The sequence below is a fragment of the Sus scrofa genome, chromosome 14 (genome assembly GCF_000003025.6).
Source record: "Sus scrofa isolate TJ Tabasco breed Duroc chromosome 14, Sscrofa11.1, whole genome shotgun sequence".
NCBI lineage: Eukaryota > Metazoa > Chordata > Mammalia > Artiodactyla > Suidae > Sus > Sus scrofa.
This window is the reverse complement of record NC_010456.5, coordinates 91,303,409-91,375,497: the sequence shown is the minus strand read 5'-3', so window position 1 is coordinate 91,375,497 and position 72,089 is coordinate 91,303,409. Positions and strand designations below refer to the sequence as shown.

The 72,089-nt window shown below is 40.5% G+C and overlaps 1 long non-coding RNA gene across 1 annotated transcript; it reads left to right on the top strand.

Moving 5' to 3' along the window:
* Positions 26,208 to 52,236, top strand: LOC110256705. The gene is made up of 7 exons (XR_002338595.1): positions 26,208 to 26,795; positions 29,761 to 29,977; positions 39,216 to 39,335; positions 47,829 to 47,941; positions 48,414 to 48,550; positions 49,606 to 49,731; positions 50,596 to 52,236. It is a non-coding gene; the product is annotated as an uncharacterized LOC110256705 (long non-coding RNA).

The window sequence follows — 72,089 nt, the reverse complement described above, 5'->3', positions numbered from 1 at the left end:
AAGACGGCCCAAATAAATGGAAAAATATACTCTGATCATAGATATAAAACAAATCATTATGATGTCAATTGTCTTTTAAGCCTATCTGTTGATTTCATGTAATTCAAACCCAAGTTCCAACAGGGTTTTTCTTAAAACCTGGTAAGTTTAACCTGAAGTGTATTTGGAAGAATGAAATTCCAAGAATAACCAGGATAGTTCAAAAGGAGAGCTGAGAGAGGAAACATCTAACCCACTATTAATCCTGTAATCATTAAGACAGTGTGGTACTGGCCCCAAAGTATATTATCAAAGAGAAAAAAGAAAGTGCTCAGAGAGCGATCAGCGTAAAGAACTTAGGTGTGTGGGTGATATAGTGTACCAGCTCAGTGGTGAAAAGAAAGGAATATTCAAAATGGTTATCCAACAAGTCCTAGCTATTGTCAGCTGGGCCTTTTATTTAATGGGGGTGGATTTTTTTCAAAGGTAATATTCATGATTAATTAGTTGAAACATATATGTTGTTTCTGAACAAATTCAAGTGTCAGCTTTGCAATTTGGTCACAGATAGACACAGAAAATATCTCTAAGGGATGACAAGGGAGCTGCAGCTGTTCAGGAGTTTTTGTTGCCAAACCCTTCCTTTTTTCCATTGTTAGGATTAATTTATGATTTTTTACTTTTTTATTGAAGTATAGTTGATTTGCAATGTTGTGTTAGTTTCTGGTGTGTACGTAGCAAAGCAATTCACTATATGTATACATGCACATGTATATACACACATATATTCTTTTCCAGATTCTTTTCCCTTATAGGTTATTTCAAAGCATTTTATGGCAGGGTCCCGGGGGTGGGGCCACCCATTTCCATCTGTAGGAAAACATGCTCCTCCATGTAGCCCTTTCCAGGAAGCTATTTCTCTGGACAGAAAGTCCCCATCAAGTTTCCCAGGTGGGTCCTGCCTGCAGCATATCCTGTCCCTCCCCTACCAGCCCTATCCTGCTGTGGCATCAATTGGAAGGAGAAGCACCATGACTGCTGGCATGGAAGTTCACTTCTAACTTCTAGCTGAGCTCACCTTGCAAAAGATTCTGAAGTGATTGCCCTCCTCCTTGGGGACCAGAGAGGTTTACAACCACAACTGATGTCACAGAGCAGGAAGCATAATGGCACCCAGGTGCCCCTGCATTTAGTTCACTCTGTCAGTCATTCGATAAGTGTTCATTGAGTGTCACCACATTCTGTGCTCCAAATCTGGCAAATGGAGGGGTTAGGACATAAAACAGAACTTCACCAGCTCTCATTCATCAAACCGAGAAATGAAAAACCTATAGAATTTTTCATGGAAGCCACTGAAGGCACTGGGATTCTCCTTTTGCTAAACTCTCCTAACTCATGTAATCAGAGTGACCAGGGAGGGATGGGTGATGTGGGGCAGGAATACCACCGCCAAGAACACAAGTTCCATAGCCCTGAGTTACTACCTTCCACCAACCAGGGAAAGTCTAATCACTTTCCTCCTCCTTTTCCCTCAACTAGGATACACGAAGGGGCAGGAAGTACCAAGCCAAACTATCTTTTGATGCTCAGAAAAATTCTTTTCAGAGCTATTTATATGCATGTGTGCCTGTAGGTCTGGCTTTAATAAAAGCCTGTACAATAGCCAAACTATCAAAATGTTTTAAAACCCACAAGTATGTGGCTTACCTCCTAGAGTTTTTCATGTCACCAATGATTGAGATGTTAGAATCACCCAGCTAATGTGAGAGACAGCCGTGGTATGGCAGGGCAGGCCCTTGTCTTGGCATCAGAACACTGGGTGTTACTGAGCTTCCCAAATTCAGTGGTCCCATTATGGGCCCCCCAAACCCTGTGGTCACAAAAGCTCCCCCAAAAGGGCATTCCAGGGTGCTGAGCAGTCCACTCTATCCAGTACCATGTTCTTCAAAATGTAAATGCGCTTACCGATAGGGTAACACTCCCATCCACTGATTGGAATAAATTTAAGATACGGAAGTAGGTGGGAGAGGAACCCTCCTTTCTCACTCCCTCCCATGCATCTCCCTAGATGACTTTATGTCTTCTCGGCCACATCCACAGTCATCCTTTCTGTCTTCCCCATCTCAGCTCATTGGTCTCAGTTCAGAACTAAAAGTCCCCTCCTCCCTCTCTCCCCCACCCTCTCCCTCCCTCCCTCCCTCCCTCCCTTCCTTCCTTCCTTCACAGTTCCATCTAGGATAACTAGTGTTTTTGCATTCTTAATAGCCAAGTAGCTGGGAGTAGTAATTGGAAGTGCTATAAGTGAGATTCCTTCTAACACATGTCCCAAGCTCTTGGAAGACCAGGCACTATAAAACCATTATTTCAAGTGGTAGCTCTGCCACTTGATTTCTCTGTACTTTTGGACAAATCATTCAGCTTTTCTAGGCCTCAGTTCCTTAATTTGTTAAGTGAGGTACTGTAATAATGGTCCATTGTCTTGTCATTGAAAGGGTTGAATAATAAAATAGATGTGTGTTTTTTTAAATCACAAAGTGATTGCATCTTAATTGAGTCTTATATTTCATTTCAATGCCTTTTCTTGAATCCTCTAGTTTAAATTTGCAGAACACATATTTGCAAAAGGCCAGTGACTGCAATCTTTCATTCCAGCTTTAATGAATCTATGTCTACACATCAGCCCTGGGCCTCCCAGCTCAGCCTTGGCCTCCGCAGTGCTGGTGTGTCACTGGTGTGTCACAGTGATCAATGGATGGAGGAGACTGCACTGATCCTGGTGTGGAGGCAGGGAGCTCCGCCAAAGCCATCTGCTAGGAGAAGTCAGAGGCCACAGACAAGAAATGTGGTTTTAATTTTTTAAGCTAAGAAGTTTTATAAAGTAATTTTCCCCATTTTTTGATGTGATGCCTGAAGGAAAATAATAATAAAACAAAACTGGAGGAGGGAAGGTTATTCGCCAAATGACATTTCTCCTATTCTTTCTGCTTCTATTCCTCGAAAAAAGAAATTGAAACCTGCAGGGAAAGTGTTGGCAGGATACCAGACTTTCTTGTTTTACTCCTAATCACTGTGACAAGCAAATTTGTTTTTTGGAATATGAGAGGCTATGCCCACAATTGCACTGCTGTCTTAAGATAATGATGGTGACATTTATTAGGTGCTTACAGCATGCAGGCACCATGCAAAACACCTTGCCAGGATGATCGTGATTAATCTTTGTAACAATATTACGGGACCGGCACAAAATAAGGACACCCAGGCCCAGTGTGTAAGTGCTAGAGCCAAGGATGTGAACTTAGTCTCTCTCATTCCTGGATACATGTTCTAAAGCATGATGCTATCTTTCTGATTTGGAAATTTGGAAAAACAAGTTTAAATCCTCAGATTAGAAGTTTGAAGTGCTCATCCCAGAACCACAGATACATGGAATTGGAAGCCTGCTTCCATTGCCCCAGTTCTTTTAAGATCATGATATTTGAAAATGGAAACCAAGGCAATGAAAACCCCCGTGAATATTTTGTTTCAAAGAAGAAAAATAAGGTTTTTCTGAAGATCCAGTTGTAGCCCTTTCTTTGATGTTATCTTATTACTCGTCCTAATTTCCGAAGGAATGAACTAAGAATGAAAGTGTTTTGCTGAGGAGAGCATGTGTTAATGGTCTGAAAGTCCAGGGAGGACCAGAAGTCCTTTTGCAAAAGAGTGACCTGGTGCTAAGCTGCCAGGTGCTAAGCTGCCATTCCACCTGGCCTGCCAATTCCTCGAGTCAACTTACAAAAAGGGGTGGCCCACAGCTGCCTGGCAAGGGATGTCCCAGTAAAGCATTTTCCTGGAAGCTCTCTCCACTGGTCTCCATTTAACCAACTTACAGATGGACAGTTTCCCTTCTCTGCATAGTAAATCCTGGCTGATGCCCACAGCAGATAAGTACTGTCCGACAGCAGCCTCTTTGCTCCCTCTTTATTCCTTGTCTCTGTTCCAGCCACAAATTCTGTGTGTGTTTTCCAAGAATCACTGTCTTTTCTGCCACACTTCTTCCTCTTCTTCTTCTTTTTTTTTTTTTTGCCATTTTAGGGCCACACCTGTGGCATATGGAGGTTGGGGTGCAATTGGAGCTGTAGCCACTGGCCTACACCACAGCTCATGGCAACACAAGATCCTTAAACCACTGAGCGAGGCCAGGGATTGAACCTGCATGTTCATGGATACTAGTTGGGTTCATTAACTGCTGAGCCACAAAGGGAACTCCTGCCACACTTATTTACGCCAGTTGTACTTGTTATTTTAATTATTGACTTTAACATTTTATATATTGATGAAATATGTGAGTGATAAAGCACCTGTATGAAAATAATTATTTTTGTGAAAATTATCATATTTATCAAATCTAATACATTATTGACTTTAAGGCAAATTACATTGTATGTATGCATGTATGTGTGTATGTATTTGTTTTTGGTTGTGACCACTGCATGTGAAAGTTTCTAGGCCAAAGATCAAACCCTCACCACAGCAAGGACCCAAGCAGCTGCAGTGACACTGTGCCACAAGGGAACACCCTATGTATAATTTAGAAAGAAAAAAATTAATAACAGTTAAACCATGCTCTACCATTGATTTTACACCCTTCCTATTTCAGAGAATTTCAAATGTGGGGGGAAATAACATGTTAGAATTATAAAATATGGTAACTCAAGGAAATTTGGAATAACTCTAGGAATAACAGACAATTGTGACCAAATGTACAGATGGCTATTCACAAACACTGTGACCCAGCAAAACTGGTAGGCATAAATCCAAGAGAAATTTTTATATTTATATATCAATGGTATAAGAATTTATTATAGAATTGGAACCAATATAATGTTCATAAGTATAAAAGAGGATGAACACAATTTGGAATAGTCACATAATGGAATATTACATAGGAGTCGAAATTGATAAACAACAATTAACACAAACCTTTGGAAGAAGCTAAAGATATAATATTAATGATCTACAAAATTAATCAGAGCATGATATTCTTCTTATGAAGTTAAAATTCATTCAAACAAAATAAACACATGTTTTGGCATATGTATTGATGTAACAAAACCAAATAAACAGGAAGTTAGACAAGAAGGACAGGATTTCAGAATGATGGTTGACTTGGTTAAAAAATAGAATCAGGAGTTCCTGTCATGGCTCAATGGTTAACGAATCTGACTGGGAACCATGAGGTTGCAGGTTCAATCCCTTGCCTCACTCAGTGGGTTAAGGATCCGGCATTGCCATGAGCTATGGTGTAGGTCACAGACGTGAATCGGATCCCACCTTGCTGTGGGTGTGGCATAGGCCAGTGGCTACAGCTCCAATTAGACCCCTAGCCTGGGAACCTCCATGTGCCACAGGTGCAGCCCTAGAAAGTAAAAAAGACAAAAAAAAAAAAATAGAATCAATATACAAGCCAAGTGGATTTCTAAGCACCAGTATTTGATAATTATAATAAAAATATATGTTGTTTGTTATTAAGTTGTAGAATTTTTAAAAAAATATATTTTGTATGCAGTTCCTTGTTGGATATATGTGTTGCAAATATCTCCTCCTACTGTGAAAATTAATTTTAATAAACAAAATTTCATAAAGTTTAATAAAGACTGATTTATTTATTTATTTTTTTTGTCCATAGCATGCAGCAACTTCATGCAGGATTTCAGTTCCCAGACCAGAGGTTGATTCTGGGCCATAGAGGTGAAAAGGCCCACTCCTAACCACTAGGCCACCAGGGAAATTCTGATTTATTGTTTCTTTTCTTTTGTGGTCAGTGGTGTTTGTGTCATTTTTTAGGAAAAAACAAACAACAACAACAACAAAATGCCAAGTTCTCAAACACATATTATTATGTTCTACTCAAATAGCTTTATTGTTTTATACTTCATATTTAGATCCAAAATCTATCAAAATTTATATGTGTGTTTGGTGAAAGAGTGGTCTAGTTTCATTATTTGTTTGCATATAGAGAGCCTATTGATCCAGCACCTTTTAATAAAAAGGCCATTGTTTTCTCCAACTAATTGCACTATCACTTTTTTCATAAATATATGCATTTGATTTTGCACTCTATTACACTTAACTAGGTTTGTCTTTCTTTGCACCAATAATGGATTTGCAATATCTCATGATATCTGATAGTGTAAGTTCTCCAATTTTACTTCTCTTCTTCAGGATCATTGTGTGTACTCCAGATTCTTGGCATTTTTGTATGAATTTTAGAATATAATGTTTGTGTGTATATATATGTACATTATATATTTTAGAGTTGTACATGTATACAGTTATAGAAAATATACATAATTTTTCAATTGTATATCCACACATAATTTTTGAGGGAACTAACATCTTGAAATATTGACTCAACAATATATGATATATCCTTTTTTTTTCATTTAGGTAACTTCTGTTTCTTTAGTAAAATTTTAGTTTCAGTGTAGAAGTCCTCTTCAGTTTTTATTAGATTCATTCCTATTTATGTGATATTTTTGATGCTAATGTAATTTTTACATTTAATTTTTTACTTTTTTGTTGTTGGAATATGAAAAGGCAGTTGCTTTCTGTACATTAACCTTATCTCTAAAGAGCTTACTAAATTCACTTACTAATGCTGACAGTTTTTCTCTAAATTCTCTTGAAATTTCTAAGTAAACAAGATCATATTGCCTGATAATAATACAAGTTTTTTTTCTCCCTTTCCTATTCTTACAATTTTTATTTCTTTTCCTTGTTTCATTAACTGGTTAAGTATGATATTGAATAAGAGCAGGGTAGCAGACACTCCTGTCTTCTTCCTAATTGCAAGAATAAATGTCTCAGTATTTTATTATGAGTAAATCAACTGAAGGTCTTTATCCGATTAAGCAAATTCAGAGTTCCCATTGTGGCTCAGTAGTAACGAATCTGTCTAGTATCCATGCGGACAAGGCTTTGATCCTTGGACTTGTTCAGTGGGTTAAAGATCCAGCATTGCTGTGAGCTGGAGTATAGGTCACAGACTTGGCTCAGATCTGGCGTTGCTGTAGCTGTGGTGTAGGCCAGCAGACACAGCTCCCCTAACCTGGAAACTTCCATATACTGTGGGTGTGGCCCTAAAAATACAGGACAATAAAAAAAGATCAAGCAAATTCTCATCTGTCTTTAACTTGGTAGGAGTTTTTATCATTAATTGATACTGAATTTTGACAAATGCCTTTTCTGCAACCATCAAGATGATCACATAATTTTTCTATTCTTCTGTTAAAGTCATAGATTATGTGGATAGATTTTATAATGAGAAACCAAGCTTGCATACTCAGAATACTTCACTTAGTTATAATGTACTATTATTTTTAGGTATTGTAGGATTTGATTTGCTAATATTTAATTAAGGACTTTTAAATCTATGCTTATGAAGTGATTGGTCTCTAGTTTTCCTATCTTATAATGTCCTTGTGAGCTTTCAGAATCAATATTATATTGACCTCATAAAAAGAATTAGGAAGAGTTCCTATCTGTTCCCTTCCTCCTCTATCCTATGGAAAAGTTTTGGGCAAGATGGTGATATATCTTCCTTCAGTACCTGAAGAATTTGTAGTTGAAGTTATCTGTTGCCAGTTTTCTTTGTGAAAATAAGGATTCAATTTTACATATATTGAAATATTCAGATTATATCTACAGGATCTGTAATAATGTACCATTTGTATTTTTTACATTGGTAACTCGGGTTTCTCTATATATGTATCAGATGTGCAAACTTTAACCTGTTTTATTAATCTTATATACCTTTAATTTTGTTCACGGTTTTCGACAGTATGTTTGCTTTCAATTTTATTGACGTCTGCTCTTATATGTCTTACAGGCGTATCTTGTTTATCATGCTTTGCTTTATCGTGCTTCACCAATACTGTGTTTTTTACAAATTGAAGGTTTGTGGCAACTATGCCCTGAGCAAATCTAACGGCACCGTTTTTTCAACAGCATTTGCTCACTTTGTCTTTCTGTCACCTTTTGGTAATTCTTGCAATATTTCAAACTGTTCAGATTTGTCATGGTGATCTGTTCAGTGATCTTTGATGTTACTATTGTAATTGATGGGGATGCCACGAACTGGGCACAAGTAATAAATGTGCGAGTTCTGACTGCTCCACTGACCAGCTATCCCCCATTTCTCTCCTCCTTGGGCCTCCATATAACCCTGAGGCACAATAATATTGAAATTAAGTCAATCAATAACCTCACGATGGCTAAAAAGGCAAAAAAAAAAAAAAAAAAAAAAAAGAGTTCCCATTGTGGCTCGCTTAGTATCCATGAGGATTCAGGTTCGATCCCTGGCCTTGTCCAGTGGGTTAAGGATCCAGCATTGCCATGAGCTGTGGTGTGGGTCACAGACTGGCTTGAATTCTGCATTTCTGTGTCTGTGGTATAGGCACAAAGCTGCAGCTCCAACTTGACCCCTAGCCTGGGAACTTCCATATGCCACAGGTGTGCCCCTTAAAAAAAAAGCAAACAAATGAACAAAAAAACCTTAAGTATTCATGTGAAAGGAAGAGTCAGTTGATATAGCAAATTTCTTTTTCTTTTTCTTTTTGTCCTTTTTTTCTTTTCTGGGCTGCACCCGTGGCATATGGAGGTTTCCCAGGCTAGGGGTCTAACTGTCTAATTGGAGCTGTAGCCACTAACCTATGCCACAGTAACAGCAACGCCAGATCCGAGCCACATCTTCGACCTACACCACAGTTCATGGCAACACCGGATCCTTAACCCACTGAGCAAGGCCAGGATTGAATCCCCAACCTCATGGTTCCTAGTAGTATTCATTAACCACTGAGCCACGACAGAAAATCTGCATGTAGCAAATTTCACTGTTGTCTTATTTTAATAAACTGCCTCAGGATTTCCCTTTGTGGCTCAGCAGAAACGAATCTGACTGCTATCCTTGAGGACGCAGGTTTGATCCCTGGCCTCACTCGGTGGGTTAAGGATCTGACATTGCCATGAGCTGTGGTGTAGGTCACAGATGTGGCTCAGATCCCATGTTGCTGTGGCTGTGGCATAGGCCAGTGGCTACAGCTCCAATTGGACCCCTAGCTTGGGAACTTCCATATGCCATAGGTGCAGCCCTAAAAAAAGACAAAAAAGAAAGAAAGAAAGAAAAAAAAAAAAAGAAAAAGAAAAGAAACTGCCTCAGTCATCTTAACCTTCATCAACCATTACCCTATCAGTCAGCAGCCATCAACACCAAGCACCAAGGCAATATCCTCCACCAACAAAAGCATTATGACTATCTGAATGCTCTGATGATGGTTAGCATTTTTTAGCAAAAAAATTTTTAAATTAAGGTATATACATTGTTTTTTTTAAAAAAAAAAAAACATAATGCTGTTGCACACTTAGTAGACTACCCCACTGTGTAAACATAACTTTTATAGGCACTGGGAAACCAAAAAATCTGTGTGATTCACTTTATTGCAATACCTACTTTTTTCGGTGCCTGGAACCAAACCTAAAATATCTCTACGGTATGCCTATATTTCTTTCCTCTTTATTTCCTGGGGCTTTCCTTGATGTGCTTACTTGCTTTGGGAAATAAAATCTTAAACACAGAAAAGAAAAATCTTTTCCTCAACTGTTGCATAAACTCACAAAGAACACCAGGCTGTTTTTCTCTCCATGGTCTCCCAGTTAGACTTTACTTCTGTTTCTCTCTGTCTCTGTCTCTCTCTCCCTCCCTTTCTCCACTCACATCAGGGCTACAGATCATGGTTACACTGAAAATCCATGAGGGGCATAGCTATCCTTGTGTCCCCAATAATTAGCATGAATCTGGACATGTTATAAACTCTCAACAAGTATTTATTGAAAGATAAATACAGTTTCACAACTGTTTGCCAAAACCACCATGATTGCTGAGAAAAACAAGAGAAGAAATATATCAAAAGCAAACCAAAAAAAAGTATGATACAGATTCGTAAACTGCTGAGCCACAATGGGAACTCCCCTCAAATTTTCAGTTTTAAATTCAGTCTCTTATCAACCACTCATTCTCAAGCAATCTTATTTATTCATCATTTTATTGATGAATTCAACATACCAAGTGTCAGAAACCCTGTTTGGCACTGGTAGCCCAGTGGTGAGCCAAAGAAGACATGGTGACAGCTCTCATGGAACTTATAGTTTAATGGAGGATACAAACTTTAATAAGTAATTAAGTGGAAATTACAGTTTGGATAAGTTCTCTGAAGGAGAAGGACTTAAGTGCTATAATACCCATAATAAAGAAAATTGACCTAGATAAGAGCATTTGAGAAAGCTTCCTGCAGAATACCCAGCTCCAGTGGGTATGTTGGAATTAAGTAGAGGGAGGCAGGTGAGTTGTGGACAGAATTCTGCCTGTGTGTGGTACCACTTCCAAATCCCTAGTGGCTTTCTTCCATGTCTTGTACCTACACAGATTAAAATATTCAGTTGGAGGATGCCAGTGCTTTGTTGCTCCAGCATCTCAATTCCTCATTTTCCTGGTCTCTCCATTAGTCTCTCATGACCTTGTTGAAAAGAGTCTGTACTAAGAAAGAGGCTTCTTCTCTAAGCCACCCTGCTGGTCTCCCTGACTTCACCACCCCTTTGCCTCAAGACATCTATTATATTAACTAAACACATTTGACTTTATACCTCTTTGGGTCTTAGTTTTCCTACTTATCACATGTGAGGTTTGTGTTCAGGGCACTGTATGGCTATTTTCTGTCCCAGCATCTCCTGAAAGGAGTTCCCTCAGTGGCTAGAAGGCAGTGCCATGTACACAGCAGCTTGCAGAGAAGGGAAGCATCACTGGCTCGATGCAGACCTACCATCCAAGCCCCTTGCCCTGTGTTGTTGGGGCTCCTCTGTGTCTACATTCCCACAGCCCCTGGTGGCAGCTCCTTCTTTTCTAGAGGTACAGGATGAATCAGGTGTCGACAGAAGTCTGCCAAGTATTTGCCCTTTTGGACAGTGGGAAATGAAAGGAGGCCCCTAGATGAAACCTATTAAACCAGGGGACAGACTGGAGCCAGGCTGAAGGAGTCAAACAAGGGAAGGGGTCAAAAGACCCTCCCCCTGGGGGCCTAGGAAAGCACATCCAGGGCTGGTCTTGTCTCTCAGTTTCCAGGGTTTTCACCATCAATCCCTTGGTTAAAACACCACAGTACATGTGAAAACAAACAACACTGTTACTAGGTATCATTAGCCTACAACAAAAGCAAAGCAGCTACTGCTCTGTGTTAATTGATTCCAGAAGTCAAGCATGGCATGCCCTTATCCTAAGTATTTAGGCCTGAGGTCATAGGCAACTGGGAACACATTTTCTTCTTTTTGGAACAGTGGGGTTTAGCCTAGGGGAAATGTTCCTAATTCCAGAAGGCACGAGGTCCTTCTCTCCCAGGTCCCTTTATATATCATCACCTCCCCCGCCCCATGGACATAGGGGCATGGTGCCCATTCCACTTCCCTTCCCCATGCTGATCTGCACTCCTTACCTTGCTCCTTTCCCTCTTTCTCTGTCCCTTTCCCTCTTCCTCTCTCTCAGCCACCCTCTTTATAGCTCTCTCCCTAATCCCGCCCATGCTTCCCACCACTTCTCAGACCTCATCTCTACAAGTCACCTCTACCTCACTTTCATTCCCATCCCATTTTGCTCATTATGCACGGATAAGTCTCAGTATATTATTGAGTGGTTTACGGTTTATGCATCTGTCTGCCTCACCAGACTTTGAGCTTCCCAAGGGCAGGAATCACACTGTATCTTTTTCAACAGCATATAGTGCAAGACCCAAAATGTAGTGGTCATCGATGAATATTTGTTGAGTTAAATCATTCTTACTCAACCCTTCAGTCTGGGAAATAGTTCAGGAGCAGCTGCTCTCTTATTATATAGATGATGTTTTGGAAAAGATTAGCCAACAGCCCTGTTCCTCTGTGCCTGGCTATAGGCTTTTTTTGATGCCCTGTCCCAACTATGGATGCAGAGCCTGAAGCTCGGGCCCAGCTCTGGCTTGGGTTAGAGCTTAGCTCCTTGAATGAGGCCCCTCTGAGGCTACCAGGCTCCCTCCCATGGCCTCTCCTCTTAAAGAGCATCTCGACAATGCTTCCAATGGGGTGACCCAAAACGTGACTCTGCAGGTGGAATAGCCAGATCAGGAATTGAAGAGGGTCTGGGCTCCAGAGGAAATAGAGGAAATTGTTCTCCCAGGCTCTACAGGGAACCTTAGCTAAGGAGGAAAGAGCCCAAGTTCCATCTGTGCTCAAGCACCACAAGGCTGGAGTTTGGGGCTTGACAAGGGTGGGTGCAAAGATGGGATTATGGGAGGGCCCTCAGGCAAGTTGTTGGTCCCCACTGGACTCCAGGGTCACCATATGCAAAAGAACAACCTTGCAACCTGAAATTCTAAGATTTTTAACCCAAGCAGTTTTATATCCAAATTTGGAGCTGAGATCATTTTTATCCTGACCTACTTATTCCAAGATGCTTTTTTTTTTTTTTTTAATGGACAGGAAGGCAAATCCAAAACAAATTCCCTCTGGGGCCAGTAGTCCGTGTTAGCAGAAGTGGGTGGGGGAGGTCTCTTTCTCTCTCCAAGGTGTGGAAACCACAGAGTCTCTTGGTTTTTAGTCATGTTAAAATTCTTAGGGCTTGGAGTTCCCATTGTGGCACAGTGGAAACGAATCCGACTAGGAACAATGAGGTTGCGGGTTCTCTCCCTGGCTTTGCTTAGTGTGTTAAGGATCCGGCATTGCTGTGAGCTGTGGTGTAGGTCGCAGACGTGGCTCAGATCCAGCGTTGATGTAGCTGTGGCGTAGGCCAGCAGCTGTAGCTCTGATTAGACCCCTAGCCTAGGAACCGCCACATGCCTCAAGTGTGGCCCTAAAAAAAAACAAAAACAAAACAACAACAACAACAACAAAAATAAACCAAAAAACTTTAGGGCTTAAGCCCATTTAGTTGTATTTGTGTTTTTTAAAAGTGGACACTTCCTGTTCTTTTGAAGGTTTATTTCCAAACATCCTGGATTTCTGATAGGCTCCCATAAAATATTGTGGAAAAGATTTATTAAAGCTCACAGAATTGATTTTCCAATGGTCATGCACATCTTGGCTTAAACTTCAAGGTGAGCAGGGTAGAAAGGAAAGTGTAATTAGAACCCACCTAAGCAAAAAAAAATTTTTTTGGCCACCCTGAACTAAATGGAGTTCCCAAGCCAGAGATCATATCTGAGCCACAGTGGTGACCTAAACCACAGCTGCAGTAACATTGGATCTTTAACCTCCTGGCCTGGATTGAACCTGCAGTCCAGCACTCCCAAGACACCACTGATCCCATTGTGCCAGAGCGGGAACTCCTAAGCAAAACTTTTAAGACCCGTATTTAAAAGATTTATTGTCTCCATAGCCATAAACATATTGACCCTGATGCATTCTTTACTTGTCTTTTTTCTGAAAACAAAAAGTTTAGAGAGCTTGTTCCCCATTCCAACCTCAACTGTTATGTAAGTTTTCAACCAATATTTACCAAGCACTTTCCCTGGGTGAGGTCCTCTGCCAGGTTCTAGGGATATAGAAATACTTAAGACATTTACAGAAAGGAGAGGAACAAAGCAGGAAGTTTTAAGAGGAAGGTTGAGACTGCAAGTTTTTCTGGGGGCGGGAGCCAGCATACAAGTCATAAGTCTTCCAAAGAGAACTCACGATGGCTCTTAAAACACAAAGGCAAAGGAGTAGGAGGTTGTCAGGTAGAAAAAGGAGTCAGCATCTGAAAAAAGGTACAGACCAGTGTCTTTGAGAATCCGAAATTGCCAGTATCTTGAGATAAGATCGAGCAGGTGGAGACAAGTGAGTGACAGGATGGGTAAGAAGAGAGTCAAAACATGACACCAAAAGAGTCAAACTAGGAAGTAATAAAAATTCCAGACTAAGTCATTAGTAACTGATCCTCTGGGCAATAGGGAGAAAAAACAGGTTTTTAAACAAATGACATGTTCCGACTTCACGGTAGAAAGATCTCTCCACAGCCGTGCAGGTGACAAGTGGGTAGGTCAAACATTAGTCACAGAAGATCAGGTAGGAAGCAGTTGCAATCATGTGGGTTGGAGACAGTGAAGGTGGTGGCAATGGATAGGGAGAAAGAAACGTTTATGAATAAAGGTGCCCTGTTCCGGAAGGATGGAGAGTGAGGAGTGGAGACGACTCAACAATCACTCAAAGGCTTCCTCCAGATGATGACGTTTATGACTGTGATGATATCATGATGATAATGGCCAATGCTTATAGCATTTATTATGCACAAATAACAATTTTAAGCACGTTATATCTGTGAATTCATTTGAGCCTCCCTAACCTGGTAGGTAGGTACTGTGCTCATCGTTCTTGTACAAATGAGGAAACTGAGACAGAGAGAGATTAAGTTGCCTAAGCTCACACAGGAATTGGTGGACCCAGAATTCAAACCCATGTAGTCTGGTTTCAGAAGCTACATCTTAGCCATTCACCAGACATTTGAATAAAGATGTACGTTACAACCTGAGGAGAAGAATATGAGTTCATCTTTGGACAGGTGAGGTCAAGGTAATTGTTCACACGGGAGGACATATGTAAGAGCTACTGGGAATTTTTTGGAGCCTCTGTGTTTGCAGAGTTGCCTTTGCACAGAAGCCCGGGATCCCCCAGAGAGGGAGCACAGTGTAGCTAAACCAGCCAGATTGCCACTCAGGCTTTGCCAGTGATGGTCAAACCACTTCATCTTTGAAGTTACCATAATAGTACTAGTTTATGATACCATACAGAATAAATAAGACAACTTGTACATAGGCCCAAGGGTAGATGTGGCTTAATGAATATCTAAATCCTCTCCAAGGGATGTGGCACTTCACAAGAAGTTATCTACTATTTATGACTGCTCTGTAGTAAAGAGATGGATGGCCAGAATTCTCCTTAAGTCAGGAGAATGCAGGAAGATGGTTTAGGGATTAAAAAAAAAGAAGAAATCTCAATTAAATAGAGTCAAGAGACAAGAAGAGGGAGCTCTCGTGCCCTATAGAATAGCAGAGCCCATCGGAAGAAGACTCTTTTCCTGGCAAGGACTCAGCCAATGAAAAGCCATGGACTCTGTTTACTACAATCTTCCCAGTTTCCTTTCCCCTCTGTAAAAGTGTTCTCCTTCCTTTGCCACTGGGGACTGGCATGTGGCTCACTATGTTGCAGACCCCACACTGCAGTTCTCTGGGGATCCCAAATAAACCCATTGCTGCTGGAGAAATAGCTGGTAGTCTATTTTGGGTCAACAGGAGCAACTTAAACCTTGCACTTCCTGTTCCATGGCAGCAGTACAGTGTGGGGGGTGGCCTGCTCTGTGACCAACCCATTTCCTGGCACCTACAGGTCACCTGCTTCTGCTTGCTTTCACCACTGGGCTCCAGGAACATAAAGACCACTCTGGAAAGGGAAAGGCCATTTCCATCAAGGAAGGAGAAAGGACAGAAAATATCCCAGGAAGAGCTGTTCATCAAATTTGGGTCAAGCAACATGATGTCCTTCCTTGTTGATGTGGACCATGAAGAAAGAAAAACCAAGTCAACTTCTATTAGCATAATGGGTGATTTTTAAATGAAACATAGCCTGACAGTGCAAATAAAGTGCTATCTCTTAAAATGCTGCAGATTTTGTTTTCAGAAATAGCCTTAGTTCTTATATCCAGGAGTCACACACTCAAGGATTTAGAGAATTGCAACTGAATGGAGGAAACAGCATTCCAAAATTGAGATGGAATGTCTGGTTCAAAGGGCTGGCCACTTAATTTAAAAGTAGCATTATTCAAGGTTGTTAAAGTGGAAGTTAAGGGGAGTTGAGCAGAGGATCCCCCCATCTGGGTAAGAGTCAGTCTGGGTAATGGCAGAGTTTCTGGGACTTGACCCCAGTGCATCAATTCCTGTTCTAAATGCTCTGGCAGTCTCTGTCTTGACTGTGGTCCCTGGGACACAGTGTGACAGAGGTCTTTGTGAGTATTTCAGGGAATGGTCAGGCGAGGCTGCCCCCACTGATGCCTCCTCTTGGCTGGAGGCCAGCTGTAGAGGAAGGTGTGACTGTCTTCCTTGGAATTGCCTTCCAGGTGCTCTTGGGAGGAAACAAGAAACACTTACTCCTTTCCCTTTCTTCTCTAATCTTCTGGGATACACTTGGTGAGGCTCTAATTTTCATTCCTAGGAAGCAACATTGTTATGCCCTTTTGGAATACATACAGGAGAGTTAAATGACTCCTTTAAAGTGTGTATTATTAATAATTACATGGTTAGAGCAATTCTAGTGTATTACTTTGCTAACATAATTTTAACAACACAGCAAGTATGTTTTCTTACAATGATGCTATCTTTTCATTAAGTTTTAGTATTCATTCCTGGCAATATTCAATTTATCTGTCAAAACTCATAACGCCCTCACCATCTCTAGGAAATCCCCCTGAGGTTGTTATCTAGGACACGTGGCCTTCTCCTCTTTGTTCTGACCACTTCATAGGCCTGATATCTGTGATGACTCTTGGTTTAGATGACGTTTTTCCTAGGCCACGAGCCCACTGAGAATGAGCAGAGCTTTAATCATCATAGCCTCGGGGCTGCCACAGTCATTAGCCCTCATTCTCTTTTCATTCTACCAGAACCGAGGGTTTAATCAAGTTCTGCAACTGGGTGCACTGTTGATGTTATCACAATAACCTTGGAGGCTGGTTCCTCAAACCCCCAATTCAATATCTGATTTTTTTTTTAATTTAAGGTCTTTCATTTACGGGAAAATGAAGATTTTCCAACTTAAACAAATGTGTGGAGACCAGTGTCCAAGAAAATAGTTTATATTAAAAGCCTGGAAACACTGGGCTGGCAAGACATACCAAGTGCAGCATTTGGAATGTGCTCCTGCTTCTAAAAGAGAAACCCTCCACATGCATGGGTGGTCCCTTCCACATGTAACAACTTAGGCTTTAAGATCTCCTGCAACATTTGGAGCCCTCTTTTAAAGGCACCGTAAAATGAATGCTTGGCCGGTACATTTCACGGGCCACTTGGGCAAGAGCCAATTGTCTGCCGTAAATGGGTCCTGTTATTCCAGTGCATGTTGAGGGTCAACTGTCCCCCTAAGAACCCGCTCCAATCCCTGGCTAATGACTTCCCATCAAGCGGGTGGTAGGAAGAGATTTCTTTGGGAAGGTCCATCTTCCTAATTCTCAAGAAAGTCTGTATTCAGGAAGTCGTTACTTATCCCCAAAACATTTGTACTGGAATGCAATTACACTTAGCTCACTTGGCAGTAAATTTGATTTTGGCCAGAAAAGATGAGTTTCTATGGAGTTTCACTACTAGTATTAGTACTATTACTGCAACTCTAAGAAGAGTAATAATATGAATTACCCTGATAGGATGGCATACTGTGTGCCAGGCTCTGTGTATCTTAATAAGTAGGAGGAAGGTGTTTTTAATCACTTGGAGTTTATAGAGTGGGAAACTCAAGTTTAAAGACGTTAAGCATCTTAACAAGAGTCATGCAACTCGCAAGGGTGAGGTCTAGTGTTTGAGTCAGAACTATTTACTATGAATATCATACTTCTGTCTGTTATGCCACACTCCTTCCAAATACAGGGGACTTAGACATAGTCTGAGGGGTCCAGTGCTGCAAAGGTGTGAGTTCTAAACATCAGGGACTAAAACATCACATTCTGCCCCAGAGTTCTCACCTATGCCATCTGCCACTCATTAAACACATGATACTGTTCGTCATAAGAGAAATCGGACACAGAAGCACTCAACAAACATACTACTGGAAAAACAGCTTTTCTGACAGTGTGGAGGAATGTTATCTTTGTAGACAAAGGCTAAAATCATTTGAAAGGTAAAATGGTAATTTATCCCTTTTCCCACTGCTTTACAATTTATTACACACATTCATATCTGTAGGTAATATGGTAATATGAACCCCGATATCTAAATCCACCATATTCAGATTTCCGTAGAAAAGATTAGCAGGATATAAACATAGAAGTCTCCACCATTGGCAATAAAATGGTGTACTATCCACGTGTGGAAAACTTTCCTAGAAATAGAACGGATGTGTCTGGGTTGAAAAAGGCAGAGGACTGACTCCCATTTTCCACCTCTAAAAGAAGGTATCAGGGAATTACTAAAAAGAAAAAGGAATTGAGAGCAGCAAGAGGAGAAGGAGTAGACAAAAAAAAAATGAAGAGCATTCTATTGGAACAAAAATTTATGCTGGTCAAAATTCTTGCAAATATAATGAGACATTGAAAAGAGTCTAGTTTTAACGGGAAAAAGTTCCCCAAGAGTTAGGAGAATCTATGCCTAGATAAATTGTCTACTTAAGTTGTGCAAGATAAATTGTCTACTATAAATTGTGCAAGAAATTTACATTTGTGAAAAAAACCTAAATTGCGAAAATAATGGAAGCAGGACACACTAGCTAACTGGAACGTGAATCCACATATACTGGAATTTGCACAGGAATTTCACAATAAACATTGGTAAAAAAGCATGAAGCTCATTTTTTTATTAACCGGAGCTCAATTTAAATAATTATATTTTGAAAGTTTATTAAATAGTTTTTAATTATTAAAAACAATATTCAGGCGTTCCCATTGTGGCTCAGCGGTAACAAACCCATCTAGTATCCATGAGGATGTGGGTTTGATTCCGGGCCCAGTTCAGTGGGTTAAGGATCCAGCATTGCTGCAAGCTGTGATGTAGGTCACAGATGCATTTCTGATCCTGCATTGCTGTGGCTGTGGTGTGGGCCATCAGCTACAGCTCCCATTTGACCCCTAGCCTGGGAACATCTATATGCCATGGGTGTGGCACTAAAAAAAAGAAAATAATAATAATAATAATAATAAATTATTATGTTAGCTATGTATAATGATAAATTTGAATTGTAATCTCTAGCTGGATATAAAGCTCTAACAGAAAAATACTAAAAGGGAAAAAAGAGCTCCAAAACAAATAATTTAGATATTTTATACAGTGTTTCAGAGCATAGAAAAGTAAATTGGGAGAAGGGTATACACTGCAAATCATATATACCAACAAAATCTTACAAAGATATCACAGACATCTAGAAAAAAACTAGGCAATCCTGTTTTTGAATCAATATGCAATATTCTTACTAGAACACTAGACCCAGAATCCGGCAGATAATTCAAAGAGGAATGAGTACTATGAAAGTCGTGCACGAGACCACATCATGCATTTGCCAAACCCCATTTCATTTTCACCTGTGACCCCAGTTACACTCCATTTCCCAGCCTCCCTTTCATCTTAGATGGAATCATGTGACCATTTCTTACCAATGGAATATGAGTGTGGTAGGGGGGTGTCACCAACCATAGGAGTGAGTGTCTTGTCCTTCAGGCTCTTTCCTCCCTGCCATTAGTCAGAATCAGGGGATCCAGAAAAGACTTGAGGTCTCCACAGAAGATGGTGGCACCATTAACCAGGGAGCTTGGGCTCTTGGGTGACTGAGGGAAGCAGAGCCCTTCATCAACCAGCATTGGACTCATGCAAGAGAAGGAAATAAGACTTTATTGCATTAAACCACTCAGAATATGGAATTTTTATTACAGAAAGTAATTTACACTGACTAATAAGCATTTACCCCCACATTTTAAGGATGGCTTAATATAAAATTAATATTTTACAAACAGGAAGTTAAAAAGACAAATTCTATAATAGGTTTGAAGAATGTCAATAAGTTTGAAGAATTTTTTAAGATTTAATACCCATAACATTTAAAATTATTTTTAAAAATTTTAGAGAAACTATGAATAAATGGACACATTCCTTAATTTGGTAGCAAAAACTCACTTGAAAGCCATATTCAAACCAATTGTGCAACACAGTGGTATGATTTTAGAGATATTTCAATTAAAAACAATTTAACAGTGACTTAAATAATGTTCTAGCATTTCATATGGCAGGAAGCTTAAAGATTGTAATCATTGGAAAGGAGATGAATACGTCAATCACACATGCTGTAAACCTATAATAATTAACTTATGTATTTGAATTAATAATAAAATTCAGCCTGGCGGCTAAATACAAAACAAACATACAAAATTCCCCAGGGTTTTAATGCATCATAAATAATAAGAAAAACCCTACAAAGAAAATATACTGTAAAATACAAAAGAGAAGGAATGAAGAAGAGAGAAAGGACTTGGAATGAATATAAAGACATCTATATTTGAAATTTTAAAAACATTATTGAGTGACACAAAAGAAAAATAGACTCTGTTGAAAACTGTGACATGAATTACAGTTAAGAAAATGAAATATTAACATAATTTCTAAATCTTCTCAAAGAATATCCATAATACTGCATCCTAAAAGCTTTTTCCTGAATATTAGAATTATTGCTGATTATAATTTCTTCTAAAGCTTTTTATATATCTTTTCCAAATGTTTCTTTACTGATGATGTCTTTTTATCAGAAAAATTATACTGAAAAAATAAAGCATTTAGAAGGAAAACTCATTCCAAGTAGATACAAAACTTTGGCAGGGGGGAAATACTATTCCTGACCCGGTCAAGTTAAGGGCTTCTGTTCTGATCTTACCACAGCCAAGCGACATTGTCCCAATGTTTCAGAAACCTCTCCTAGGCATGAGGGTGTTCCCCTCTTGGCTCCGGCCCAGGGATTTTGCTATTGATTTGTAGCCTTCAGGGGAGGCTCTGATGGGAGGAGGTTCACTGCTCTGCTCTCTAAGAACACTGTGGATTCCAATATGTCCTTTTTTCTATGTGCATGGCTCCATCACACCCAGTCCTATTGCATCAGGCCAGGCTGTCTGCTGTTCTAGGAGATTCTCTTCACTTCATTAGAAGCAGAAGGGTTAAAAGGAGAGAAAAAGAAGCAGTTGGAACAGGGATTCTCTGCTTCTGCCTGAATCTCAGAACAATTTCACATTTGGCGGCAGAAGGATTCTGACTGCACTCTTTGGCCTAAATCAGCGTTTACTCTGAACACCCTAAATTTCTTTCAGAGGAGTGTTCCAAGATGAAGTATTCTGATTTCCGGGAAGAATCCTCCATGACCCTTAAACACACTTACCTTGCCATCAAGATTGGTATGTATTGGCCCTGAGAAGCATCCCAACAATAAGCAATGATTTCATTACGGGTTAAACACAGCCATGGTTTCAATTCTCAGCTACATTTCACCAAGTGAATTGCCTGGAATACTTTTAGTGCTCTGCTGAGATGAGATGACCCAAAACCAACTGGATTAGACATCAGAATAAATTCCATTGTGACTTACTATTATATTGTAATTAAGTTTTACTTGAATGTATGTCTTTGGCATGCTTATATACTTGTGTGGTGCTTTCATAGAATTAGAGGTCATTTTAGGAAGGCAGAGGGAATACAACTTCTGGTCCATCCTCCTCATTTTCCAAATGAGTTGACTGTGGCTTAGAGAGGTTAAGTAATTCTCCTAGAGTCACAGAGTGAATGACAAGCCCAACTCTATGACATCAAATTTCTGTCCCATTAGTGAGGAGGGGTGTTTGTAAGCCATGGGCAGCAGAAACATCATGGCCTACAGAGTCCTGAGGTTGTCGTAGACCCAGCCCCAAAGCAGGTTGTATATTCTCATCTTTGCTTGGCCTGAATGTAACCCTAGATGTGTTGTTCCCATTTTCCCGTGGATGTGACCAATCCAGGATCGTGTAGTTTCCCAGGCATGTTACCAGTGTCTTGAATCCCTGGTCTCAGCTCTTCTTGACCCTTTCAGCATGGTGCTTGCTTTAGTCTCTAATCTCTGTAAGCTACCCATTCAGCTTGGCTTGGACCCTCCTCTCTTTAGCTCCAGACTTGGGGGCTGGGCTCTAACTTGCTGCTAAATTTCAGGGGTAAGATTAAACCCCAGGCCTCCTAATTTTCCGAGCACAGTTACCTGCTTACACCGCACTCTTATCTTCAAAGACACTGGTTATAGAATTGAACCTCAGGCATGCGGATTTCCAGAGGCCAGTGCTTCATCAGTTAGAAAGAATTTTAAAACAGTCTCTTCCGATTGTTAATCTAGGGATTTATCTCTTCTTGCAGCTGAAAGTACAATTAAAGTAAAACATAGACTACTAGGTTAAGTTTCTTTGGATTCACAAAGAGGAAGACTGACAGAGCCTCACCAAGCAGCTTCTCAGGAAGGATCGGAACCCTGCAATACCAGGGACTCCAAGCTCCAGGACTGGGAGATGGACTTGGGGTCAATTTCAATCCCTGTACAGTCAGTCACAAAGCAGGATGAGGGTGGGCCCATCATAACAGCATCATCATTCCAGAGAACAGAGCCCACATAGTCCAGGTCTTGGGCTGGTAGAATTGGGGGTGCTCTAAGATGCCCTGCACACCCTGCCCATGCACACACAGAGGAATTGGGAGCTGTCCATGAAGACCTGGGAGGACCACCTCAGTGGGGAGCATCCAGCAGAGCAGGACTGGAAGGAGAGCTGGAGACCATTTAGGCCCTCATGACTCATCCCGTGAACCTGAAATGTTCACCCACTGCTCAAAGACACATTTCAGCGCCCTGCAGGGACTTGGAACTTTCTGCTTGAGTGCTCCTGACTCTGCTCTTCACTGGCTGTGCGATCCACCCCAGCCAGTCTTCTCGCTGGCCTCGGCACCTTTCAGTTCTTGCGCTGCTGCCTGAAATAACAACCTTAGGGCCTCCAGAGCCCTTTATTCAAATGCAAACAGCATAAGGAGGGTTATAATGTACCAAGACTTTGGCTGGAATCTTAAGTTGGAGTTACTTAAGACCATAAGGGTTTTGTGAAATGTATGGTGTGAGGAGAGGGTGCTGATGGAAAGCCCGGAAGATACACCTGGCAATTTTTCGGTGTGCTGGAGGGGAGGGAACATTGACACCAGGCTGATCACATTTGCAGATGCGTCAAAGTAGGGAGAGGAGGAGAAAGCAGTGGATAACAGAGCAGGATACATTGTAGGGTCCAAGGCTTGAATAGAGACTTTAAATATAAGATGATGAAACCCCAGCTGTTAGAAGGACCCCCCCAACACAGAGATGTATGTCAAATATTATGGATGAGGCCTATACTGAGGACAAGGCCGATAAAACAACAAATTTCCACCTGTACTGGTCAGTCCTAGGTTTAGACTGATGTTAACCTCTACCCCTACCCCACCAAAAAAAAATCCAAACCCCCCAAACTGAGAGGTGCACAGAAAGGGGTCATGAAAAAAATGTATATGTTTAATGTTGAAAAAAAAAATTCAGAAAACATTAAACCAGATCACTGAACTATTGCTTCATGAAAGAATGGTTAGACCATAATTAGCCAGTGAACAACTAGTTTGTGTGCCACCCCTCCCCTACCCTGGTAGCCAGAAGTGGCTGAGGGACCCTGTTTCTCTCTCCCTTGGAGCCTTGGGATAGCTGTCTTGCCTCCAGACCATTGCTACCAAATCCGAAACCGAGATAGACCTCATCTGTCCTTATCTTTGAAGTAAGAAGAAAGAGCTAGGATCCAAGGAGAGATTCTTGGAGGGACAGATTTTGCTCAATACAAAGAGTAACATTAAAAATAAAAGAACAATCAGAATTGCCCAACTATGGAATGAGTTTACTTTGTGAAATGGGAACCTTCTATCACTTTAATTTTCCAAGGAGAGGCTATTTAATCATTTGTTGGAGTGAATATGGTATAGGTGGGACATTGAAATATGACCATTAAGGCTCCTTCCAGACTATAACACCTGCGATGAAAAAAAAAAAAGAAAAGAAAATACAATCTGCTGTAGTCCCTCCCACTCAGAGGGTCAGGTCTCTGGACCTCAGACAGGGAAGGACTCCAGATGTGTGGAGCTTATAGAAACAAGACTGTGGTCTCATCCAAAAAGACAATATAGTTGAACGAGTATCCCTGATGGACCCCATGCCCCTTACCCCATGCACCTTAAAGAAGATAAAGTCAAAATAAGGAAAGGAAGGTGACTCAGTATGTTCAGGATTCTTCTGAACAGTGAGGGTAATAATGCCATTAAATGAGAAGAAACTTGATTAAGATTAGCTGATGTTTGCATGTTTTTTCATTTGCCAGAAGTTGGCTGAGCATTTAATCCTTGCAAGAAGCCTCAATGCAGATACCAATGGTGTCATAATTTGTAAATATCCAGAGTCAGTTGCTGGACACAGATCTGACTGATACTAGGGCACCTTCTAGTGGTGGACCAGAGAGAGAAACACTGCAAAATCCTGATTCTAGAAGGAGCTGAAAATAATAGATAACTCAGCAGATGCCACATTTAGAAGAGTGGATTTGAAAGGTTGCCATGCCTGCCTCTTTCTGTCCTATAACCTACATTATTTGTTCAATCCCAACAACCTGAGGCAGCCTTGTGGGATTCACATCCCTGTCCTCAGTAAGCACTGAGGATCCATAGCAAGTGTGAGAAGTCAAAAGGATAGGTGGGGAGGGGGGAAGAGTTCCCGTTGTGGCACAGCAGAAACTAATCCAACTAGGAACCATGAGGTTGAAGGTTCGACCCCTGGCTTTGCTCAGTGGGTTAAGGATCCAGCGTTGCCTTGAGCAGTGGTGTAAGTCGCAGATGTGGCTCAGATCTGGCTTTGCTGTGGCTGTGGCATAGGCCAGCAGCTACAACTCCAATTTAACCCTTAGCCTGGGAACCTCTACATGCCGTAGGTGTGACCCTAAGAAGACAAAAAAAAAAAAAAAAGGACAGGTCAGGGAGTTCTTGTTATATCTCAGCAGGTTGAGAACCTGACATTGTATCCATGAGGATGTGGGTTTGATCCCTGGCCTCATTCAGTGGGTTAAGGATCCGGCATTGCTGCAAGTTACAGTGCAGGTCGAAGATGCTGCTTGGATCTGACATTGCTGTTGCATAGGCCTGTAGCTGCTGCTCTGAATTGACCCCTAGCCCAAGAACTTCCATATTCTGTGGGTTGAGCCCTAAAAAGAAAAGTAGAAAAAAAAGAGCAGGGGGGCATCTGGCCTGGTGATTATCCACACTGGCTACATGTGAACTTGACAGGGGTGAACTTTTGCAGCTATCCAGGTCAGGGCCTGGCCTACAGGGTGGTGTATTTTTTTTTTTTGTCACTTTCCAGATATTTCTAAAGCACAGAACCACCACACACAAGCCCAGCCAGACCATGGAGGGCTTACTCCTTAGCTCCAGAGCCCTTTTCCTCACCTAAATCTCTAGAAGCTTCTAAATTTACATACAAAAGAGGAAGGAAGACGGCACCAACTGAGCAAATGAAATAAGGAAAGCCATATGATTTTAACATGTATTTTTAGCACTGTCTATTGCATCTTAAAAACCCAGGAAGACCCTTGTGCTTTACTGTTGGGGCCATTGTTCACTCACAGTCCTCTGATTAACAGAGTCTGTCTGGCTTGGGACCCTGAACTGGTCAGCAGAATTTAATTTCCTGTTGGTAAGATTAAAAAAAGTATTAAAAAGAAATAAAATGTCATGTTCTTTTTAATAATCTCACTGGATCTTCAAGGCCTCTGCATGTCCAATGCCTATTGCAAACTGATACTCTTATCACTTTGGAGAAACAAAGTTCCCCTAAAGGAATAAATTTTGGCAGGTTTGACCTTATTCTATTTTTCTACAAAATACAAGCTAAGAGGAAAATAAGTAGAAATGCCTGCAACAAGTTCAGAAGCCTAGACTCTGGTTTCCTAGGACTACATTCTGGTCATTTCTCTAGGAACTTACCCAAACCACAGGATCCCTTTGGACTCTCATCCTCTATAAAAGGAGGGGCAGCTGGAAAGAGATGCTGTCTGGACCTTCCAGCTTTGCCATCATCAGATCATGAATCATGGTGAGGAATTAGAGGAGTGAACAGGCACAATTCATAAGGCATGTTGCAAATGGGGGAAAACGCCACTGGACTTGGAGTCAAAATCATTTGTTCCTTACTGCTATGGCTCAGAAGTAAGGAACCCAACTGGTATCCATGAGGATGAGGGTTAATCCCTGGCCTTGCTCAGTGGGTTAAGGATCTGACATTGCCATGAGCTGTGGTATAGGTTGCAGATGCAGCTTGGATTCCGTGTTGCTGTTGCTGTGGCGTTTGCTGGTGACTACAGCTCTGATTTGACCCCTAGCCTGGGAACTTCCATATGCCAAGGGTGCAGCCCTAAAAAGAAGAAAAAAAAAAATCGCTTGTTTCTGGCCCAGGCTAGATGACCTTGAGCAAATTTGGTTCTATTTTTGCATTAATTCAATCAGGTCCATAGCATTATGTGAAGATGTGACATGAACTACAAGATCTTTTGAAACGTGAATGAGGAGAGACTTGAAATTCCTTTAAGAAGTCCAAATTGCTTCCTGTGCCCCTGTGAGACTTTTTCTAGACTCATTGAATGTGAAGTTTGAGACAATGTCCTAGGCAGGTTTCTGTTCTAAGAGTAGACCTGGTGCTGCATTTCTGAAGACCTTCTATTTTGGGGGGGGGACTTTTTTTCTACTATTCTCGATAATGCAAAATTTCACTTATCTGCTTCTTGAGAGTAGGCATGTGTGTGTGTCTGTGCATGCACACTTGAATGATCATGTGCTTATGTTCACACAGTCATCCCCAGAAAATCTGGGAAAGCGGACCACACCATAGGATGTGCAGGCCTGGGAATTTCATTTGCTCCAGCTCAAGGTCAGACCCAAGTCAAATTCACCCAATGTGCTGTACCATCCTCAAACTGGACTAGCATCAGTTTCCAGGTAAAGGTACTTAAAACTGAGTAATTCCCAATATGCTGCTTTTGGACCATCATGTTCTTAGTATAATGTAGGCAAGACCACATTCCTGTCACCAAGGGAGCAAGTTTCTCTTCCAAAGCATAGATATTCCCAGTGCCAATCCCTTTTGCTAATCTGGGCTCCTTTGATAAGTGCAAGGGAGTCACTTGTTTAATGAAGGTCACTTTAGACCAAGAGGCCAGGAGGAAGGTGCTTGAAAAGGGGCAGCAGAGCAACAAAAGTCAGCTGTTACCAAAGCAACCAAGAACTGAGCTCAGCCTGTAACTACACCTTGTAGCAACATCAGAGGACTTTACTGGCAATTAAGATGTTGCTAGAGAAACTTGTTTTCTCCCAACTTCTGTATATCCATGTGGCACTAATAGCCCCAAATGGTGGCTTGTCCAATGGAGGCCCTTCATCGCTGGTCCTAGAAAACTCAGGTCTTTATAGATTTATGAATCATGAAAATAGGGGCTAGAGTTTGTTCACAGGTTTCATTTTAATGTGTCTTTCCCTGAAACTGCCCACCATCAAGTTTCCTAGTTTTCCCTGTGTGAAAGAAGGTGCTACAGCTCAGGAGACTCTGGCACGAAGTGTGGGACCCATCTCTGCTTCCTCTATATCAGGAGATGGACTGTGCTATGCTCAGGTCCCCTGAGGCTACTGGATTGGGCGCTGTAGGGATTCTGCTGGGAAGCTCACCTTCTGAAGCCAATTTTCTTTCCAGAGTACACTGCTTGGGAAACAGCATAATTTGAAAAATGTGATCACTTTTAAACCTACTTGGGTTATCTTAGCCTTAACATAAAGATGATTTGTAAAACATCTGTGCTTCATATGGACAAAGCCAGGAAAAATAATCAGCTAGGAGCTATGTTCGTTTCACATCTGCAGCTAAAATGCTCTACTCTTATGGTCTCTCTTGGGAAGAATCCATCCACATGGCCACATGGGAGAGCTGAGTAAAATATGTTGCACCTTCTTTTCTATTATGCACTTTATTTTCACTAAGGTCCCATATACCTCATGGTTTATTGAATGTCCTCCGTATTTCCCCAAAGCAGGCAGCACTGTGGTATATTTTTTCTCTCCACAAAATAGATAAGGAAGCCGAGACACACAGACAGACAATTACTTTCTCAACATGATTCAAGTGATCTGAGTTAAAAATCCCTATAGGCTCTCACTCTCAGAACAGTTGCTCCACTCACTTCAATGTTGAATATAATTATATCTCCATAATATCAAATGGTAGGAAACACGGATTCATATTATGTAATAAATCTATAGGTTTCCTAGCGAGGTAATGGCTCAGTAGTTATGAGTTAATGAGACTTTCAGAATCAACTTGATTACATGTATTAACCCTTGCAGTAAATATATAGGAAATGATTCTTTTTTCTTTTTTTTCTCTCTCATAGGGATGCATCCACACCAGATGGAAGTTCCCAGGCTAGGGCTCGAATCGGAGCTGTAGCGCCCAGGCTATGCCACAGCCATAGGGATCTGAGCTGCATCTGCAACCTATACCACAGCTTGCAAAAATAAGGAATCCTTAGCCCACTGAGCGAGGTCAGGGATCAAACCCGCATCTTCATGGATACTAGTCAGTTTGTTACTGCTGAGCCATGTCAGGAACTCCAAATATTTTTTCAAAATAATTACAAAGTGCAGAATCAAGTTGTTTACCTGTTAGTTGTCTAGATGACAAAGTTCTAAGATACAGCCCTCGGGCCTTCACACACAATCAATTACCTATAATCTAAAGAACTTATTCTCATGTGGTAATACCCTTCCAAAAATTTTATTTACTTTTTTTCCTTCACGGAAAACTTTGAAGAATAAACGTTATCAATATCCAAATTGGCATTGAGCAACCATGAATATTTATTGAGCACTTCCTGTGCGCAGGATACTCTGCCCAATACTTTGTATTCATAACTTCCCTTCTTTCTCACGATAATCATATAGGTGAGGTGGAGAGAGTAGGGTTGCATTCAGGGAATAATTTTCATGAGATCTTAGAGCTACAAGAACCAGGGTTTGCCTCTAGATGCATACAATTTACCTTAATCTTTAGACCTGCACTTCCAATGTGATAGCTATGCCCCATGTCGCTATTTACATTCACTTTAAAAATTCAGTTCCTCAGTCACACTACCACATTTCAAGTGCTCAAAAACTACCCAAAGCCAATGGTGACTGTGTTAACAGTGCGGGTATAGACCTTCTCCAGCATTGCTGGCAGCTCTACCAGAAAGCCCTGAACTACAGTATACTCCCTTCCTTAGAGGCTACTGCAGTTTAAATAGAGACATCATCTGTCACCAAATTTCCTCACTTATACTTGGGGCGGGGGAGGGATTAGGAAGGGAGCTTTATTGTGTAAACTTTATAGAAATAAATACATTGGCCAAGTCCAATCTTCCCTAGTCTCTAAGACTAAAAACCACTCAACTGTTATATCCTCTATGATATTTTTCGAAATTCCCTTCACTCCCCAGAGGAGAGAAGAGGTGGGGGATGTGAACTCAAATGTACTGAGCTCCAGTATGGGCACACATGATCTCCTTTAATCTCTTCAATGGTATATATGAGAGTGTGTTATTATCCCCAATTTCCCCTTAGGAAAAGAATTCGAATTACTCACACACATTTCCAAATACAGCCTGAGCTTATAGCATATAAAGCATTAGCACTGCAAAGCCAAGGATTCTGAATCCTTTCCCTCTCTTCAGTGCACTCGCAGGTAATGTACAGTATATGAGACCTGCTCCCAGCTTAGCTAGTTAGAATTATGGGGAATAACTTCACTTTTTTCCCCCCTACCACGCAGGAAAGTATATTGAAACACTTATGAGCAGAAATAGCATTACTATAGGGCTAAATGTTCTAATAAATTGAAAAGGTGAATAATTTGTGAACTTTTGCATTTTCTGTGTAGTCTGGACTAGAAGCTTCAAACTTGAGTGCCAAGAGAGATTGTGAAGAAAAAGTAGATGAATAGAACAGACGGTTGTGGACCATTGGTTATAAGGACCAGCAGGGATAGCATCACCTGGGAACTTATCAGAAATGCAAATTATCAGGCTCTTTCCCTGGACTGTTGAATCAAAACTCTGGGGTGGATCCAGCAATCTATGTTTTAAAAAGCCCTGCAGGTAATTCTGATTCAAGCTATATTTTGAGTACCCTTGTTTTAAGCAGTAGGAGCTGGTAGTGTGATGAACAGAAAATGCACACCCCCTCTACTCCGCTCCAAGTGCTTCTATTGCTTTCATTGGAATGAAGGTCCAGTGTGGCCAGACCTTCCTGTGACTTGAATGTCACTGATGGGAGTGGAAGGGAGAGAAAGGCTACATGAATTAAAATGCTTATTGCAACCTGGAGGCTAATGTTACTGTGCTTTCTACTTTGGTACAATATTTTTAGTCAACTAAATGACATACAGATTAAATACTAAATTTTTACTTTCTCATTACCGCTAATATTTTGATGCATGCTGTCTTAATAGTATCACAGTAATTCTTGGTCTCCTTTAAAATTACTATACCTTAGCTTCTGTTTCAAAGTTACTTATTCTTAGTATGTTGTTTTCAGAACTCCAGTAGCACCCATCAGTTAATGAAATTGCAAATGGTATTGTTATAAGGTATAAAAATAGATCATATACTAACAACACTAAATATTTAATAAAATTATCAGTATTACTAGAATTTCTCACAGAAGTTCTGTGAGGTGCTGTCCTGAAAGAAAATGGTGGGACTTTCTGTTTATCAGCTAAAGTAGTACTGCATGAAAGGATAAAGTAAAACAGTTTGCTGTGTGTTTGGCGCCCCCTAGATTAGAAATTACTTAATTTTCTACTTTCATTAAAACTGGGTTTCTCAATGCCTTCAATTTTATACATAAATGATACTTTATTAATATTTTAAGTATTCAATGCCTTCAATTTTATACATAAATGATACTTTATTAATATTTTAAGTAGCTCTGTTTCAAATTGGCCTAATGTAATTGGACTACATAAGAGTTTTTCCTTTATAGAAATTGTATAAAGCTTTTCCAGTCTACAAAAAATAAAAAATAATAAAATAAATATTTACGTATTAACCACTCAGATTAATAAAACAAATGAACATATCATTGAAGCTTTTTGTGTACCCATCCTTGTTCTCATTTCTTCCCTTCTCCCAGAGGTAACCACTCTTCCAAATATGTAACTTATTTCTATTCTTCTTTCATGTTTTACCACATATATGTGTATATCTCCATAATGTATTGTCCTGTTTGGCATGTTCTAAAATATTTTGCTAGTGGAACTATTCTGTAGGTACATTTCTGAAACCTGCAATTTGACTCACTATTATGTTGGTGAGCACTATGGTTGTTGATAATTACATATCTAATTAATTTGTTTTCATTGTTGGAAAATGTTATATGAGAAAGAGTCCATACCAATTTAATTATAATTTTTTTGGCTGATGGGAATTATATCTGGCTCCATATTTGGGCTCTCAGAAATGTTGTGTTTTTATTGAGCATGTGTAAAGGTGTTTTTCCAAGTTACATAACCAGGAAAGGAATTGCTAAATTATAGGGAGCTGTAGATGATTCCTCTTGCTAATTAGATATTGTCGTATTATTTTTCAAGTGGTTATAACAATTTACATTCCTGCAGTAGGGCATGAGTTCCCCCTTTCCAATATTCATTTTCCAATATTCGCATTGGCAAACTTTAAAATATTTTTGTTGATCTTGTAAATGTATAATGGTGGGCTTTTCTGAAACATGTTTATTATTTACATTTAATTGAGATATCTGGGAGCTAAACACAAATTTAGCCTCAGAAAAACTTTGTAATAAAATTACTTTGTTGCTTCTTTACTTAACATGATGGGAAAAACCTTATTCTCTATTTTTTAAAAACATGAATTCCTAGTTATAATACTGTTTGCACATTAATTCAAAATCTCCTACACAAAATAAACATTATCCATTTTATACTGAGTAAAGTAAATTGAATATATTTTATTTTTTAAATTATTTATTTATTTATTTTGCTTTTTAGAGCCACACGCTAGGGCATGGATGTTCCCAGGCTAGGGTTCCAATCAGAGCTACAGCTGCCAGCCTACACCACAGCCACAGTGACGCAGGATCTGAGCCACATCTATAACCTACTCCACTAGCTCATGGCAACGCTGGATCCTTAACGCACTGACCGAGGCCAGGGATCAAACTCACATCCTCATGGATCCTAGTCAGGTTCGTTAACCACTGAGCCATGAAGGGAACTCCTGAATATATTGTAAAATAGTTTAATTCTATAAATAGTTTCTTCTCTCCAGGTGATTTAAAAACTTACAAAGTCAAACACTGTAGTAAAGCAGAAAAGCTACATTCCTTTTAGGAAAGAAAGAGAAAAAACAGTTTATGCTCCCCTTATATAGCCCTTCCCAACCACTGTGATTTCAAAAGTTAGATAACCTTTTGGTAAATAGCCCCTTTTGCCTACTCCCTTTTCTTGAGGCACCAGAAAGGAAACTAGACATACTCTTAGCATATTCATCAGCAATTGCATGCCTCAGTATTTACACAAAGTATCCATACAAAAACTTGTGCATGAATGTTTACTTATAGCAGCTTTGTTCATAATTGCTGGAACCACAAAAATCACTTCATTAGGTTAATGGATAAGGTGTGGTACATCCAGAAAATGTACTATTATTCAGGACAAAAAAGAAATGATCTACCGAGCCATGAAAAAAGCATGGAATAAACTTAAATGCGTATTGCTAAGTGAATGAAGTCTACATACTGTATGATTATGACTATATGACACTCTGGAAAAGGTAAAACTATGCAGACAGTGAAAAAAAATTACTCATTGACGGGGTTAGGGAAAGAAAAATTGGTGATGCACAGAGTTTTAAGGACAGTGAAAATACAATTTTTCATACTATAATGATGGATACATTTAATTATACGTTTGTCCAAATCCATTGAATGTACAACATCAAGAGTAAACTGAAATGTAAACTATAGACTTTGGGTGATTATGATGTGTCAGTGTACATCAGTTGTAACAAATATACCACTCTGTGGGGGATGTTTGTCATGTGAGAGGCTGTGCATGTGTGAGAGCAGAAAATCTATGTGAAATCTGTATACTGGCAAAAAACCTCTCATTTTTGCTGTGAAACTAAAATTTCTCTGAAATTAAAATTTTTTGATAAAAGAGACAAAATGAGGCACAAGCAATGTAAATGTGTTCAGATGAGAACAGAATGTATCAAGTGACATATGTTGAGAATTTTTATACAATAATTATTTAAATAGAAGAATAAATAAATAATGCACCACTGAAACAGTTTGTTAATTTTTAAAATTTTCTTAAAAAAATAACCACAGAAAGGTGAAGGAATTGCAGTAGAACTCATCTGGGAATCACTGGCCATGCCCAATAAGTGGCCTCTGACATAGGCAGAGAGCCACATTTTTCTGGGTGTTGAGAAGGGTCTTACAGATTCCCAGGAGTGGATCATGTTTTCCCACAGGTCTCTGAGGGTCTTTCCATTTTTTATCAATATTTTTATTTATTTTTCGTATCAGGTGAGTTCATCAAATCAGTCAATAATTCACTAATTATTCTATTTCAAATATTATTTTAAATAAATTTAATTTTTTCATGTCAGCTATTAAAATTTCCTTTAGCTTATTTTCTATAATTAATATTTCTTTATACATATCTTATTTATGGAGTTACTGTCATTATCTTTTCCTTTAATTCTTTAAACATCATTTTCCTTTATCTTTTAACATATGAGAACTGGAAGGCTTTGCCTGCCCAAAGCAACATCTGAGACCACACAGAATCAGTTTCTACTAATTGCTTTTCTTCCCCTTGAGTATGAGTCACACTTTCCTGTTTCTTTGTGTGTCACAGTTTTTTGCAGTTTTAGAAAAATAGAGAGTTGAGAAAATATATTGTCGCAAGTCTGGATTCTGAAATTCTTTGTCTTGAGAGGGTTTTGTTTGTTTGCTTTTTGTTAATTTGCCTAGACTTACCTCTGCGTCCCTGACTGTATGTGGCCACTGCTGGCTTCCTATGAGCTACACTAGCGTCTGACTAGCTCAGGGAATCTGCCAACAATGGAGAGGACTGTGTGTTCAAATGTAAGTCTATGCTCAAAATGTAAGGCTTCTACTCTCTGTCATGGATCTTCTCAGAGTGGTGGCGGGTGGCACATTCAAATTTCAGGCCATTCTCATGTCTGCTCTGGCTTTGGTTTTTCCCTGGGAACTTTCAGAGTTTCCAGGATGTGCATGGATGGTTCTCCTATCTTCCAATGATGAAAATGTATTTAATCCTTCTATGCCTCTCTAAGTTTCAAAGTATTACCCTTAAATTTCTAGCTGATCCACTCAGTATAAACAGACTAGAAACCTTTGGCTAGCAGAGCTATAGGGTTTCCCCAATTTTTTTTTTCCTACTTAGTTTTTTACTTTTACTGATACCATATAAGCCATGAGTTTTCACCCTCCACTCCAAATCATTAGCCACTCTTGCGGCAAATTTACTAGTTTTCACGGCCAGTCCTGCCCAAGTGAAACTACTATAACTGCACTGGTGGTAGGAAGAATAGAAGAAGAGTCAGGCAAGTAGCCTCAGACTCCCCTAGTTTTTACCCAGTTTCAGCAGCTCTTCATGATTAAATACTCAATTTTTCTATTTGCTATTTGCTTTTGGTCAACCTGAAATACTTGTTTTTGATAATTTTGTTTAGTTTTAAATTTGGTTTTGTGGGGGAGAATGCTTGACATCCTCTTTACCATGAAGCTCCATCTGTTTACAGTTATCATATTGATAAATTTACTAAATTTTCTTAATGGTTTGTAATTTTGTGGATTTTTCAAAAAGAAATCCAGTCCTCTGTCACTTAGGTATTAAATATGACCTCTTGTATTTCTTCTAGTTTTTACATATTTTACTTTAATAATTTAAGTTTTAATTCATTTGGAATTGACTATTGTGCACTACATGGTATAGGTTTTAATTTATTTTTTCTTTATGGAGGAGTTGTTGTATGTTGGTGTTATCTCTGGGCCAAATCAACATGGTATCTATTTCACTAAAGTCTTTAGAAGCCTCTATAGCTGGTAGAATTCATTCTCTACCCTCTTTTCTTCTCTTTGGCCATTTTTGGCTATACACTCTTGCACATACACTTCAGAAGGAGTTTGTAAAATCTGTAATAAATCTTGTTGAGCTTGAGCTTTCTGATGAAATTGCATTATCTGTAGATTAATCTTAGGAGAATTTATGTTTTCATAATAAATATGTAGCTTTTTTTTTTTTTTTTTTTTTTTTTTTTTTAGGGCCACTCCTTTAGCACATAGAAGTTCCTGGGCTAGAGGTCAAATCAGAGCTGCAGCTGCTGGCCTATGTTACAGCCATAACTACTGGATCTGAGCCACATCTGCAATCTACCCCACAGCTTGTGGCCATGCCGGATCCTTAACCACTGAGCAAGGCCAAGGATCAAACCCACATCCTCATGGATATTATGCCAGGTTCTTAACATGTTAAACAAGGGAAACTCATTTAAATTTTGTATCAAATAGATACAGTGATCTCTAGATAGCTGGCACGTGTATAGCAAGATGCCGATAATAATGGCCATACACTTGTAATAACAACAATGTCCCTATATAGAATTTGGCTGACACATTTAAATATTTTTTTTATTTTTAAGTTTGTTTTCATCTTATTTTTATAGTGAGTAGGTGTCAAATTTAAAAGATAAGATAGTTATTTTTAAAAATGTGTTAGGGGATTTCCCGTCGTGGCGCAGCAGAAACGAATCCGAGTAGGAACCATGAGGTTGAAGGTTCAATCCTTGGCCTCGCTCAGTGGGTTAAGGATCCAGCATTGCCATGAGCCATAGTGTAGGTCACAGATGTGGCTCAGATCCCACGTTGCTGTGGCTCTGGCATAGGCCAGCAGCTACAGCTCCAATTTGACCCCTAGCCTGGGAACCTCCATATGCCGCGAGTGAGGCCCTAAAAAGACAAAAAGCCAAAAAAAAAAAAAAAAAAAAAAGTGTTAGGAGTTCCCTTAGTGGCTCAGAGGTTAACGGTTAACGAACACTACTAGAATCCATGAGGATGCAGGTTCGATCTCTGGCCTCACTCAGTGGGTTAAGAATCCTGTGTTGCGGAGTTCCCGTCGTGGCGGAGTGGTTAACGAATCCGACTAGGAACCATGAGGTCGCGGGTTCGGTCCCTGCCCTTGCTCAGTGGGTTAACGATCCGGCGTTGCCGTGAGCTGTGGTGTAGGTTGCAGACGCGGCTCGGATCCCGCGTTGCTGTGGCTCTGGTGTAGGCCGGTGGCTACAGCTCCGATTCACCCCTAGCCTGGGAATCTCCATATGCCGCGGGAGCGGCCCAAGAAATAGCAACAACAACAACAACAAAAAAGACAAAAGACAAAAAAAAAAAAAAAGAATCCTGTGTTGCCATGAGCTGTGGTATAGGTCACAAATGAGGCTCAGATCCTGGGTTGCTATGGCTGTGGCATAGGCTGGCAGCTGTGGCTCCAACTGGACTCCCAGTCTGGGAATTTCCATATGCCATGGGTGCAGCCCTAAAAAGCAAAATAATAATAATAATAAATAAATAAATTTTTAAAATGTGTCAAGGAGAAAACAGCTTAGGAGGTAGGCTAAATCAGGATCGTTGACCTCTGTGTTGGGCGTAGAACATGTACGAGTGGTAAGTTCTTCTGCAAAGTGGCAATGTTCCCAGGCCAATAGGGTAGGCAGTTCAGTGGTCCTAATAAGTCAGTATTTTCTAATTAAAAAGAATTGGCTTCAAATGCTGATTCCCCCACTGATTTTTTTCCCTTTTTTCTTTTATTCTTCAATTTCCCAATAACCCGAGGTCAATAATCTCCAACCCTGGGATTTTTTGGTCAGTTTTAATGCAATGAAATAATGTAAATAAAAGTTAGTTTGCTTTTACTTAAACCCCCAATTCCATGCCCTTGGAAGCTAAATCTATCCCCACAATTTCTGCTGATGCCTTTAATTTAAACTTGTATGGTTCCCCTATGTTTTATTCCCATTGTGTTTTCTCTGTTTTGTCATCACATAAACCCAATTTCAACTTTTTGCAATTTTTTATGAATTTCCATGCAATTGAGTCATGATTAATTTTATAAAAATTTAGAAGGGGGTCAGAGTGCATTGTCTGCTGCCATTTCTGTTGATTCTCTAGTGTTTAAACTCTGCTCCAAACTCCAAACCACTGGGATTGGCCCAGAAACTCAATAGAACATGGTTGTCAACTAAACCAAACAAAACCAAAAAACAAGAAAAAAAAAAAGGGGATTTCTCAGCAGAAACAAATCCGACAAGTATCCATGTGGATGCAGGTTCGATCCCTGGTCTGTCCCAGTGGGTGGGGGCTCCAGCATTGCCATGAGCTGTGGTGTAGTTCACAGACACGGCTTGGATCCAGTTTTGCTATGGCTGTGATGTAGGCTGGCAGCTGCAGCTCTGATTCGACCCCTAACTGGGAACTTCCATATGCCATGGGTGCAGTCCTAAAAAGCAAAAAAAAAAAAAAAAAAAGAGGAAATCACCTTGGAAGGTGGCTGTCATTATGAAATGCCATATGTATACATTATGTGTGTGTGCCAATGTCTAGCAGTCAATGTCTAGACTCTAGTTCAGTAAATGTTCGCTTTTTTCTTTCTTGTTGGGTCATCACCTTACAGCAATATGAGAATCAATTTTAAGAACACATCCTCGGGAGTTCCCATAATGGCTCAGTGGTTAACGAACACAACTATTATCCATGACAACACAGGTTTGATCCCTGGCCTTGCTCAGTGGGTTAAGGATCTGGTGTTGCTGTGAGCTGTGGTGTAGGTCACAGACACGGCTTGGATCCAGTGTTGCTGTGGCTGTGGCATTAGGCAGATGGCTACAGCTCCGATTTGACCCCTAGCCTGGGAACTTCTATAGGCCATGGGTTCGGTCCTAAAAAGACAAAAGAAGCAAAACAAACAAACAAAATCCTGGAGTTCCCTGATGACTTATTGGGTTAAGGATCTGGCATTGTCACTGCTGTGGCTCAGGTTCAATCCCTGGCCCAGAGAACTTCTGCTGCATGCGGTGGGTGCAGCCAAAAGAAAAAAAAAAAAAAGGAATCCATTTCCTTGTAAATGCCTCTTAGATAAGTTTCAAGGATCATGCTCTGGCCCCCTTTCTCTTTTCATACACCTCATTTTCATCCTTGTAGGGGCAGCTAATGGTAATATCTTAGTGTTGCAAAAGCATAAACACCTTCTCTGGCCATGCTTCGTTTCCCATTAGCCATCTTTCTCAGTCTCAGCTAGCATATACAGGAACTGAAAAGTGGAAACAGGATTTGGGGTTTACAGAACATAACTACATAGGATTGTATAGTCTTTGCCTCGCCAGCCCATCTGTTTACCATTAGCATCCTTTCAAATGAAGTTGTCTTGTTTTGTTCATAATGAACCTCTGTGGTTGGAACAAAGGTTTTTGTCTGTCATCATTCTAAAGAGTTTGCTCACCACGAGGACATCCCTCAGCATGTGTCAATGTTAACAGCCCTCGGGCTCACTTAGAACCCTTTCTGTGGTCTGATGGAGACCCAGGGCCTTGCATGCATCCATAGGCTTCTCTTGTTCAACTAGACTTCATGGCCAAGCCCTGACATCATCCATCTGAGAGTGGAGAGCTTCCCCTCCTTCCAGGACAAATGAAATCAGAAAATTATTCAAAGTTGCCAGACAACTACTTACTATGTTTATCTGCTTATCTACTGTGTCCCCATTTCTATGCAGTCATTGTTTATCATTTTTACAACAGATTTGTGAGATTGGTCTTAGTAGATGTCATTTACATAAGGCTGAAGAGATGGATGATTTGAGAGTTGGAAAAACTTGCTCAAAAATACACAGCTAATAAGTGATGGACTAATACTGAACCCCACTAGAGCTTGTTCTCTTTCACTCACCATGCTCCCAACTATGCAAATACTGTAAACAAGTGAGCATCTTCCACTATTTTCAGTGGAAGACTGAGGAAGGGAGAACACTCAAGCTCACAGAGCAAATCAGTGGGCATCCTGAGACGCAAGCCTGCAGGCTTATAGCAAGAGACTGTTATTTTCTGTATTGGTCAAGGAGGTTGGGAAAGGGTTTGAATTTTGATTCAAACCTCAGCATTTACAAGATGTTTGATTTGGGGCAAGTCATTTTGTTTGAGTGTCAAAATTCTTTCTTGAAAAATGAAAATAAAAATGAGAATTCCACATATGGACATGACTATCATCAGGCTCTAACTCTTTCCCCTTTATCAGAAGACAGATACTCATGGATTGTGAAAATGCCAACTGGCCCACATTGGACCTTGCTCACAGGGCAGAAATTCATCATTTAGTCGTTGGCAATGCAAATTCTCTTCAACCCCTTGGAAACCAGTGAGTAGAAACACATTGGATGCCTCATTAGTAGTGACTATGGAACTAGTAAATTGGGGTAGTTGGAAAAGGCCTGTAAGACAGAGAAGTTTCATCTTTCCTGCCAGCTTCTTTCAACTGCTGGTGGATGACTTTACTAAGGACTCCTCAGTCCTAGTAAGGGATCAGAAAGGGGAAAATGCAGTGACTGATTCATGACAATAGCCTCAGACATGGGAGTAGTAAAGGTGGTATTTGTCCTCCTTATTTGTTTTATTGATTTTAAACAATCTTGTTGCCATCTGGAGATTAGGAGGGTAAAATGACCTGCCCAAGATTCACACAGCTGCTAATAGGTGGCAGACCCACAGGGGCTTGACCACAAGGTATCTCTTCCAGGGATTCTTACAGAATCCTTGACAGGGGGTCAGGACTTCTTGGGATATGCCAAGATTCAACCCCAAACATCCACAGAGAGGTGGAGCCCACAAAACCTTGCAGGCTGTGTGGATGAGTCACGTTAGGTCAAGGCAGGTAGCAATCAAGGTGAGACTCCTGCACCCCACCTGTAACTCCCCCACTAGCTCTTTCCAAAAAAGTTTCAAAACTGTCAGTTCAGGTGTTCCAGTTGTGGCTCAGGGGAAACAAATCCAACTAGTATGCATGAGGATGTGAGTTTGATCCCTGGCCTCTCCCTGTGGGTTAAGGATCCAGCATTGCCATGAGCAGTGGTGTAGGTTACAGACATGGCTCAGATCCCGAGTTGCTGTGGCTATGGTGTAGGTGGGCAGCCGTAGCTCTGATTCAACCCCTAGTCTGGCAACTTCTGTATGCCATGAATGTGGCCCTAAAAGCAAAAAAGGAAAAGAAAGAAAAAAAAAAAACCTATCAGTTTATCTGAATTAGTTTCTTCAAAAATGATAATTACTGCAGCCACTTTAAGCTTCACTGTTTGCTACTTTGTGTGGGTCATGCCAGGAGGAATGGACTGTTGTCTTGGGCTTCACCTCATGAGTTTTCTTTAAGCTCTCTGGCTTGATAAGTTTCCCCTTTAATCCTCTGACTGCTAAAAAGCCACCAGTTTCAACCATTGCTCTTTTATTGCTTTAACTGTATCATCCAGCAACTTATTTGGCATTAATATCTGCATCAGCTTGGATGTTTTTATAGTTCACTGGAAAAAAAGAAATAAGAAGAGAGCAAAGGAGAAAATAATTATGATGATGGTGATATTAATGGCTGCTGTTCATTATTCCAAGTCACTGAAATGCTCATTTTCTCATTTGTAAAATGATTGAAGTACTAGTGTATACTGCTCATAATGTTATCAGGACTAAATAAGACAGCATAAATAAAGCATAAGCACCTATGACTGATATATGGCAAGATCCCTCAAGTATTAAATAGCATAACTTTGTAGGCATCTTGACTAATAGTAATAAGATGATTCCTATGACATTCTCTTTAACACCCTCATTTCTATGCTGTGCTTGGTAACCCTACCTATGAGGCAGAGGGAGACAACCATAAGCACAATCCTTGGATGTGGAGGATGGGATAAGATGTATACATGCTGTTTTGTCCATTTTACATAGAAGGAAGCTGAGGCACTGATGGATGAGCTAAGGGGACAATGAGGCAACTGAGAATGCATCCTTGTACCACATGAAGAGACTTTCTTGCTGTGACCATGGTGGGAGAAGACTTGTGTCATCACTGGCTCTGGTCCTGAGGGAGTCTGGACCCATCTGAGGTCTCCCCTCATTGCATGCCTCCAGGCTGGGCACTGGCTGGCAGGACCGTGAAGCTCTGAGCACTCATTCTCCCCTCTGCTGTGCTAAATCCAGCCTCGCTTTTCAGAAACTCTTCTGCTGCTTCCTGAACAGATTCTTCTACCTGCTTCTAAATCCTACTTTTTAGCCCTATTGTCTAACAGTTTATAGGACCGGGGAAACACTGCTTCTAGGACCCGGTGGAAAGGCATGAGGGTGCAAGGAAAGATGCCAGAGAGGGGAGGGGCTAGGGTGAGTGCCTGCAGTCCAGAGAAGTGGACATTGCCTGACAACAGGGCCCCAAGCTGCAATGAGCCCCTGAGGTAAGCAGGGCCCTCTGTCGTCCCAACATCTGAGATGCCAGGTGCAGTGGCTTGACCTCCAGAGGGGAGAGCATCAGTGGGGGGGTGGGAGTGACATTTGATGAGCCCCCATATTAGGAATGACAGCAGAGAATAAGTGTGAGGGAAGCTCCAGAGTCACCTCTGAAGGACATTAGGAGCCTTCAGCCTGTGCGCAGGCCTGTTATTTTTTGCTGTTTCTATTAATGCCATTTAATAGTAAACCACTCAAGAATGAAAGTGCTATGAGAATATTTTCAGAAAAGGAAGGAAAATACAGCACAGGAGCCTCTACACACACACACACACACACACACACACACACACACACACACACACACACACACACACACACTTGCTGCTCCATCTGGACATACTTACCCAGCCTTTTGATTTAGTAGACTCTATAACTAAGAAAATGACCTTGATTCCAACTGCTGCAGGAAGGAAGGAAAGCTACTCAGGATGAAGGAAGTTACCTATTATCTCTTGCCTCTTGGCTCTTTGAGTGTCACTATGCCAACCCAAGTTGTGACAACAACTGCTTTGACATCCTGGCTGGCAGCCCCCGGTAACACAGCTGACTAGTGACACAGAGCCAGGACTGAGACAAGGGTCTGGAAGCATCCCTTCCCTTGAGACTGCAGTTAGCTGGGGTGTTTGCTAGGTTGAGTTCCAGAGCAACGTGAGTGGCAGGTTGGGTGCCATCCATCCAAGGAGCAGGAGGATCAGCCTGAGCCTAAATGGGGCCTGTAGAACTGGAGAACCCCCTTTTTGTTCTCTAATAAGGACTAACAAATATATTTATGGCTGGGACTGTGCTGGGGCTCATAATACGGTCAGTGGGCATAGGCAGAAACACCCCAGCTCTAGCCTACACCTGGAGTAGTCAAGCCTCCCAGGTTTGTTTCAGGTAGGTCTGCCTCTTTCAAGGAATTCAAGCTGCTTTACTCCAACCCTCACTGTTATGTTCCTCAATGGCCCCATATCCATAATACCCAATGTCCAAGTAGGAGACAAGCTTTTGAAAAAGAGCAGAAGAAATAGAAATAGGAGAAACATCAAGAAAGTGTGGGTCATCCTTTGTGGAAAAGAGGGCCGAAGTCCTCCGTGGAGGGAAGGAGGGGGACTTTGACTTTGACTGGAAAGTTATTGTGCGCCTGATACTTTCTGCTAGTTACATACTGATATCTGAGCAGCCCGACAGCCCACGGGGTGGGGGAGGGTGGCACTGCAAAGGTAGGAAAACCCTTCATGAAAACCCTGAGAAAGGAAAGCTTTAAGACATATGCAGGGATGCATGAGTCATCATAGTTGGCTGAAATTAATGAGGATGGGGCTAGACACGTAATTAATACCTTTACTGTCCAAGCAGAAAAGGAAATAACCTCCCATGACATCAACCTCAAGCCCCTACGCTAGACTGCCTGCTTTCGACAGGCTGTTGTTTCCTCCATCCTGTATCCCGGCAGCTCCAGTCCTCAGGAAGCACCCGGGCCAAAGCTGGGCTCTCTGGGAACCCTCATTTAAGGTCCTCTTTCTAATCCTCAGCCCCGCCACTAGACTCTGACAAGCACAAACACAAAGCAAATTTGAGACGTGTTTATCCTAGGTTTGGGGAGCCATATTCCCATCATAGCTCTCACTTCCTTGCCGTATCAGAGAGATTGTACTTTTACAGCCTGGCAGGTATTTATGGCACCTCTGTGCATTGATTAGGCTCAGATGGTTCTATTTTACCTTTCAAAAGATACATGAAGCCTTTGGTGTTTTTTTTTTTTTTTTTTAATCCTTTAACCAGGAGACAAAGCAAACTGGAGAAAAAAAATGTGGTCCTGGAAAAAATCAAAGGATGTTCTCCAGCGTTGGGAAATGCCTTTCCTTTTGTGATTCAGTGAGCCCTGGGGGATGTCTCTTTATGGCAGCTCACTTCCAAAGAGTAAGGAAGGGGCTACAGGAGGAAACATGGATGAAGGACTTGACTTGTACCCAAGCCCATAAAAAGGCTGAAGGAAAAAGCTTACACCAGAAACATATAGATGGTGCTGCCCCGCCCTGCAGTGGAGAGCTTGGAAAGTCTACATCAAAGCCTGGCTCTCCAGTTCCCTGATTTATCCAGGGGGGATTGGCGGGATTAGTGGTCTGATCTGGGAAAGCTCACCTCTTTAAGGGTGCTGTAGAAACACAGTGGAAGACGTTTTGAGGATTATTGAGTCAAGGAAGAATAATAGTAATAATAGGGTAGTGGCAAGTATAGTAATAACTGTAAGTAATTGTTATTTGTTCTGCACCTGGCACTCTGATAAGCCTTTTAATCATGATCTATGTAAGCCACAATGATATTATGACTAGGTTAACATTACATTTACTGACTGGGCAGGAAAACTGAGAATTTGAGAAACCAGGGAGCTTGCTTAAAACATGAGTGATTTCAGCACCCACCTCAAGCCCAAAGCCCAAGATTCCCTACGTAACTGTGCTGTCAATCAGTGAAGAGCCACACTCCCTGCCTTTTCTTTTTTTTTTTTTCTTTTTTTTTTTTTTTTTTTTTTTTTTGCAACTAGCAAAGCCAGAAGTGGAAACCAAGCCAGGTAAGTTCAGAGTTAGAGGCCTCAAGAACCAAACTGTACTGCTGCTGGTTAATTAATGCTGCTCATGAGGAGATAGGCAAAGCCTACTGTAAAGCTCTCACCAGGCCAGGATGTTGGTGGTGCTGCTGTGATGTGTATTGATGCCTGCTTGCCGACGGCACGCTGAACTCCTCTGGCTGTGCTTATGGCTAAACATTCTAGGAAGAGCTGCTCTGTCCTCTGGCCTCTGAAACTGTTCCAGGTCCTGCTTCTCACCCTTCACTTTGAACTCACTTTCTCCCCAGCCCCCATCCTGCTGCATCTGAGGCCAGACTCTCTCTCTATCTGGCCTCCTTCTGATGGCTGTCCTTCAACAGATTCTCTTTGGCTCTATCTGGAGGCAGTGTTCTCAGGATGGCATCTCTGCTGGAGGCTATAGCCCATCTCCTGCCTGAGGCTTCAAAACTCTCTGACCTTGCTTCACGGCATGGTTTCCAAGCACATCCTCCATGTACCTCATTGTGTCATGGCCCCTTGGTCTGCACCTTTGCACAGGGTCCCTTCTCCTCATGAAATGCTCTCTCTGGAAGAGTCTACCTTCTCTTGACTTAGTTTAAATTTGTTTTTGGTCTCGGCATCTGAACCTATGAACTGGCTTGCTATCCCTCCATGATTTCTCTCAGTGCCCTGCATTCACTCACACTGTCCATTTGTCAGATTCCACAGGTCACAGCATGACAATAAAGGAGTGGTTGGAGCCCTATGTGCAGAGTCCAGGTTTTAGTGACCCAAATCTTAGCATAGGCCTGGCACACAGTGGGTACTCAATTGATTGTTTCATGAATGAACAAATGATAAAAAAGGAGTGATTTTCACACTCTACCTAAGGCCTGAACCCCAAGATTCCCTTCTTAACTTTTCTGTCAATTAGAGCCACACTCCCTTTATCTGCAATCCTCACCTGAGTGAGTGTAAGGTGAGGCACAAAGATACGGCAGCCCCTGCCAGCAGACAGCCTGCTGCAGTCTGAAAAACAAGGAGTCCATGTGCATTGTCTGGAACCAGAGGCTTTTTAAAAAAGTTTTATTGAAATACTGTTGATTTATAATGTTGTGATAATTTCTGCAGTACGACAGAGTGATTCATTTACACATATATACATATCCATTCTTTTTCAGGTTCTCTTCACATAGAGGTTATCACAGAATGTTGAGTAGATATCCCTGTGCTCTACAGCAGGTCCCTGTTGACCATCCATTCCATATACAATAGCGTTCATAAGTAGAGGCTTTTTCTTTAACCTTTTATTTTGAAATAATTATAATATTACAGGAAGTTGCTAAGAATGTATAAGAAAATCCTGCATGCCCTTCACCTAGTTCTTCCAATAGCAGCATCCTGCATAATTACAGTACAATATCAAAGCCAGGAAATGAACATTGTAGAGACCATTAACCTTATTCAGGTTTTGGGTTTTTTTTTTTGTCTTTTTGTGTTTTTACGGCCTTACCCGCAGCTTATGGAGGTTCCCAGGCTAGGGGTCTAATTGGAGCTGTAGCTGCCAGCCTACGCCAGAGGCACAGCAACGCCAGATCCGAGCCATGTCTGTGACCTACACCACAGCTCATGGCAACGCCAGATCCTTAATCCACTGAGTGAGGCCAGGGATTGAACCCGCAACCTCATGGTTCCTAGTTGGATTCATTTCCACTGAGCCATGATGGGAACTCCCTTATTCAGATTTTTATCTGTTCTGCATGCTTTCATTTGTGTGTGTGCCTGAGTATTCTGTGCAATTTTACCACCTGTGCAGGTTAGCGTAACCACCACCCCCATTCAGAAGGGTTCCATCACCACAGTGCTTTTCTGTGTATCATTTCACTGTAGCCACTTTCATCCATCACTCCTGGCAACTAATTTATTCTCCATCTCTATAATTTTATTTTGAGAATGTTATATAAATGGAACCATGTAACATGTAAGCAATTGAAACTGGCTTTTATCATTTATCATTATTCCCTTGAGATCATCCAGGTCATTGCGTGTATCAATAGTGTTCTCGTTTTTATTGCTGAGTGGTACTCCACAGTGTGGATGGACCAAACTTTGTTTAACCTTTCACCCCACAAAGTGCATCTGGGTTGTTTCATTTTGGGGATAACAATAAAGCAGCTATAAACACACATGTACAGGTTCTTGAGTGACCATAAGAATTCTTTTCTTTGGGACTAAAAAAACCCAGGAGTACAATTTCTGGATCTTATGATAATTGCATGTTGACTGTTTTAAGAAACTGCCAAATGTTTTTCCGAGTGACTGCACCAATTTTTTTTTTAATTTTTCTAATTTTTTTTTTGCTTTTTAAAGCTGTACCCACAGCAAATGGAGGTTCCCAGACTAGAGATCAAATTGGAGCTTCAGTTGCCAGCCTAGGCCACAGGCACAGCAACAGCAACACGGGATCCAATCCACCACAGCTCACGGCAATGCCAGATCCTTAACCCACTGGGCAAGGCCAGGGATCGAACCCACAACCTCATGGTTCCTAGTCGGATTTGTTTCCGCTGAGCCACTATGGGAACTCCATGACTGCACCATTTTAAATTCCAACAAACACAGTGCACGTGATCCAGTATCTTCTCATCCTCTTAGCATTTGGCTATTGTCACTATGTATTATTTCAGCCATTCTGATAGGAGTGTAGTGATATCTAACTATGTTTTTAATTTATATTTTCTTAATGTCTAATGTTGCTGAACATAACTTCATGTACTTATTTGGCATCTGTATATCCTCTTCAGTGCAATGTCCATCCAAGTCTTTGGCCGATTTTCTAACTGGGTTTTATGTTTTTTGTTTTTGTTTTTGTTTTTTACATTGAATGTTGAGATTTCTTTATATTTTCTAAAAACTATATTTGGTCATATATGTTGCTGGCAAATATTTTCTCCCAGTCTTTTTCTTTTCATCCATATTCACAGGGTCTTTCGTTGAACAAATTTTTTAGATTTTTGATGATGTATGGTTTATCAATTTTTCCTTTTATGGGCTCTGCTTTTAATACCAAGTCTAAAAATTCTTCACCTGGCCTTACATCCAGAAGACTTTCTCCTAATTTTCTTTCCTAAAAGTTTAATAAGTTTACCTTCTACATTTAAGTCTGCAATCTACTTTGGGTTAATTTATGTAAAGGTTATGAGGTTTAGGCTGAGATTCATTTTTTTGGTGATGGATGTACAGTTACACTAGCACCAATTATGGAAAAGGCTGTCTTTCCACCACTGAATTGCTTTGATATCTTTGTTAAAAATCAGTTGAGCTTATTTGTGTGGTTATTCCTGGATTCTCTATCCTGTCCCTGTGATCTCTTGTCTATCCCTCCACCAATATTGCATTATCTTGATTACTGTGTTGTTGTTGCTATTCTTCTTCTTCTTCTCCTTCCTCTTCCTCTTCCTCTTCTTCTTCTTCTTTTTATGGCTGCACCTGGGGCATAGGGGTCCGAGCCATATCTGTGACCTATTCTGCAGCTTGTAGCAACGCTGGATCCTTAACCCACTGAGCAAGGCCAGGGATTGAACAGGTATCCTCACAGACACTATGTTGGGTTCTTAACCCACTGAGCCACAAAGGGAACTCTAAGATAGTCTCCCACTAAAAGTTTTTTTTTCAAGAACATTGATGTTATTATGGGGCTTGTACCTTTCCATGTAAATTTTAGAATAAGATTCTCTACGTCTACAAGAAATATTCCTGAGACTCGGTTAGGAGTTACATTAAACTTATACCTCAGTTTGATGTAGGGTTTTATTTTGTTGCATTTCCCTCCAGTTCCTGTTAGCCATCCTTCAGAGGGTCGATGCTGGGGCACAGTGTGAGCAGAAGATGTAAAACCTGTTCTTCCTCTTGCGGATGATCTGCTACTACTTCATTCTGAGCTGGGGGTGAGCTGACCGTAGTGGCCCTGGATCCTGAAGGCAGCAGCCACACTTCCTTGTAACCCACCCACAGCATCTCTGGCCTGGCTAGAGTCTGCCCATGACCTGCATTTGGAGTGGTATTGCCTTATCTCTGCCTTATCACTCATAATCCTAGGCAAGGTGGGGTCTAAGCCTCCTTTTGTTTCTAGCTCCCCTTGGCAAGAATAAAACTTCTAACCCCTAAATATGGTGTGGAATCAACAAAGGCACCTGCTTTAAATGGGTCATTAGAACTCAGTGAGCAAGCAAATCAGTGCCACCATGACACAGTGACATTGAAAGAGCCCTTCTCTCCTTTTTCTTGTCATGATGTAAGTCTTTCCCAGCCCTGTGTAAGCCTAGAGAACAAAATTATTCAAGTAATGCTGAGCTGTGAGATGATAACAAATTAACTCCTAACAGTACCTGGCTTAATTTATTTCTTTGTTACTTCTAGAAAATTGCATGTGCATCTGGTGACCTCCTTTTCTATGGAGTGAAACCATCTGGAAATGTGATTGTGAAGCTTGCTGAGCAGGAAAGAGAGAGCTGGAAAGTGAAGCCCAGGCTTTATACTACCTCAGCTCTGAAACAGTATGCATCACTCTTGCTGTGGTTCATTGGCCGGATCTAGTCAAATGGCCCCAAACTAACTTCAAGAGTCAGGGAAATGCAATTGCTATGAACACTACACATCTCTGCCAATAACAACAAAGATTGAAATTCCTTTCACCTGGAGGTAAAATTGAGTTCGATGTAAAAGAAATGAAGTCAGGAGTTCCCAATTGTGATGCAGTGGAAATGAATCTGACTAGTATCCGTGAGAATGTGGGTTCCATCCCTGGCCTTGCTCAGTGGGTCATGGATCCAGTGTTGCAACAAGCTGTGGTGTAGGTCGCAGACCTGGTCGCAAATCCTGTGCTGCTGTGGCTGTGGCGTAGGCCATCAGCTTCAGCCCTGATTCACCCTGATTCAAGCTTGGGAACTTCCATATGCCCTAGGTGCTGCCCTAAAAAGAAAAAAAAAAAGAAAGAAAATTAAAAAAATGAAGTAATCTGACAATTTCTATGTACTTTTTTTTTTGGTTTTCTGGAGTGATTTTTTTTTTTTTTAACCTATGTCAAATGTTGCAGACCGAGCTGCTTTAAGCTGAAGCATGTGGATCATGCATCCTGAGTTTGTTTAATGCACATATCACACACAACATTCATTTCTCTGAGTCATGCTAACATTATTGCTTTGTCTTCTCTAAAATACTTCAAAGAGGGAGCAAGAGCCAAAAGAAGGATTAGCTCCACATAAAAGTCAGGTTTCAAGTGCTGACTGTCCTCAAGGAGGTGTAAATATCATACTGCAGGACAGCCAGCCTGCTGTCTGCTCTACTTCATTACCAATTGCGACTGATATCCAAGGATCAAAATCTGAACTGCTGTACATTAAATTCAGTCACTGGATTATGGCACAATAAATTAATACTTCTTCAAAAGCCTTAATGTATTCATTGAAGGGCAGGCCTGTGTCTTTAAAGAGCTGGGTAGAAACACAACAGTCAGCAATCTCAGGCAATTATTTCAGCAATGCTGTTGTTTTCATTATCACTGGAGTTGCCCTTACCTCAATTTACTGGGGATGCTTGTTTGGGCAAACAGGAAAAGACTGAGAGGAGAAATGAAACTTGCAAGATGATGTCCCCCTTGGCTAGAACTCAGAGGATGATAATCTGCACAACTACAGTGCCCATTATCTGGGCTGAGATATTCCAGAAGCAGAGATGGGTAAGTAGACAAACTCTAAGTTATTTCCAAATATCATGTCTAGTTTTTCTTAAATACCACTTGTTTGGAACATATCTGCTTTTCTTCCTTTCCTTGAACTTACTGTTTAGTATTAATATCTCTCAATGTCCAACCCAAAGTTTCTGACTTTGGCACTTGTCACTTTAACAGCTGAGGCAGGAGGGAAGCCCTTCTTGGCAATCCCACCCCTCCCTGTTATGGCAGCCTCTCCTTGGATGGGTTTACTTGAAGGTACATTGTGGGAGTGGCCGTAAGTTACCTGTCTTAAACAAACATGTATTTAATAATGAAGCGTGAGTGTCAGTTCTACACCCAACATGGGGTTTGCCTGGCACCCCTCAAACCTCCAGGGACATATAGGCAGGGAAGTGCCAGTGCCCTCTAGGCAGGAGGAAGCATCCTTTCTGGCACATTATAAACTCAACATGACAAATGACTGTGCCACAGGCCAGCTCTGAAGCTCAGTGTCTGGGTCTCAAAACCAGGTGATTGCATCATGAGAAACTGGAGTTTATGAACTTTTCAGCCAGGTTTCATCATGAATCTGCCATTGCTAGTTTATGTACAGGAGTTCTGAAATAGGTGGTATGTGTGTGTGTGCATGTGTGTACATGTGCATATACAGACATACATGTATGTGTGTGTTTATGCACATGCACATGTGCATCTTTCATGTGTGTGCATATGTGCACGCACATGCATCTGCATGTGCGTGCACATATATAAATGTTTATATGCACATGTGTGCATGCATGTATATGTACATATACATATAGCTTGTGTGTATTTGACACAAATCAAATGCTCTTTTGGTATATTTATGTATTTCCTTTATATTTAAAGGCCGGAAAGAGTATGTTTCCATCTTCTGTGCAGAAGGACTCCGTGGAACTTAGGAACATGTAACTCTGAAGCAAGCGAGTCTGATTGAGAAAGCATATTGCCCTCTTGTGATCAGTGCATTTTGACCTCAAGGGTACCACGTTCCACCAGTGATATATAAACTCCATGGGGCTCTGTCACATCCTTGGAGGCAATGCCCACATCCCCACTCTGGGGAAGGAGGCCACCCAGTGCAACAGGGATAGGGATGCCTTTTTTGGAGATCTGGAAATTGTTACTACATTTACATTGATTCTGTCCTCCTCTACAACTAACACATCGGAAGGAAAGCCATAAAAGGTAATCTCTGGATGCTTTCTCTTTGGAGTCCAAGACCCAGCTAGGGTCTGGGGTGGGATGGGAATAATCACGCCCAACTGTAGGATGAAGCAGTCCTAGAAGTAATTGGGCTCTGGGACTATATGGGAGTGAAGGGGTAGATAAATCTCACAGCACTCTTCCAATCTTAGGTTTCTGGAGACCAAAATATTCTTTTTCTTTGAATTACCTTGGCATAGTTGGTCTTTGCCATGGCAAACATCTGAGCCCCATTGTTTGTGCAATTTGGCCTGAAAATAGAGACCTCAGCACTTCTCAGCTCAGCTGTGTGTGAGTGCTGCTGCCCTGCATACCTCATTTCTTACTGGTCTTCATAAATTCTGCTGCTGTCAGCTCAGGTTTTGTTTGTGGGAGCTAACACTGCCAGTGGTCAGGAAGAACAGCGTGAGCCAAATTGTCCATCCGAATGTATTTAGCATCTAATGCTGAGATGTAAAGAAACCAAGAGAAAGGGGGAAGGAAAATGAGATGCCCTGGTGGAAACCTGCTAAACATGGAGAACATTTGGCAGGAGAACCACAAATAAATCACCAGTGGTCTGCACCTCACAAGGAGATGCTTTGGTCCCTGGAAACCTTAGTGGGGGGTGAGTTACAGGGTGGAGAAGCCAGTCAGTTCTCAGGGAACGTGGTGAAAACACAGGCCTCCCCAGCGCCCTTACACAAACCTCCATTCTCTGCACCACTCACGTCAGCAATCCACAAATCTCTCATCCGCAAACTTGCTCCTGCACTGGAGAGTTAGAGGGGGGCACACAGGATTCCATGGACCCGGTCAGATGCTCCACAATTCTTCTGCTTGCCATGCTGCCTCCAGGACTGGCCAGTTCTAGAACACTTCTCCCTGAGTGCAGCGCATGCCACTGAGTCCAGAAACATATCATCTGTACTAGTAGGTTAGATGATTTCCACTTCTCCGGAAACACAGATAATCATTCTGCCTTGCATTTAATATAGAGATTGTAGCATTAATAATATTAGCTAATATTGATTCAGTTCTATAATGCTCACCCCATGTAACTGAATATAAATTGCTTTATTAAAAACTCTGACTTTTCTAGAACCTGTCTTTGAGGTTCTAAACAGACTGAGAAGTCTTAAATCTCCAGTGTGTAGCAGAGTTGATCTTGCATTAGGGTTGTTTCATGAGAACGTGAACAAAAGCTAGTGCTCTCCCAAAAAAATAACAGGACACCATATTTACCAGTAGCAATATTTAAAAAGTAAAAAATAAACAAGTGAGGAGTTCCCCTCATGGTTCCGTGGAAACAAATCTGACTAGTATCCATGAGGATGCAGGTGCGATCCCTGGCCTCACTCAGTGGGTTAAAGATCTAGCTTTGCTGTGAGCTGTGGTATAGGTCACAGATGCAGCTCAGATCTGGCATGGCTGTGGCTGCGGTGTAGGCTGGTGGCTATAGCTCCAATTCGAGCCCTAGCCTGGGAACCTCCGTATGCTGTGAGTGTGGCCCTAAAAAAACAAACAAATAAATACATAAATAAACAAATGAAATTAATGTGAATGTATTTTATTTGGCCCCAAATCTAAAATCTTATCATTTCAACACGAACTGATATAGAACTATCAACAGATATTTTACATTATTTTTTCTGTACTTTACACACTGTTTTTTGTTTTGTTCCCCTCTCCCTCAGGCATATGGAAGTTCCTGGACTAGGGATCAAATCCGAGTTTGAGCTGCAACCTATGGCACAGCTGCACCAATGCTGGATCCTTAACCCACAGCACCAGGCCAGAGATTAAACTGGCACCTCCACAGAGCCAAGCCACATTAACCCACTGAGTCACAGCAGGAACTCCTGCACTGTATTTTACACTTTGACTCAACTAGATTTAGACTGGTCACATTTCAAGGGTGGATAACATTTTACAATTTATGAAGATAACTACACTGGATATAGTATTCTAGATGGACAGTTTTATTTTTTCTTTCACTACACACAAAACAATGCTTCATTTTATTTTGACTTGTATGGTTTCTAACAAGAAATCTGCTGTTTTGTCTGTCCTACGGATATAATGTTTTCCTTCCATCAGGTTACTTTTAGGAAGTTGTCTTTAAACCTGGTTAAAACAATCTGGTTATAAAAGCTGTGATTTGATTATCGTGTGTCTTTATGTGATTTTTCTTGTGTTTCTCTTGCTTAGTTGGGGTTCATTGACTTTATTGGACCTCTGGATTTAGAGTTTTCATCAAATCTGTAAAATGTTCTGTCATTTATATTTTCAAATATTTTTTTGTTTCTCCCTCTAAATCTTTCCCTTCTGGGATTCAAATTACACATGTTAGAGCATTTTGTATTGACCATGGCTCATTCAATCTGTTTTATTATCAGTCTTTATATCCTCTGTGTGCTTACGTTTGTATTTTTTATTATTACTCTGTCTTCAGATCTACTTATCTTTTATTGTGAAGTGTCAAATATGCAACTATTTCTACCCAGTGAAATTTTCATTTCAAGCATTGCATTTTTCATGCCTAGAATTTCCAGTTGGCTCTTTTTTCTGCCTCCCAAATGTCACATATGAGCACGTTTTCTTTAAACCCTTGAGCATACTGAGCCTTTTTGTAGTGCTTGCTTTATGTCTTTGCCTGCTAATTCCATTATCTCTGTTATCCTTTCTCAGTGAGGATAAATATTGATTATTTTTTCTTCTAATTATGAGTCACAGTTTTCTGTTCATACCCATGTACAGCAATTTTTTATTGGTTGTCAGACATTGTGAATTGTGTACCTTAGTTCTCCAGATTTTTTTGTATTTCTTTAATGACTGTCAATTTTTCCTGTAAGGCAGTTAAACTACTTATAGGGTAGCTTAATCCATTAAAGTCTTATTTTTTAGGCTTTCCTAGGACAGGGCTTGAGGAACTTAGTTTACTCAAGGAACAATTTAGTCCCATTACTAGGTGTTGATACTTCTGAGCTCTCTATTAAATAACCCATCTGTTCCACAAGATCTTTCCACTCTGGGTAGTGAAAAAATGGGGTGACCTCCAAGCTTTGTTCAAAATGTAGGAATTGTTTATCTTACAAGATCCCTATAATTATTCTTTTCTGGCAGTTGTTTTTCGCCTGGCCTCATAAAGTTTTGCCGTATACACGCTTAGATTGGTATTCAGCCAAAGATTCAACCCAGCTTTCTAGAGTTCTTTTGCTGTGTAACTCTTTCCTTTATGGTGTTTTGTTCAACAGCTTCTAGCTGATAGTCTTCCTGAACCATGACCTATGATTCATAAACTCAAGAGACCACTAGGCCTGTTTGAGTTTCTCCTTCCTGTGCTGTGGTCTAGAACTTACTTCCAGGCAGAAGGCCAAGGTGATCATCAGGCTTACCTCCTTCATTTCTCTTTTCTCAGATGTCATAGTCTGGCACTGCCTACTGTTCAGCATCAGAAAGCAGATATCTCATATATTTTGCCCAGTTGTCCAGTTTTTCTTAAATGGCATAATTAATAAAAATCACTTCTTCATGGAGGAATGCAGAAGAATTTTTCTTTAACTCAAACCCCCTTTTAAATTTATTCTAGCAATATCAGTTAAATTATTACTTTGATAATATAATTAAAATATTATGCACATTAAAATAAATATATATATTAAAATAATATCATAATAATTTTTTTAAAGTGCGAATTTGAATACCAATTGCAATCATCTTGAGGCTCACTAGGGATGTAAATACCATACTTTGGGAAGCTCCATATGAAAAGTTTTTATAAGTTCTTAAGTTCCCATTATGGTGCAGCTGAAACAAATCCAGCTAGTATCCATGAGGATGTGTGTTCGATCCCTGGCCTTGCTCAGTGGGTTGGGGATCTGGCATTGATGTGAGCCTTGGTGTAGGTCACAGATGCAGCCTGGATACCAAGTTGCTGTGGCTGTGGCATAGGCCAGCAGCTATAGGTCTGATTTGATCCCTAGCCTGGGAACTTCCATATGCCATGGGTGCAGCCCTAAAAAAACAAAAACAAAACAAAACAAAAAAACCTTTTTAAGTTCTTAAAAAAAGTCAGCCTTTTACATAATAGGAGGTCCTAAATCAAAAGATGAGATAATCCCTGGATCATTTACTTGAGGGAAGTAAGTTTAAGACCAAGAACCAAGAGAAGTGGGAGATGGGATCTGGCCTTTTTTATTTTCATCAAGGTGAAGATTAAGGTCTTTCTGAATCTGTTCCCTATTTTTATTATATCACTTAGGCCAGGTGATCGGGCATAAATCAAGACATGGGAGTTTCTATTCCAGTCATTTGGGATTAGCAGGTAGACCTGTCCTGTGATAGCAAGTGGCATGAACATAAATAGGATGTGGTAGAACAATCCAAAAGGAAATTCTGTATTCCTCATGTGATCCAAATGTATCCCTTGGGTTTGTCCTTAGTGCTTTGGAAAGATTTTTGAATAAACCAACCTACCTTAGCTATTTTTAGAGGATCTGAAGTCTGAGCTTGTTCATGAGTGAAAAGACAGTGAGCTAGTTTCATGAATAAGAAATGATCAGGTGAGGCCAAGAGCTATAATTGGGGCTATGCAGTCACTTGTCCCTCCCCACTGGGATACTCCTTGTCCAACAAGACTTGAAACTTCTGAGTTAAATTATTAAGTAAGGCTTTCCTGTTATTAACAGTGCATTTGTGTTCTTACAGTGACTTGAGTCTCTTGATATAAGCATTTGTTTTTTTTTTTGTTTTTGTTTTTGTCTTTTTGCTATTTCTTTGGGCCGCTCCCAAGGCATATGGAGGTTCCCAGGCTAGGGGTTGAATCAGAGCTCTAGCCACCAGCCTACGCCAGAGCCACAGCAATGCAGGATCTGAGCCGCGTCTGCAACCTGCACCACAGCTCACGGCAACGCCGGATCGTTAACCCACTGAGCAAGGGCAGGGACCGAACCCGCAACCTCATGGTTCCTAGTCGGATTCGTTAACCACTGCGCCACGACGGGAACTCCCTGATATAAGCATTTGTAAATATAGCATCAGCATGTGGGGGTGGAGTGAGAGAAAGTTAGCTTTGGGCATTGGGGTTAAATGTAATGATTTAGAGGAAAAAAAAAAAAAAAAAAACAATGAACACCTAGCTCCCCAGTGAGAAAAAAAGAAAAGAAAAGAAAGGGTTTCAGAGGTGGGAGAAACATGTGAGTTCAAGTTAATCTTCACAAAAAACCCTCCCTAAATATTTTAAGCATAGGGGAGGTAGAATGATCAGCTAGTCACGGGGTGTTGTGTAATTTACCTATATTCCTCCCCAAACCTGTTACTCGTTCATAAAATGGAAATAATGCATAGTTCCTTTGAGTTTACAAGGAGAAAATAAAATTGTGTGTGGGTTATAGAAAGTATCCAAAATGCTAATTTCCTTCATTTTTCCTGTCCAATGACAGGAAACTCTCAGCTCTCTGAGGGAACAGCTTTTATTTTAGGATATGGCATTAGTCTCTTCTTGCTGCCATAACAAATTACCGCAAATGGAGGGACTTAGACAACAAAAATTTGTTATTTTATAGTTCTGTCGATCAGAGTCCTGTATGGTTCACACCTAACTATAATCAGAGTATGAGCGGGCTACATTCTTTTCTGGAAGGAGAGTCACTTTTCTGCTTGTTCGGATTGTTGGAAGCATTCAGTCCTCATTCACGACTGAGGTCTCTATTTTCTTGCCTGGCTACAAGCTAAGAGCCATCCCTAACTTCTAGAAGTTGCTGTATTCCTTGGCTTGTGGTCACTTCCCTCCATCTTCAAAACCAAGAAGGCTATTGGGCTCAGTTCCTCCAATGGCCTCTCTGTGAGCCACTCTTCTGCCTCTCTCCTCCACTTTTAAGGACTCATTTGATTAATTGAGCCCAGCCAGACAATGCAGAATAATCTTTCTTCCCATCTCCAGGTCCATAATCTTAATCACATCATCCAAGCCCCTTTTCCCATGTAAGGTAAAATACCCAGGTTCTAGGGATTAGGCGTGAACACTCTTGGGAGGGACCTTATTCTGCTGACCCCAGACACTTCTCTTGAGAGTTTCATCTACTGCTATGACTTGGATTTCTCGCAGTTCCTTTTGTTGCAAAGCAATGTTTTAAAAGCAAAAGTATGTCCAGCGCCATCTGTTTTGTAACCTGTTGGCTCGTCTCTACAATATCAATATCCTTCTTGAAGCAATAAGTTTTATTTTCGGAAATGGGATATGTAATGGTGAGGAAGAGGATATTTATTGTGTTTTTTATTATGTCATGCATAATAACAAGCATCATGTGTGTTCATACATAACATACATAATCTAATTCAATCCTCATGACATCCCCATGAGACAAGGTCTAAATGTTCTTTTATGGAGGAGGAAACACCTTAAATATTTACTAAATGATGGTAGCTATTATGATGATGTTACATGAACTCTTAGAAAACAAGTAATTTTTAGAAACAATAAATTCTGAACAGCACCATTGATTTAGTTTTGTATCCCTAGCTGTATTTAAAAAAAGTTAGTCACAAAAGCCCTCAAATCTTCCAACAAATAGGTAAATTTCTCAAGATTATACTGGCTTGCACTCTTTATCTGGCAGACATTAGAGCCTTTAGTCTGTTTCTTGTTCAGGGTTCTAACTCCTTCTGTCTTGTACTCTACTTCTTGGACCATTTCCTTTACTTTGAGATTTCTTTTTTTCTTTTTTTTTTTTTTTTTTTTTTTTTTTTTGCCTTTTGTCTTTTTAGGGCCGCACCAGCAGCATATGGGGGTTCCCAGGCTAGGGGTCTAATCGGAGCTGTTGCTGCTGGCCTACATCAGAGCCACAGCAATGCCAGATCTGAGCTGTGTCTGCGACCTACACTACAGCTCACGGCAATGCTGGATCCTTAACCCACTGAGCAAGGCCAGGGATTGAACCCGAAACCTCATGGTTCCTAGTCAGATTCGTTTCCGCTGCACCACAATGGGAACTCCTACTTTGAGATTTCTAAGTTTGGGTTCATCTCTCAAGCTGCCTCTTTTGCTCCAGTAACCTCACCCAAATACTCTTTAGTTGTAAGTATTACAGAATTCTCTCTCTTCTCCTCTAACAGGAAATAATCATTAGCTTTTTGTTGCTTGAAAATCACCCTCTACTTAGATAATGCTGGACTTTCCTTCAAATCTCATACAATAATACATCCCAGATCTGCCTGCCATTTCATTTTACATCTTAGTGACAGCTTTTTTTTGGCTTTTGGAGACCTTGGCTTGCAGCTTAAGGAGTGGAGTTTTGTTGGGTTTTTTTTGTTTTGTTTTGTTTAATTTAAATAATGTTTTCCCACCACTTGGGACAGCATTATTCAAAATAAAGATGTGCTGTAGAAATGAATTTTGTTATTACAGTGTAAGAGTAGTTGACATATCAAAGATGCTCCAAATCCACAGACAATTAGAAAATTCTAGAACCACTGGAGCAAAAACTTCCACATCTTCCACAGCCCAGTTGGTCTAGTGAAGGGTGTCAGAAGGTGCAGCCCAGAGCCAGTTTACTCATTTCTCTTTCCCCTGAAGCTTTCACCAGATACCTCATCTATTGCAAACTGAACTCTCCAAGCCAGAAATCACAGTCACCAGTCACCATGTCCTCCTTTAAAAGAGCTTATGGCTCCATAGCTGCCAAACTTAGTTCTTGGGCTGGAAGTGTTCTCATAAAGCCCTAGGGTGGTGGGTGGGGTGGGAAATGACAAATAGAGACAGTCTGATGGAAGTTATTGAGCTATTTGTGTGGTTCCTAAGGTACTACAATTGTCTAAGAATAGTTCAGCTTTAACTTTTATAAATTTTAAAAAATAGACAAAATATGATTTGAGCCATCCTAGGAATGGCCACAGCGACTCCCAGATTTGGTGCCTTAATTACTGTGATCTTTCCTCTCAGCCTGGACAGCTGAGGACCCCACATTGCATTGGAGAGATACAGTCATTTTCACCTATTTTTGAGCCACATCTACAGATGGCTTACATTGTGGTAATATTTGGACAATGACACTGTTCAAGATCTGAGTTTTGTGTACAAGATGGAAGATTAACTTATCCTTATATAATAGGAAAATTTTGCAACAGAGTATGTGAGGAACAGAAGTATGTTTTTTTCAAACATTAAAAGGAACAAAAGGTCTGCCCCAGGCAACAATTCATAGGAAGTCCACTGGTACAGAAGGAAAGATGTAAGAAACCACTATACCTGAGATTGCTGGCCATCCCATCAGAGGCAGAGAATGTCGCTGACTGTGGGAGAAGAGTCTGGGCCCAAGGAAGCCACAATCTCACTTACCTCTTCTTCTTCTTCTTCTTTTTCTTTTCTTTTTTTTTTTTTTTGTTGTTGTTATTGTTGTCTTTTTTTTTAGGGCCGCACTTGTGGCATATGGAGGTTCCCAGGCTAAAGTTCTCATCAGAGCTGTTCCTGCTGGCCTACACCAGAGCCACAGCAATGCCAGATCTGAGCTGTGTCTGTGACCTACACCACAGCTCACAGCAATGCTGGATCCTTAACCCACTGAGCAAGGCCAGGGATTGAACCCGCAACCTCATGGTTCCTAGTTGGATTCGTTTCCGCTGCACCACGATGGGAACTCTTCACTCACTTCTTAGTGGAAAGTCTGGGAGATGGAGGGATTCCTGAAGCACCAGGCTGAAGAAGGCAAGGGTCTTGTTGTCCTCACGTAGGAAAGCCCTCTGGCTCACCCAGACTGTCTAGACCAGGGGGTTTCCTCTTGAATTTATTTGCCCAGATCCCTTTGACTCTTTCTTCTAACAAACAAATATAAAGATATATTCTTTGTTTTTATTGCGTGGAAAATGAAAAATCAAACAGGCAGTAGCTTAAAAATGCAGAGTGAATATCAAACCTGACGTAATTCTGTTCTTTTCAAATATGATTCTCTGGGACCTCAAAGAGTCTCCTGAGCCATTTTCCCACCATTAAGTGTAACCCATCTGATCTTGTTCACTGGTCTCTCCCAAGTTGGAACACAGTACTTAGCTACATGGTGGGCACATGCTAAATATGAGAAGATCCAAGGGATTTATGGGAGTATTATTATTTTATGTAGTTAGGAAGATGGAACTGTGACTTAATGGTATGTTTAGAATGTATTGGCTTTTTTTTTTTTTTTTTGTCTCTTTGTCTTTTTAGGGCCACACATGCAGCATATGGAGGTTCCCAGGCTAGGGGTCCAATCGGAGCTGTAGCCACCGGCCTATGCCAGGGCTACAGGAACATGGGATTCAAGCCATGTCTGTGACCTACACCACAGCTCACGGCAACGCTGGATCCTTAACCCACTGAGCAAGGCCAGGGATCGAACCCGCGTCCTCATGGATGCTAGTCAGGTTCATTGACCACTGAGCCATGATGGGAACTACTGGCTTTTTTTTTTGGGGGGGGGGGCGCACCTGCAGCATATATAAGTTCCCAGGCTAGGGATAGAATCAGAGCTACAGCTGCTGGCCTATGCCACAACCACGGCAATGTGGGATCCAAGCCTCTTCTGTGATCTCACTCCAATGCTAGATCCTTAACCCACTGAGTGTGGCCAGAGATCGAACCCACATCCTCATAAATACTAGTTAAGTTCATTACCGCTGAGCCACAGGAACTCCTAGCATTTACTGTTATTGAAAATAACTTGCATTCTAATGTTTCATTGGACATAGTAATAACAACTACTATTTAGTAAAAATTTAACATGTGCCATATATCTATATGTGTATGTATATATGTGTGTGTGTGTGTGTGTGTGTGTGTATATATATCTTTGAACTTGACAATAATTCAGCAAAGTATGCCTTATTATCCCTATTTTACAAATGAGTAAGGAGTTTCTCAGGGAAGTCAGAGAATTGCCATGCAGAGGTGAAGCTAGATCTGTCAGTCTGGTCTGTGATTCTAAATGTGGTCACTTCTTTACCACACAGACATGGGGCACTACCGTAGGTTGGGGAACTCTCAAATCAAGTCCTTAGCTTGTGGCCTGAACATGTGAGTTAATTAGAGTTACTCCATCAGGGTACTCAGGGTTCTGATTCAGGAAACCAGTACTCTAAACCAAGCTCAGATAAGGTTGACTTCTCAAGATACCAGTTTATAATTTATGGAGGTGTTTCTAGGGATGTTTCTTAATAGAGGACCTCAAACACAAATATATAAATTTGAAAGAATTTTGAGCAATATTTCACATAGGTCTTAGTGAGGTCCAATCAAAGACCTATTAATTTCCGTCCTAGATAAGCAAGTATGTATGACTCGTGACTGAATCATTTCTCTTGAGTGTATGTTTCCCTGGAAAAGCGCAGCAGTTTTAAAACACACTAAAAATTATTTCTAAAATTGCCTCCAACAAGACCTTTGTCCTGTCTCCTTGACTCTGATTGAGCTTATGACTGCTTCAAACAATAGGAATTGGAAGAAACACATTACATACCTTCTGTAGCTAGGGTATTCTGGGAACATTCAGTCTTGTAACCCTAAGCTGATGTGTAAGATGTCTGACCACCCTGAAACTACACACAGAGGAAGCCCAAATCACATGGAAAGGCCACATGAGGCCCACTCATCAATAGTCCCAGCTATTTCAAATCATCCCAGAGCTAGAACCAGAAAGGTCAGTGAAGAAACTTCGAGATAATTACAGCCGTCACTGCTAGCTTTTTTGTGGGCGGCGGGGTGGGGGGGGACTTCCCTTTACCTGTGGCTTGCAGAAATTCTTGGGCCAGGTATTGAACTGTGACCACAGCTGTATCCAGAGCCACAGAGCAGCAACACCAGATCCTTAAGTTGCTAAGCCATGAGGGAACTCTACCTACAGTCTTTTGAACCTACCCAACTGAAGTCCTAGACATGGTGGAACAGAGACAAGCCATTTCCACTATCCCCTGTCTGAATTCCTCTGATTGAACCAGATAAGTGCCTCTGGCCTTCTGCTTTCCCTGGTCTTTCCTAGTCAGGCACACAGCCTTAGATATATGCATAGTCTTCTATATCCCCAGGAATATGTTGGACCTTTTCAAAGTTCCATATGGTTGTCTTGTGCTCTAGCATTACCTCTTAAATTCCCAGCCTGGATCTAGTTTACCCCAATCCTATCACAGCCTTAGGCAGTTGCAATGTTGTAAGCAATTTGCTATTGTTTAACTATGGGGGTAGGTACCCTTCATTTCATTTCATCAAGCTCCGAGTTAAATTGCCTAACCCCACATTCTGAAAATTAAGATTTCCAATGGAACTGCAAACCATTCTCTGTGGATGGTACATTTAATGGACCTCCAGAAGCTGTCAGATCTCTCCATTGTTGGCAAAGCTACCAGCTTTGGTTCTTGTATCACTGAGCAGGGTAGGAAAGGGGATGGAAATAATTAAAATTAAAATGCCACAGACCTTGGAGTTCCCATTGTGGCGCAGCAGAAACAACTCCAACTAGGAACCATGAGGTTGCGAGTTCGATCCCTGGCCTCCCTCAGTGGGTTAAGGATCCAGCATTGTTGTGAGCTGTAGTGTAGGCCGGCAGCTACAGCTCTGATTCGACCCCTAGCCTGGGAACCTCTATATGCCATGGGTGTGGCCCTAAAAAGACAAAAAAAAAAAAAGTCACAGATCTTGCCACTTTACCCAGATTTGGTCATGACCCCATTGTCTTACCAAGGTGATGCTGGAAAGATGTTACCAGAATCTGGTTTCTTATTCACACAGCCAAAGAATGAACTTCACAAACACACAGGCAGAAAGCAAGCAAAGTCTTTATTACAGGAAAGCAAATAGCTCCCAGGGCTGCTGGGAGGGTGGAGAAGAGCTCCCTCTCTCTATTGTTCTGTAAGGGTTTTTAATCCATTAAAGATGGGGGGAACCAACATGGGGTCCAGAAAGATGTGATTTTCTCCCATGGGCCTTGCGCAATTATCTTTATCAGTCCTTGTCCAATAGGGGCCTCAGGGGTGGAAATGTCCCATAAGTTTCATGGTTTCTTTGCCTTTCTCTTCCCTTAAACTGAGTCACCATTCCTCTCATTCTTTTTCTATCAGTTGAGGGGTGGGTTAGAGATTAAGGTCCATGTGGGCGTAGATACACTTCCTATAATAAACAAGGCCTGTGGGGAAGGTACACTTCCTATAGTAAACAAGGCCAGTGGGGATATTCCTCTCTGGAGCCCTTAAACCACAAATGTTAATCAATGGCCATATCAAAGAATGCATGGAAGCCTATGCTCCTACACTGACTACCTGAGTTGTTATTCTGCCGAAAAGGTGCAGTAGTTTCCATTGGAAATGCAATTTTGAGCTCCATCTCTGGTTTTGGTTAACTGCCAGAGCTCTGAATTGGTTTGTTTTAGTTGTTTTACCCATATTTTCACTATTTTAGAGAGAATGATTTCACCTAGGCCCTCACTTCACCATTTAGGAAGCTGAGACCTCAATCACTTTTTAAAAGAAAGACATTTTTGGCCTATAATAGAAGTTCAGTTTTTTAAATTAATTAATTTATTGACATCATAAAGTTTTTCTATTATTTAAATAAAAATTTTAGGATGTGAAATCCATGTCATTACCAAGGAGAGAAAATAATACTATCAACAAACCTAGGTTAAAGGAAGGAGGTTTTTCCAAAATGATATTTTGAACTTCAGGAAAATTGGCTTTTTGCTAGGCTACTGAATGTCATCCATATTTGAATGATATGTAGTTTGAAAGAATAAGACACCATGGAGAACAGAGTTTAAATGACAAAGACCATCTCCTTGACTAAACTGGAGTCATGTTCCTCTGAGCCTTCTTCTGATTAGGCCTTTCCCTTGGGCCCACTTCCTCCAATGTAAGCAAGAACCCTGCTTAATCAGTTTGGTGAAACTCCTTCACCCTTGATATCACGTCACCCTGGCTTGCCTAAAATCCTGTCAGGTCAGTTTAGCACAGAATTCCCTACCCTGCAGTAACTCCATCTCCTGACTCCCACCCCCACCCTGCTCCTTATTGTATTCATAGTTGAGTCTGATCTCTTTCCCTCTTACAACACTCCATTATTGTAGTCCCCCTCCTTAGGTAAAGTCTTTCTTGTCATCTTTAACAAGTGTCATGACACATTTTTTTCTTTGATAGGAATAGTCTGAAGAGTTATATACATCAGGCAATAGCTATACTTCACTGCTTTCTAGCTATTTCTGCGAAGAAAATTTGTTCTTTCTCCTGCCCACCTCTTATTCTGTCAATGCCTCATAAAATATGGATGTGAAACATAAATCTTCCCAGCCATTATGTGGTGATTCAGCAGAATAGGGAATATACTTAAACTGCAATTGGCCATCTCTGCCTTGACTCCAACAGTGGTTCACAGGCCTGGCACCACAAGCCATTTTCCCTTCTTAAATCCCTCTGGACAACCAATGGCAATGACAGTGTACAGTGCAAAAGATATTATGCAAAACAGATTAACTTCAAATTAGGCATTGGTGTGCCCATAGGTAGTATGAAAAGGAAATTATCCAGAAAGCAATTTGTATCTTTAATGAACTCCAGAATGTGTAATAAAGTCTGTGCATTAGCAAACTTCAATGCAAGGTTTTTGGAAAGAGTATATTCAGGAACATCAAAACAACTGGGCAGCTGGCTGAGAGTTCTTGAGGACTGCTTTAATGATTAAACAAGCACTCCCCATTCCTGCAGACAAGTTAACATACAACTGAACTCTATGTGTGAAAATCCTTCCCTCTTCCCTCCAGCCAAATCCATCTGAAGGACTATGGAAATATCCCCCAGAATATCTCCTTAGGGACAAAGGAAAAACATTTGTAAATGTTTTTCCACCACCCAAGTCATCTGAGACTCTCACTGGGGCTTCTTATAAGGGAAAAGAGAAGAGAACAATTATTCTCTCCAAGGCTAAGGAAAGAACATATCACAATGGGTGCCTTCTCTCCAATTCACTCCTGGAAATGTTAACTTTATGAAAAATGCTGCCAGATATCAACTCCTTTAAGAAAACATGGATGAGGCAGTGTTGCCATAAATTGTTCCACCAGCCTCCTTCCTTAATACGCACACACTCACATGCATACATACCCATGTGCGTGCACGTACACACATACACGCACATGGCAGACTAAACATGATGAAATGTATTGGTTAGTTTTCCCCAAAACTGTGATGTGATGTGGGGATTGGAAAGATGGTGTGGCTATCTCTTATTAAATATTAAAATATAAAAGAGAAACTATGGAATATCCTTGGACAAGAAAATAAAAGATCTTTGTTCAACATTTAGAGTGTCCAGTATGTAACTGGCAATGAGAAATTACAAAGGTAAGAGTTCCCATAGTGGCTCAGTGGGTTACCAACCCAACTAGTATCCATGAGGATGTGGGTTTGATCCCTGGACTCAGTTAGTGGGTTAAAGACCCAGAATTTCCCTGAGCTGTGGTGTAGGTTGCAGATGTGGCTTGGATCTGGTGTTGCTGTGGCTGTGGTGTAGGCAGGCAGCTGCAGCTCCAATTCAACCCCTAGCTTGGGAACCTCCATTTGCCGCAGGTGCTGCCCTAAAAAGCCAAAAAAAAAAAAAAAAAAGTGCTGTGCTTTTAGGAATTTGTTATTTTAGTTGGGATAGAGGGACAAAGAAGGAAAATCTGTTAAACATCCAACTGATTGGAATACAAAAGCCAACAATCTCAAGGCCATAAAATGCTGCAAAACATGAAAACGTTTGGCAGACGTTCCATTCCTCTTCTTTTCATAATCAGTTCTGAACCTGGTACTAGCATCCTCCTACTGGCCACCTTCCCTGACCACTGGACTTTACCAGTAGGGCAAGGCTGTCAACCTCCTGTTTCATCTCTGTGTAAATAAGGACCGATATTTTGAGTTGTCTCTTTGTACTTAGATGAAGCTATGTGTCTGGCCAGAGAAGCAAATATTTTCTATTTATCAGTCTCATTGCATGAGGATCAAATAATTTAGACAGCATTGCTCTAGACAAAAAGCCCTAGTTTGGCAGTTCTAAAATAGTGAGAAAGAGCTGAGGTTTAACAACAGGGACCACAGACTTGCTCTGAGACTTTAGTTTTGGTCCACCAAGATCTTGTATGAGAAACTTCCTCTGTCTGCTTTGAATAAAGTCAACTCAAAGTACATCTACTCCAGAAAGCCTTGGCTTACCCTCACAGGAAGAATTAATAACCCCTTGAGGCCCCATCATAACCACTATGAAATACTATCATAACATACTATTACATACATCACCTTACATAATTTGTTATCCACAAATTTTAAAGCCCACAAAAGTAGGAATTTTTGTTTTACTCAGATCGGCATGATAATAAAAATAATGATAAAAACTTGTTTTTATTGAGTTCGTACTGTGTAGCTGCACAGTGAATTACCCGCATTTTCTGTGGCATATTTTATTTTCCAAAGATGGTCATGATGTGGTCCCTCATCCTACACATACTTTTGCAGTGTGCTATAGCCATGACCCCATTGAGAGGTGAGACCTAACTAACCTCCTCTTCTATCTAAACTGGTCTTAGGGACTCACTTGAAACCAGCCTATCGAGGCAGAATGGATGCCACACATCCCCTTAGCTGGCTCTGAAGACTTACAACTTCAGTCTTGGTCTCTTTAAATACTCCTATCAGGACACCCTCTCTTGGAATCTAACTTGCATTTGGTGAGAAGCCCAAGCCACATGGAGATTCCAAATGCAGGCATGTTAGTAGATAGTTGCACATTCTTTGAGTGATCCAAGTGTAGGTGCCAGAATGGAAAGCAAAGACACCTTCAGACTTTTCCAGCCCCAGGAGTTTAAGTCTCCCCTAAACATTGCCTACTGTGCCTTTTCTGAATTCCTAACCCACATTTCCCAAGAGCATAATAAATGATATTCATTTTATGCTGATATGTTTAGAGTGGATTTGTTACAAAGTAATAGATGACAAAACCCTTCACAGTGCTAGAAGGTAGGCACTATATGTCCCTCACATAGACATAAGTAAATTGAAGCTTTTAAAGGTTGATGAAAATAAGAATGACCAAAGATATTTTTTGAACCCTTCCATGTGTCAGGAACTTGATGTAGATCTCATTTAATGCACGTAAAGCTCTATGAAGTAGGTGATTTTTTTTAAATCTTACTTTAAATATGAGGGAATTGATCCTGAAAGAGACTAAATAACTGCTCCCAGAATACACAGTGGTTTATGAGAAGATCAGGATTTGAACCCAAAGAGATCTTTCCAGAGCTTGAGGTCTAAAACCATTATACCAAAAATGTATGCTACAATTAATTAGACAAATAAAAGTTGATGAGTAGTGGAGTTCCTGGCGTGGCACAGTGGAAACAAATCTGACTAGGAAACATAAAGTTGTGGGTGTGATCCCTGTCTCGATCATTGGGTTAAGGACCCGGCATTGCTGTGAGCCGTGGTGTAGGTCACAGATGTGGCTCGGATCTGGCATTGCTGTGGCTCTGGCATAGGCTGGCAGCAACAGCTCCGATTAGACCCCTAGCCTGGGAACCTCCATATGCCGCGGGTGTGGCCCTAAAAGGACAAAAGACAAAAAAAGAAAATGTTGATGAGTAGTATAGCATAGACAACAGCTTAGACCTCTCTGACTCTGTTAGCCATATGAGGCATGGTGATTGACACTTAAGAGAAAGGCGTTAATAAATCTGGACCTCGACATTGTAAAAAAAACTGAGAAACAAAAAGCTGATGACTGCAATTGTGATATTAGACGACAAATCTAATTAAAAAATGGTATTCTTGGAGTTTCTGTCATGGCTCAGCAGAAATGACTCCTATTAGGAACCATGAGGTGGTGGGTTTGATCCCTGGCCTTGCTCAGTGGGCTAAGGATCCGGCATTGCTGTGAACTGTGTTGTAGGTCACAGATGTGGCTCGGATCTGGTGTTGCTGTGGCTCGGGCATAGGCCGGCAGCAACAGCTCTGATTAGACCCCTAGCCTGAGAATCTCCATATGCGGCAGGTGCAGCCCTCAAAAGACAAAACACAAAAAAAAAAAATAAATAAATAAATTTTTTTAATGGTTTTCTTGAGGACGAAAACAAATGAACAACAAAAACCAAATAACAAAAAAGAACAAAATGGCACAATTGTATATGCAAAAAGAAAGTCAAAAACAAAATCACCATTATTTTTTAACTGAAAAATAGAATTATCTCTTAAGCACAATTGAATTGACAAAAAGCAAAATTTTGCATATAAGATTAAATTAAAAAATCTCACTTGCATCCAGGAATTAAAATAGGTTACCACAGAGATGGTGATAACAACGAAAGCCACAGAATCCTTAAACCCTCCAATGAAAAAGCACGTTGCAGAAAACAATAGTTGTAAATACTCTGCTTTGAGGAGGAAATATCTTAACTAATCATATGGAATATACAGCCAAGCTTCTATTTTTATACATAAATTACCTAAAGATTTTATTTTATTTTATTTTATTTATTTTTTTTATTTGCTTTTTAGGCTGCACTTGCAGCATAGGGAAGTTCCCAGGCTAGGGGCCAAATTGGAGCTGCAGCTGCCAGCCTAAGCCATAGCCACAGCAATGCCAGATCAGAGCAACATCTGCAACATCAGAGCTTGATGTTTGATCCCTGGCCTCGCTCAGAGGGTTAAGGATCCGGCGTTGCCGTGAGCTGTGGTGTAGGTTGCAGACGCGGCTCAGATCTGGCGTTGTTGTGGCACTGGCGTAGGCTGGCGGCAGCAGCTCTGATTAGACTCCTAGACTGGGAACTTCCAAATGCTGTGGGTGCGGCCCCAAAAAGACAAAAAAAATTAAAAAAGTTAAAAATTAAAAAAAAAACTTTCTATTAAAACTCATGTTTGAAAAGTATCTTGCGATTTTATGGATATTGCATGGTTTCATCCAGATTTGCTTTAACTCCCATTGCGAAGTTTACTGGAGAATTGTTTGTAATTCTCAAGTTCTGTAAGCATAAAGTATATTTTTATTTTCATCTAGATTTTCTCTAAAGCCTCTATGAAAACTTACATTTGAGATGTATCTGACTTTTTATCCATGGATACTGTTTGGATGCATCTAGGTTTTCCCTAGCTCTGTGAAAACGACATGGAGAAGTAGGTCCATATATTTTGTTTATGGCTATGCCTTGACTACCCTCAGACTTTCTGTAGCTCTCTATAAAAATATACTTAGAAATATCTCATGGATACTGCTGTACTCATCTGGATACACTCTTACTCTCACTAGAAGTTAGAGAATCACATGTGAGTTTGCCTTACATAAACCCCTTTTCAATCTAGATTTTTAACTTTGCAAAAAAAAATGCATGAGAAATATCTGAGTTTTATTAATGGATATAGCTTTATTCTGTCTAGATTTGCACAGAGTCAGAGAAATTGAAATTCAAACCTGGAATTTCTGGTCCTTAAGAGAGTTTGTTTGTTGAAACACAAGATTAGAATATATTTAGTAGTTTATTAGCTTGAGATAGCATCTAAAGATTTAGACTTATGGTAGGTGAACCTCCATTTGTATGCTTGCTTTGGACTCCACAAATATTAAAGTGGGGCAAAGAAGCTAAGAAGAGAGGTAGAGGAACGTGGAGGGACTCTAATGCTCTTATTTTAGAGAGTGAGGAGTCACAAAATACTCTCCATTTTTAATGAGAAAAATGATGGATTTTTATATTTAAACCATTTGTTATAATAAAAATGATTAGCATTGGAACTGATCTTGCTATTATTAGTAGATTTGAAGGAGGAAGTTTGAGTAGTTGGATATGGTTCAAATAAGCAAATCCCGTATTTATAATAGCAGGAAATTAATTAATGTTGTAAAATTGACTAAATCAAGACAAAATGGTAGGAAGCATATTATTTAGAGAAATAGAAGAAAAGTTTAGAATATCTAAAAATAAATGCTTAAACGTTGTCTTTTATGAGTGGTATCAAGGGTGGAGAGGAGTGAAATAGAGACCTGTTGCTTTTCATTAAAATATAGTATATTTGATTTTTTAAAATCCACCAAAATAGCCTTTCAGGTTGATTTAGGTATTAAAATTAATGCATTAAATCCTGGAAGAATATGTTGAATATTGTTCTTATTTCAGAATGGGAAAGACTCTCTAAACATTAAATCAAAAATCACAGGTGGGAAATAAAGATGGGATTGGACCAAAAAACTGAAAATGCAAACGATACCTCAAGAAACAGTGATGATACATAAAGTATTATTAACATAGAATGATATTGTAAAATTCAATAAAATTATAGAATCTCAGAAGATAAATAAGTAAAGAACACGAACAATGTAATTAACAAAAATAAAAAATATTGTAAACCAAGAAGTGGAAATTAAAACTGCAGTATAATATTTCCTCATATCAAATTATCTGAGCTTTTATACAAAAAGATTGAAAATTTAAATTAATATGAATTTTTTGTAATGTGAATTGTAATTGTATGGTATGGTTTTAAAATGTCCACCTAACTCAACAGTATTTTTAGAAATTTTTCATAAGAAAGATCATTACTGAACACAGATATTTATATATGAGCTTTCTTTCCCATATGGTTTACAATAGTGAAATAGTATCAATTAAATTTTGTTTTTATTTATTTTATTGAAATATAGTTGATTTACAATGTTGTGTTAATTTCTACTATACAACAAAGTGATTCAGTTAGAAATATATATTTTTTTAAATTAGAGTATGATTGATTTACGTTTCTTCAATTTCTGTTGTACAGCAGAGAGACCCAATAACACACAATTCCCTGTGCTATGCAATAGGAGCCCATTGCCCATCCATTCCGAATGTTATGGTTTGTATCCACCAACCCCAAATTTGCCATCCATCCCACTCCCCTCCCCTCCTCCTGGCAATCACAAGTCTGCTCTCCATGTCCATGACCTGTTTCTGCTTTGTAGATTGTATCATCTGTGCCATATTTTAGATTCCACGTATAAGTGATATCACATGGTATTTGCTTTTCTCTTTCTGACTTACTTCACTTTGTATGAGACTATCTAGTTCCAGCCATATTGCCACAAATGACATTATTTTGTTCTTTTATATGGCTAAGTAGTAGTCCAGTGTGTATATGTACCACATCTTCTTCATCCATTCATCTGTTGCTGGACATTTAGGTTGTTTCCAGGCCTTGGCTATTGTGAATAGCACTGTGATGAACATAGGGGTCCATGTACTTTTTGAATGAACGTTTTATTCAGATATATGTCCTGGACTGGGATTGCTATACCCTATCGTAGTTCTCTATTTAGTTTTCTGAGGTACCTCCATACTGTTTTCCATAGTGGTTGTACCAATTTACATTCCCACCATCAGTGAAGGAGGATAACTTTTTCTCTATACCATCTCCAGCACTTGTTATTTGTTGGCTTATTGATGATGGCCATTCTGACCAGTGTGAGGTGTTACGTCGTAGTAGTTAAGACTGATTATTGTTCAGCCCATTGTAGGGAATAACATACCATACATATACATTCTTTTTCACACTCTTTTCCATTATGGGTTATTACAGGATACTGAACATAGTTCCCTGTGCTATACATTTAGGATCTTGATATTTATCCATTCTGTGTATAATAGTTCACATCTGCTAATCCCAATCTCCCAGTCCTTCCCTCCCTCCCCATCCCTTCTTCTTTGCTAACCACAAGTCTGTTCTCTATATTTGTGAGTCTGTTTCTATTTCATAGATATATTCATTTGTGTTGTATTTTAGATTCCACACATCAACAATGCTATATGAGATGTTGTCATGGATAATGTTTTTTAAATCTCTTGGCTGTATTTGTAGAAGTGGAATTTCTGTGTGTGATATTATGATGTATAAGAAATATGGATTTGCTCATCCAGAGGAGTAATACACAACTACCATGCACAACATATTGGGCATAATTGGTGTCATGGCCTTGCCTTGATGCAAAAGGTCTGAAGGGAACACATGGCTATGTGTGAGAAGGTATTAAAAGAGTGAGGAAAGTCATTTTATTGGAATGATCTTCATTGTACATAAGGAACAAAGTGCAAAATATTATGTATAATATCTATTTTGTTGTGAAAAAAATACACCTGAAAATCATGTGAAAGGTACTT